General features: G+C 33.8%; 4 protein-coding genes across 4 annotated transcripts in view; 1 reads left to right on the forward strand and 3 right to left on the reverse strand.

The window, feature by feature from the left end:
• Nucleotides 1-5,520: 5,520 nt before the first annotated feature.
• On the reverse strand, nucleotides 5,521-11,753 carry LOC123538076 (uncharacterized). Its single transcript, XM_045322041.2, has 3 exons — nucleotides 11,750-11,753; nucleotides 6,868-7,572; nucleotides 5,521-6,215 (listed from the first exon to the last, which is right to left on the reverse strand). The coding sequence occupies exons 1-3, from the start codon at nucleotides 11,751-11,753 to the stop codon at nucleotides 5,932-5,934; spliced, it is 993 nt and encodes a 330-aa protein (XP_045177976.2). The 3' UTR covers nucleotides 5,521-5,931.
• Nucleotides 11,754-23,371: 11,618 nt separating this feature from the next.
• On the reverse strand, nucleotides 23,372-33,988 carry LOC128550537 (uncharacterized). The gene is made up of 8 exons (XM_053529765.1): nucleotides 33,852-33,988; nucleotides 32,943-33,247; nucleotides 31,125-31,436; nucleotides 29,289-29,396; nucleotides 26,433-26,463; nucleotides 25,779-25,835; nucleotides 24,527-24,730; nucleotides 23,372-23,921 (listed from the first exon to the last, which is right to left on the reverse strand). The coding sequence occupies exons 1-8, from the start codon at nucleotides 33,919-33,921 to the stop codon at nucleotides 23,731-23,733; spliced, it is 1,278 nt and encodes a 425-aa protein (XP_053385740.1). The 5' UTR covers nucleotides 33,922-33,988; the 3' UTR covers nucleotides 23,372-23,730.
• Nucleotides 33,989-41,036: 7,048 nt separating this feature from the next.
• On the reverse strand, nucleotides 41,037-43,649 carry LOC123538077 (uncharacterized). Its single transcript, XM_053530705.1, has 2 exons — nucleotides 42,789-43,649; nucleotides 41,037-42,087 (listed from the first exon to the last, which is right to left on the reverse strand). The coding sequence occupies exons 1-2, from the start codon at nucleotides 43,528-43,530 to the stop codon at nucleotides 41,804-41,806; spliced, it is 1,026 nt and encodes a 341-aa protein (XP_053386680.1). The 5' UTR covers nucleotides 43,531-43,649; the 3' UTR covers nucleotides 41,037-41,803.
• A 15,726-nt stretch (nucleotides 43,650-59,375) lies between these two features.
• Nucleotides 59,376-72,089, forward strand: part of LOC123538078 (mucin-2-like) — a 17,397-nt gene continuing 4,683 nt past the window's right edge. The window contains exons 1-7 of the mRNA XM_053529766.1: nucleotides 59,376-59,427; nucleotides 65,025-65,182; nucleotides 65,447-65,501; nucleotides 66,279-66,428; nucleotides 68,043-68,249; nucleotides 69,010-69,159; nucleotides 69,332-69,517. Coding sequence (XP_053385741.1) covers nucleotides 59,376-59,427; nucleotides 65,025-65,182; nucleotides 65,447-65,501; nucleotides 66,279-66,428; nucleotides 68,043-68,249; nucleotides 69,010-69,159; nucleotides 69,332-69,517 — 958 coding nt within the window. The remainder of the gene's footprint in view (nucleotides 59,428-65,024; nucleotides 65,183-65,446; nucleotides 65,502-66,278; nucleotides 66,429-68,042; nucleotides 68,250-69,009; nucleotides 69,160-69,331; nucleotides 69,518-72,089) is intronic.

Raw genomic sequence — 72,089 nt, forward strand, 5'->3', positions numbered from 1 at the left:
TACGCTCTCCCTACTAATCTAAGCAGACGGGCTTGGGGAATAAATATGTTTAAAGGCACTCGCTACAGTTTTTACGGACGGGTCGATATTTACCCCAACACCGTGCCAATTTGATTGTGTTTCTAATCGATGTAGCTCACTACAGAGTTGGAGTGGTTTTCTGCGCATGCCCGGAAGTGATTAATATCTAATGTCGCGTACGGCAAAAATTCGCAAATTATTGTATTTCGCATGCATTTAATGTAAAATATGTATAATATACTGACTAAATGTTAGGGTAAGTATCACCATGGTTACAAAATATATACATTTAAAGTACATTTAGTTCAAACTGTTTCAATCCGACATAAACTGGAGTCTGTAATTTATACCGGCGCTCCAACTCTGCATTGAGTCACAGCTTTTTCTAATCCCGTACCATACCCATACCGTCCATCCGTATTTGTAAACTATAGGTTTTGTTCGGAGAAAGGCGGAAACTTTCATCGTTCAATGACATCAAAATGCTTCAGAAACACCTTAAAGTCCGCTTGTTAAGAAATCTGCCGTTTGATAAATTGATATATCTCTAAAAAAAACGAAGACAAATATCAAACAGGGAATGCCACGTACCAAAATCGCAGCCTCCCCAAAACGAAACCTACAGCACGCAGACGTGCACACCACAAACACACACACACATACACGCGCACACACACAAAGCCAACACACGAGGACAAAACGAACAAACAAAGGAACACACACACATACACGCGCTAAGTCATGTGCTCAAACACTGAAAGAGTATTTCGTACCAACCTGCGTTGTATGAATGCCCGCCACACCCCACCTCGTTGTAATTTGATTTAAGCGAAATCTAATATGGTTTTGTTTTAGATTAGGTAGACATTACCAAAGGTATGTGCAGAGTTTGATTAAATTCTATTATGTGAAACTCAATAAAATAGCAGAAGTACCAACTTAAAATTGACAAAAATATGCAAAAATAGCCCTTGGGTCGGCTGAACAAGTGTTCCTTTCTTTACAAAATCATTTTCTTTTGATTTCTCTCAGCATGCTTCAAATAGATATATTGTTTTCCGTAATAAAAATGCTGAGATATCAAATTTATGCTGATTAATGTACTTTACTGAAATATATTTTAGGATTATAGAAATTTTGAAAAAATGTTAAAAATAGCACCATATCTAGGGGCAAATTAAATTGAAACAAAGTTGGTGACCTAGTATTTTTATTTCATTTTTCAATACACCATAACATGATCTTTTAATACAAAACATTTCATCAAAATCTATTATTGAGAAAAAAAATACGAAACTATAGCGAGCGTCCTTAAACTAAATTTCCGCCAAATTTTATCTATCCTACCCTCGTACAAGATATAGTACAAAATCGGCCTGCCTAATAAACTTTGCTTTATCTAGTCAGTGTCAAGATATCACATTTGCGGGAACGAACTTTTAAAATCGTATATTTTATCAAAATTTAGCATTGAAAGCGTCATTGGAAATGCTTGAACTTAGAAAATGAGTGATTCAATTATAGGTTTTTATCTAGAAACAAAACTGTTATTGCTTTTTTTCACTTCAGCACTTCAGCCGGAAATTTTGAAAACACATTTTTTCCCGAATTTTTCATAAAAACCGTTATCATTGTATTGGAAATGTTCTAACTAAGAAAATAAGTGGTAATATCCAAAGTTTTTATCCAGAAACAAAACAGTTATTGCAATTTTTCAGTTTTATCCACAAATAAAATTGCACTTACAAACGTCATATATGACGTCAAGTCTGCACGCTGTTGCTCTTTCCAACGTCTTCTTTCCCCAATTTTTTGAACAGGTAGGATAAATAGAATATTAGATTACTCTCTGAAAAAATTAAATTTATTAGGCTCGTCTACGAAAAAATATAAGGCTCGGCACAGCCTCACCTAAAATATTTTTTTCAACTCGCCTAATAAATTTAAATTTACCAGACAGTAACCTTATATTCTTTATATATTCTTCCTATTCATTACATTTAGTATTACGACGCTCATATTGTATGGAACCGCAAATTGAAGGCGTACGCTAGAATTCGGGGCGAAATTTTTCCCAATAATAGAATTTCTTCAAACTTTGGATATTGAAGGCCCCCTGAAAATGCCGTTTTCAAGGGCAGATAACTCTTTTTTAGTACCGGTGACCGATGATTTCTATTGCATATTTTTGTTTCTTAGATGATTGTCCTTCAATATCGAAAGTTTGAAGAAATTATATTTTTGGGAAAAATTTCGCCCCGAATTCTAGCGTACGCCATAAAAAACTTGTTTCTCAAATCTTCATTTTTTTCTTTTCCGTAAGATGTTAAATGCATGTCATTGCATAGTGATATTATTTAAAATGGGGTCGATAATGGGTAGCTAAGTAAGATATAAACATGTGCGAGTGTATGATGAAAACCGGTGGCGCTTTGTACCGGAAACACTTGTTAAACCTATTCCGGATAAGAAAGAAATATTGCGCTCCAGCTGCCGTCCTCTACAACACCAACAACTATACTTAGACGCCTTCACGGTGATGACTGGAAAAGCTGCAAAACATGGACCTATACCAACTTACGAAAAATTAAACAGAGAACGATTCAACATTTTTATGGCATAAACATCAAAGAAAGTACAATATTGTTACAGATATTGATCCATGGGACGTTGAGTGAAAATTCACGCTTAAACGCCACGTAGATCCGTTTTCTCGTATACATTGTTAATAAAGCCGCTGGCCGAAAGTTCCGGCTACTGCATTTAAACGTTTTTGATTATATACTGTCACTGAAATTAGTTTGACTAGAGGCCATGGAAATTAGGTCCGGTTTTTGGAGATTAAAATACGTTGAAAATGACTAACTTTCTGCCGATTTTCGTCCGGTTTTCGGTATCCGGAAGAACCGGTTTAAGGGAGATAGTTTTCCTATAAAAAATAGAAGGGGGAAATTCGGGACAGACAGAAATGTCCGATTTTCGACGGATTCCGGTTTTAGGAAGATCCGGTTTATGGGATTTCCACTGTATATATTATTTATCACATTTGTAGGACTTGTCGGAAAATCTGTATGAATCCGAGTATTTAACATTTGTAGGACTTGTCGGAAAATCTGTATGAATCCGAGTATTTAACATTTATGATGACATTCATAGTTGTATAATGTGAAATCAAACGGAAAAATCTTCTTTCGCAATGTATACATATGTTAATATGAATACTAGAATGATGAATAGGCCGAACGTTTCGAACATCCACAGATGTATCCAGTACTTCTGAATTTCTCACGTCATTCTGTCACATTAGCACATAATGTATAGACAATATATAAGCCATGTTCAAATCAGTAAGTCAATTTACTCAGCCCGCCCGCTTAGCTCAGTAGGTAAGAGCGTTGGTCTACGGATCGCGGGGTCGCGAGTTCGATCCTCGGGCGGGGCGTATGTTCTCCGTGACTATTTGATAAACGACATTGTGTCTGAAATCATTAGTCCTCCACCTCTGATAATTCATGTGGGGAAGTTGGCAGTTACTTGCGGGGAACAGGTTTGTACTGGTACAGAATCCAGGAACACTGGTTAGGTTAACTGCCCGCCGTTACATGACTGGAATACTGTTGAAAAACGGCGTTAAACCCAAAACAAATAAACAAACAAACAAACAAACAAACAATTTACTCTACTAGAATACATATAAGACAGAACAACAGCAGTATGGTAAATGTATTTGTTTTGGTTGGAACAATGTTTATTTCTAAATATTGTGCATATGATATAAGAGCAGAAATATATAAATATAGCTGCGGTGGCCTAAACGTATAAACGCACCTGCCCCGATATTGGGAGTTCAGAGGTTCGAGTCCTGTCAGAGGCGGGACTTGTATCTGAAGAGAGACCGGTTGGTAAAAAACAGGGATCTGGAAGTAATGCTGTTAAAGTATGAATGTGTCTCATAAAACAGTATGGCTAACCCCTTCAGTAGGGGATGACACTAAACAAATACTTTACTTTTACTTTTTTTATAGAAGGAAGTCGAAATGCCCTATAAATGGTCACTCTTCTGATATATAGTTAACTATTGTCATACAAAAATTTTATCGTGAGTAGGGTTGATACTTTTATTTCGTGGTTTTAACAAATATGATATGGCACACATGGTCTCTGGTAAATATAAAGACCATATTCAAGAAACAAAGTATGAATACCCTGCATATAAATAATTGATAAGATAAAATAGCAAATAGTCAAAAAGACATGAGCCGTGCCATGAGAAAACCAACATAGTGGGTATGCGACCAGCATGGATCCAGACAGCTGCGCATCCGCAGTCTGGGAGGCTCCATGCTGTTCGCTTTTAAAGCCTATTGGAATTGGAGAAACTGTAGCGACAGCATGGTCCTGACAACTGCGCGGATGCGGAGCTGTCTGGATCCATGCTGGTCGCATACCACTATGTTGGTTCCATGGCGCGGTCACATGAATTTTCCTTTTTAAAAGACAGCCATGTTCATTTACGGGTGAAAAATCTGTGAATTTGATTTCAATGACATACGGCAAACCCCCCCCCCCCCCCCCCAAAAAAAAAACAAGGATAAATATCAAACAAGGAAAGCCACGTTCCAACAATACACAGATGTGCACACACTGCCAACAAATACACTCACATACAAAGCAAATACACGATGATAAAACGAACAAATATAGAAACCTGTGGGGCACCACCTTGGAACAGTCAGTGGCAGAAACACCACCGGGAAGCTTAAACCGGTTTATGCAATCTGACTAATGTACTTGTTCTTTTAAACGAAGATCTAAACCTATCCACATTCATCTTTTCCGATATTGCTAATTTTATTTTCGGAAATCTATTTTTTTATGAACCAATCAGACGATTCGTTTCAACAAGCATTTGGCTGAACCATCAAAATAGCGTCGAATGTCACAGGATAGAAAAATGTGCAGTCAGTCCAGGGCTTGAACCCGGGATCCCTCGCTTACAGGGCGATTACTCTAACAACTGAACTAACCGGCTGTCTGACACATATTCTCCCCTTACGTGACCAAGTCCATACCGTGACATATGATACCTCTCAAAACACGAGGGCGCAGTCATGATGTGTTCGTCATATAAGCATGAAAAACCCAGGCTAAATATAGATTTTTATTTCTTCTTTCACTTTCAAAATGTTGAAAGCAAGACTCTGATTGACTAGCGGAAAGGTCGTCAGAACGAGTCTATCAATAGCACGTCTTCAGATCCAAAGCGTAGCATTAATTGGAGATGTACTTTAGTCGGATTGCCGGTTTATGGCGCGCACCCAAACTCAATATTACCTCCACCATGTACCAAACCTTATCACAATTATACAAGTTTGTCAAGTTCATTTTTATTTTTAACAATATATAATATTTTAACGGAGTGTTAACATGCTTTTTTACAAAAATATCCATGATACATAAACATATATATAACATGATTCTATGCATGGATGCCACCTTTCCGGGTCCACGACCTAAACATTTTGAAATATATCTACGCGTTTATTTTTGTTTTGATATTCGTAGTAAATTGCTTTCATTTAACTATAGAAACTGCACGCTAGAACAAAGTCTGTTCTTTATCTGTACTTGTGTAAATGTACATTCTAATAGCTAAAAGTTGTTTTCATGGTGTAGAAAATTGGCAATGTTCTTATATATGCTGATGTACCTGTGTGAATAAAATATGTATTCTGAATTTTATCATTCTTTCCTGTCTTCATAGTCTAAATTATACTTTCTTCTACAGATATGCAGCACGTTCCTCTTTTGCTGTTTAGTATAAAATACATTTTTGATTCAAGAAATTGTTTACAAATAAAATGTCCTGAGAACTATTGTCACTATCCGTTGCTATCATTAATAGCAAGATTAACAGCAATTGACAAGTGTACTTGACACATAGTAATCCGTGCTACTTTCAGAAATAATAAGGTGTGCAGTATCGTCTACGTCATACAAACTGCAGACTTTCTGGACTTTGTCTATAACAAAGGAGACACATGCGTTGTTAGGCAAAAGACACCAATCTGCGCATTTCACTTTTGAAGTAGTGTTTAAGCTTGCAATAGGTACGGTTGATGGCGGCGGTGTTCTTCCTCTCGAAATAAGCTGGAAATATCCTCTCATGGCATTGCAAGAGGGGGGAGATGAAACTAAAATATAACAAAAAACAAAAACTTTATTTATGCCAAACCGTGAGTAGGTCTGGAAACTCTTACATTTTTAATAATAATCAGCAACAGAATAATTGAAAGCCCCATTAAATACTGAAAGTAAACATTTACAATGTTTTTATAGGACATTTTTGATGCATTCGATGTTAGTATCCTTTGTCCTTTTTTCATAGGAAAATTATTTTGAAAATAGTTTTTCTGATATTCCTAGTTATAAATGATTCGGCAATAAGAAATTAAAATTAAAGAGTTATTCAATGCTTCTTCCTACACACATTGTCACGATCTAGTAGTACTTAAATAGAGCACATAACAATAAATTAATCTTCGTTGCCTTGAATATTTGGAGTTTAAACTTAAATCGACACAATTATATGTCATATGGCGACTTTTACATTTTCAATTGTGAAGGTAGACCCCAGGTTCACCTCCGAGAATCATTTAGGTACGGACAGAATCGCCACCTTTCTGGAAGCTAATTGTATGGCGCTCTGATATATAAGACGTCTATATCTAAGCCAGGTTTTAACCCACCACGGCAAGGGACAAGTAATTCGAAGTCAGCAACATTAACCACTCGACCAGAGAGGTCTCTACCTAGGACATAAAGCATGATAATGAGAAGTCTAACCTGAGGGTGGTCCCATATCCGGCGGCCATGAAGCGGACGTGCATCTGACCAATGCGTTGTCAAAATCACCATCACTTGTTTTATGATCATAGTACTGTAGACATGTCACTCTTCCGAGAAAGTTATCGTAACCAAACTGAGAGACCCCACCTATTCTTATTTTTCCTGGTAATCCTAAGGGAATTTGTTCATCAGCTTTTTCTGATTGCTTAACGTTCCCTACATGCAGAACAAGTTCTCTGCCGCTATAGTCATAAGAAATTGTAATTGGCATCCAAACGTCAGGTTGAAAGTTGGCCACTAAAGACATGGAAAATAGAGTATCACTTGCGTTATTGCCGGTTGCTGTCAAATGTGTTGTCATATTTTCATAGGAGAGGATAATGGTTTTTATTTCGTTTGTTCCGGTTGTTAGGTTATGTTTTTCGTAATGAAATAGTGTGCCACTGAACCCTTCAGGTACAATAAACAACATGATTGAAAAGTCTTCAATAGAAGTTATAGGGTCTAAAGTGAATTCAGCGAATGAGTTTGTACTACCCCGTAATTCTAGCCCGTTATAGTCCAGGTCGGGATGGCCGGTAGCGCTTGAAATGCAACTTGATGTTCCAACAGATGGGTTTCCGACAATCTCCACTGTAGAGTACCTCGGGGAGAGCGGCCATACGTAAATTGGATCGGTATAAGCCCAAATAGTTCGACATCCTGAAATAGTAAATCCATATACACAATGAACAGAAGTTTGAAATATTTTATTCGATATGAAACTCGATTTTGCCGGAGATAAAATATTTCAAATACTTAAAATTGATTATAAAAACTATCAAAATCGAATATTTTGAAACAACTTAGGTAACGTTATATTAATAAGACTTTGCCTTTATAGTTGTTATAGGTGTCATATAGATGCTGATATCCAAAATAAAGATTACCAATGTCTGAACATTTCACATATTTTGACTGAGATGAACACTGGTTAAAGAAATATTACGATGTAATGACGACCAGAAGCAAAAGGTCGTAAGTGGAAATCAGTACTTCTGAGGAACAAAATCTGTACCAACGGATATGCATGAATTTAGCCAGAGCAGCCAGAGTAGCCAGGGTTAGGGTTTGGGTTAGTGTTAGGGTTGGTTTCCGGCCACTCTGGCAGTTCTATTTGTTCTGACTAAATTCCCACACCTTACAAACGGTGGCTACTTAAAATTTGTATGTTAAGTTCTCTACCGACAATGTACATTCGGTCTTTTGACTAGAATTAAATGTACAGTATATTTCTAGAAAAGCTACAAATACAAATATTAAGTACATGTCAACATTTCATAGGCAACAGAAAATATGCGACAGCATTTTTCTTCCTATACCTAGCGTTGCGTTAGAAGAAGATTGTCTAGTGCACAGTTTGAGTAAAGACAATTTTTGTTACATATAGATTATGTATAATACTGTATGTGTGTCTCTAAATGTACAGCACAATACAAACTATATTATTAGTTAAAGAATTTTAAAAGTCATAGATAAATATCATTTAAATGGTATATTTTATTTAGATTGTATATTAATGCCAGCTTTCCTGAATGTATTACATGCTACAGTATTATTTAACTGTCATTGCTGTATATACTGCTCTTAAGTGCGTTGTTTCAGATTTCTTTTCACAATTAAAAGCAAACATATACTTTATATCAATTCTGAACAGCGCACAGCTTGAGTGGGAAAAATCATTGATAATCTTTTACTATTCGTACATTTAGTCGTTGCTAAATTCTAGATTATTTCGTTTATTTGAGGTCATCATAATGATTGTACAAAATATTAACATACATACTTATATAAATGTATATAAATATAGATGTGGGCCAGTACACTTACCTAGGTATATTTCTTGATGAGCATTTTGGATTTTAACAAAAGTGCTAAATGTGTAGCTCAAAGTGCAAGCAGAATACTAAGGTAAGTGTACTGACACACAATTTTCGGCTAATTGTCACAACACAAACCTAAAATCAGACCTACATGTATTATCAGAACCAGAACGAAAGCAAACAATGTTACATTTCATAGGATCAATTTACATTTACCACCAATTCAACATTCACCATTGGTTATTCTATTGAACATGGACTGCAAATTACGTTTATTTTCAGAAATCAAAACAACCGCATCTGCTTAGTGTAAAATACAAATTTGTTCAATGTCAATATCGAATCATTTAGATTTTACTTCTACAACAAGAAACCGGGTATGAAAGTTTAAAGAGCAAAGGAGATAAGGAACAATAATGATATAGTCCACAGTGTACATCAAACCAATCTGTGTTAATTCCATTTAGTCTTATACAAGATGAGAAAGTGTGATACAATAACTTTATTGCTAGGAACATTTTACCATAAATACCTAAATCACATAGTTTCTGGTAAGCTTTTCAAAAATGAATTAAAAGCACAAAATGTAGACTTTTTAAATTCTGCCTTTTGTCAAAAATATTTCTTAATCCTAAAACATAGTCTATGATACTTCTACTTTTTCCGGAAGGAATTTTGTTCGTAAATTACTCTATCATCACTCTCTGACCGTTTGGACAGACGGTTCATTTTAAGATGGAACAATAGCTTTTGTACATTCTACAAGAAAGAGACCTCTTTAAGAGTGTAGATCTGTAGGATCCACACACATAGTTTGGAATCGGACTAATACTGATATTGCCCCAGTCAAGCTGAATAATTTCTTTTTTTCCAATCATATGAAGAAGTCATCTTTTAAAATTTCCATTGGTATATAATCAAATTAATTCCCATGCTTTACCATTTGGTAGAATTACGTACTTATGTAGAAATAATTTCATTCAAACTCAGTCTTGAAATGTAATCGTTCCTAAAAAATTACCATCATCATTTACCATAGATGTATTTTCAGAATATATCGACTTATTCGAAAGGTTACTAAACTTTTCTTTCTATTTGTACAACACAGTGTTTTACTCCATTAAGATCATTTACCTTCTCCGAGGGAATAAGTTTATAATTTGACTGAGAATCACAACCATAAACTTCCAAAATTCCTGCTTACAGTCTCAAAGAAATTCTTTCTGCAGATTAAACCAAACCTTGTACTTCCCTATGAAATTATTTTCTGATTATTATAGAACTGGTTTTGAACGTGGCTTTTTCCGAAAGGTTTTTACAACAAAGCCAAAGCCTCTCAGTTTTAGATATTCCATTCCATAGATAAGGTAAATATTATGACCACAAAGGTTTTTCTTATTCGATGATTTATTTGAATATTTACTGATCTACATAGTTAGCATTACTCTATATTTTTTAATTCTACATATATCTTTATAAGCTATGTTAATATTAGATTTAAGTTTAAAACTTGTTCTGAACTAAAAATACAACCATGAATAGGATGTACAACACAAAATCAAATGGAATACTGTTCATGTCAAAGTAATTATACGTCATCAATGGTGATTGTTATTCAATGTAAAGTTGTCAATTATAGTTACAATACCAGTAAAGCAAAATACATGAACAAGTTAATATGTACAACACCTGATCACTGTTATGAGTTATTGCACAGACAATAGAACGTGAAAAAGAAAATCGACAAAACGTGAAAGAAAAGAAAAATATCGACAAAACGTGAAAGAAAAGTGAAAACTGAAATCGATGTATTTTTAAAAACGCCCATGTGTTAATAAATTATTTAATTCAACAAAAACAGTAAAATCCACAAACGAAGCACATGCACATACACAAGAAAAGTATCCAATGATTTTCCATTTTTTAACAGCTAGCTAAAAATCTAAACTTGTAAAGGACAATATAATGTATTATCTTCTAAGGAATGCATAAAAATTAACAAAAATTAAATATTCTTTGAGAAATAAACCTTGAAGCAGAACCAGCATAAACATATACATCATATCCGTCTCATGTAAGTCCACTGAAAGAAAGAAAAACGTTCATTCGAAGTGATTATATCTTTATTCTTTCTGAACAGCAAATTCCAATAAGGGCATGTGAATATAATTCATGAATTGTCGCTCCTCAATCCCCACTCTCTTTCGTAGACACAATATTTGCATTAAATCGTTAATATACAATACGTAAAAATTACAACAACAACAACAACGACGACGACGACAACACAGCTATTTTATTATTTATTCTAGTGACACGTGTACAATATTTTACAATATTTACAAATGAAATGATTAAAATGTAAGAAAACACCAGATTTGGCCAGATTATGGCAGACATAAATGTGGTTTCGCGAATTCAACTTTTAATTTGAGAAAAAATCCCAATGAATCATAAAAACAAAAGCAATGTCTTATTTAAGGAATCTTGTATATCAAAAACTGTACACTTTCTTTTTTGTTTCAACAAAAATAAGTATTATAATAAATGTTGCGACGCCAAACTTTAGGGTAAAATAAAAACAATCAAACAAAAATTAGAACTTTTAGTGTCTAGGCTACTTTCTGTAATGAAATATTTTTATTCCAGACAGTTACGAAAAGAATTTTGATATTCATACTCTGAATACAAATATCTTTGTTTTAATTCGTTATATCCGATGTTTAGACAATTTTACACCTAAGGTCGCAACATCATTTATAATACGTTGATCTTTATCGCAGTACATTCTCGACATATTTGAGATGCAAGTCTTTTAATTTTAAGTTAGGCAGTAGAGCAGAGATCTTGCTCTCGGTCGACATTTTTGATAAACGGCTAACTTATATCAGCAAACTTCTACTTAACAGTGTTTTTATTATTTATTCAAGTTTCCTTTTGAAACAGTACAATGTGAAATAAGTATGAACTTGTGTAACTATTACTGTTGGTTTTATTTGACTAATGTATCATATTACCCATTATAGTAATATCTCACGTGGAGAAGTGCGATTTTGGTTTTCCGCGCTTGTGATATTTTCTTTTCATATCACCCGTTATCATTATATAAATATTGCATTCCTGAGAGGGTGATATGAAAAATGTTCACCGCGAGATATATGAATATTGACCGAGGCGCCAGCCGAGGTCTATATTCATATTTCGAGGGGTGAACATTTTTCATATCACCCTCTCAGAAATGCAATATTTATTTTATTATACCGAAAGCTTATAAGGGTCAAAGCATTAGCTGGAAAATCAACATAATAATTTATTTAACATTAAAAAGTAATTACTAACCAAATAATGAATACAGAATTAACGACTGTTTACTTGTTAGGACTCGTAATTTGTGGCGACTTTGCTGTAATAAGACTTTTTTGATAGATTTTTAGTCGAGACGTTTACATATCGCTGACCTCTATATTTATTCTAATATTTCAACGTTGCGTCAATCAGTAGCATTCGAAAAACGGCGATAACTTTCTTTTTCTAAATGAAACATATGTGTGAGCACTCATTTTCTTAGTTAGATCATTTCGAATCTTATTGTTGTAGTTTCGATTCAATATTTGATGAAAAATTGTTTTCGAAATATTTTGCACGTAGCATAAAAAAGAAAATAATCAATGCGAAAGTATCAATCTCTCAACGGGTGATATGAAACAATAATATCACATGCACAGAAAAACAAAATAACGCTGTTGCGCATGTGATATGAAATTATGGATCATATCACCTGCGCAGAAATTGAAAATAACGATTTTGCGCATGTGATATAAAATCACTGGGGAATATGATATATTATTCAAGTTATACTAATGGGAAATTTGCATTGAGTGTATATAGTATATTGAGTGAGGTATAATAAATTCATTTATTCACTAATCATTGAATAGCGCTATTTTTGCTTTCTGCGCAATGCCATTTTGGAATACCATCCGTTCGGATATTTTTACTGTCGGGTATTCATTCGAACTGGGTTACATACTGCACAGATTAAAGCTGATTTAATGCAAACTGACCTTTACTTCATATTTAGTCGCATTAAAAGCAAGATTAAGAAATAAGTTCAATACAATGAAAGTAGTAGATGAATCTACGATATATCTACGTTATACTGTTGTTAGTATTCTACATTTTATTGATTATTTAAACAAATAATTGAATCCATTCTTATAACATTTTTCCTCAAAATATATTTACATGACTCGTACTATTTTTGATACAATAGAATAAAAATGCAATCATGAGAAAGTGGGATGAATGATGTTTACACATCAAAAAATGAAAAGTTTTTATATCATCATGTAATCAAAGCAGTATTTGCACTAAATGCAAACTGGATAAAAAGAGACCGATGTATTATATGTCACTCTTATCCTCACTTGCTCGACCAAGTCATTTCCTAGATAAGAAAAAACTCAAACGTAACAAATTTTCTTTGGCCTTTTCGATGGCATTTTCTTTCACCCTAATACCAAAGCTACGTCTGATTAAACGCACTGCGTGTTCACATTGTCACGAACCGTTTACCGTGTTTAAATGAATACATATTAAAAAAAACTGAACCTGATTACCCTCCTAGATATTTACAAATTAAGAGAGAAAAACACCAAAGGCGACAATAGATCCATTACTGATATAGCCGAGATGTATTAACAACTGTTAACAACAACAAGAATTCACGCAATATAATCAAAATGTTGAAATGTCAATGAACGAAATATTAGATGCGATACAGCCTTTTCAAAAACAAACTGATCATCGTTAATTTCTAAAGACTTATGTTCACGCAACATGAGATTTAACATGATTCTATATAACCAAACTGTGTACATTTTTGTCTGTAAAAACACAATGTAGCCTAAGAAAATAGAAAAGGCCGCTCAACACGACAAAATGAAAAAGTTGCAGGCTCGGTTTGATTAAGCTTGTTTTTATATTGATGCTTAAAATTTATAACAGAAAATTATTTGTTAAAGGGACTGGACTCCAGTGTTTGGCTAAAAATGACCCCTCTTTAAAATTGAAGTTTGGTCATGTTAGTAATATTAAAACATGAGTTTTTGTTTCTAAACTATCTTAAAAATGAACAATCAAGAAATTTACACGTCCGAGCCGGTATTCGAACCGGGGCTGCCCCGGCAATAGAAACATCCTACCTTCTTGACCATTACACCATGGGAAATTCGTACTTATCTTTCGTTAAGTTGAAAGCTTTATAATAAAGACAGTTTACCTCTGGTACCTCTGAACGAAATACTTTTCAATTTGAATAGGAAAAGATGCCTGGTAGATAACAGAAAAATCATGCATGAAAACGGCCAGTGTATGTAATAATGACATCAAATATCGATGATATTCATACAGGGATATATCAAGATCAATATAAAACCTTACTTTTTTCATCAAACATATGATTTATATTTGTATTTTTATCTCTTGTTTTAACCCCTACCCAGCTAAATTTCTATAAATATTGTCTATTTCTCAATTGGGAGAGTGCCATTAACTGTTAAAAGGGGTGCTTGCCATAAAGATACTAACTGAATGGCGAACAGTGCAAATCATCCTTGCAGTCTGATCATGATCTACACTAGTCGTAAAGGCAGAATCAGACGTGTCCAGCGTGACGTGTTAATTAATAAACTATCGTAAAATTTGTTGCGAACATTTTCTGGCAACTTCCTAACTTCCTTTGCTCACTCTTAAAAACTGTATCCATGTACAAATACGTTTTTACGCTTCTCGAATTGGGCTTATATTAATGTTTTACAAAACGAACTAAATAGCACTAAAACTTATACATTGAGTCCTTCTGTTGAAAACAAATTGGTTACTGATCACATCACTGAAGTTTCTAATTTAAAAGTTCGTATAGACGATCAACAAATTAAACTACCGACCATGTACTGGATTCCTAAATTGCATAAACAACCATATAAAGCTCGCTTTATCGCTAATTCAAGCTCTTGTACAACTACAAATATTTCAAAACTATTAACATCATGTCTAACTGCTGTGAAAGCCCACGTGGAAAGATACTGCGATAAAGTATACGAAAACTCTGGTAAACACTTATTTTGGTCGATTAAAAATTCTGGCGAAATCCTGGATAAGTTGAAAATTAATAATTACAAGGTATCTACAGTCAGTACATACGATTTTTCTACTTTGTATACCACTTTACCACATAACTTAATAAATGACAAATTAACTGCCCTAATTCAAAAGACTTTTTGCCAGAGAGAATGCTACATTTATCGCTTGCAATTTTGATAAATCTTTTTTTACTAGCAATATTATTAAACATTATACTATGTTGACCTGTGACGAAGTTTGTAAAGCCCTTTCCTTTTTATTGAACAACATTTACATCAGGTTTGGGAATGCAGTTTTTAGACAAGTTGTTGGTATTCCCATGGGAACAAATTGTGCACCCCTTGTCGCAGATTTGTTTTTATATTGTTATGAAAGAGACTTTATGTTGAGCCTTTCTCCAGATACGCAAGTAGATATTATAACTGCATTTAATAATACATCACGCTATCTGGATGATATTCTTAATATGGATAATCCGTTTTTTGGTCATTTGGTGGGTACTATTTATCCTAGGGAGCTTCAGTTAATTAAAACTAACAATTCAGATACTGATGCTTCATTTTTAGATTTACATCTCTTTATTTATGACAATATTATACATACCAAAATTTATGACAAGAGGGATGATTTTAATTTTAGTATTGTAAATTTTCCCCATTTGGATGGGGATGTACCTCAGGCTACATCTTATGGGGTATATATTTCTCAATTAATTCGGTTTGCCAGAGCGTGTAGTCATGTCAAGCATTTCAGTGAACGTAATCAATATATTACAAGTAAACTTCTTCAGCAAGGCTACCGTTATTACAAACTGCGTAAATAGTTTACTAAATTTTATTATCGTAATTCTGATTTAGTTTTAAAATTCAATAGTAATTTAAAGACACTTCTGCGAGAAGGTATTTCTAAACCCGTTTTTTATGGGGATGTGGTTTACAAACTTCGTAAGATTTTGGGTCATGGTAATTTTCCAAATGTATTTGAAAAGATTATCAAACGTTTTATTAAAAGAGGTTACGACCCAGCTGTTTTGAGACATACCGCATGTTTAGTGTTCAACCCGTTTACAGTTGAACACTACGCTTCCCTCTTTGACTGCGTCTGACGGAAGAGGGGGAGGACTCTATGATGAGCAGTTTTTAAATCCTACCAGGACTGAACTGTTTTGATATTTGTCTTCTGGCCTGTTTCGTCGGGCCCTTCAGGGTGTTTCTCTTGTTGCTCTGTCTTCTGAAAAGGCATTGAGTACATACGTTTTTGGTTCTTAAGGTTTGCTTTTTATATATTTATACACGAGCATTTTTGTGTTTTACATGCCATATGCCTTTTTGTTTCCATTACGTGTGTTAGAGATTCACCTGGAGGGGATTACTTTTATTTACACTGTCCCATGTCTTTGGAAGATGGTGGGGGTAAGAGTGAGGTTGGGTGCGCACCATAAACCGGTTTAAGCTCCCCAGTGGTGTTTTTGCCACTGACCGTTCCAAGGCGGTGCCCCACTGTGTTCCTTTGTTTGTTCGTTTTGTCCTTGTGTGTTGACTTTGTGTGTGCGCGTGTGTGTATGCTTATTGTTCGTCTTGTCCTTATGTGTTGGCTTTGGGTGTGTGTGTGTGTGTGTTGTTCGTTTTGTCCTGATGTGTAAGCTTTGAGTGTGTGTGTGGTGCACACGTTTGCGTGCTGGGGGGTTCGTTTTGAGGAGGCTGCGCTTTTGGTGCGTGGCACTCCCTGTTTGATATTTTTCTTTGTTTTTTTTGCATTGATTGTATAAGGCCTAGTGTGTATAGAGCGTCAGGTCATTGCACTACATTAGATTATTTACGCTCGTTCTGCTCGCTCATTCAATGTTAAGTGTACATAAAAGAAAAAAAAGGCCCAGTGTGAAAATCAATATCAAAATCTTTTAATGCCAAAACAATGCATTTTCTTCTCATATGCTTCGGTCGCTCGAAAAACAATGCGCGAATGCAAATTTGTATTGGTTTATACCGTACCTTGCACTTTTGGGTCAAGGGCGTCTGTAACTTATACATGCAAAATGCACCAAAAGCCTGTAACAGTAAATCGGAGAAGGAGACAAACACAATCGTGATTTGTTTTTGTTTTTTCTGAAAACTTATGATATTAAAATTTTAATGTGCATGAACTTCTTCGATTTATGCGTAATAAAATCTGTTAGATCCTTTGGAAGCATAGAACTCAACGGAGCGAAATAATAGCAGATTCGGTTTGAATATTTATGACAGGTAGTGAAGAGTGCAACACCTATCATGCTATAAGATCATTTGGAAGTATAGAACTCAACGAAGCGAAATAATAGCAGATTCGGTTTGAATATTTATGACAGGTAGTGAAGTGTGCAACACCTATCATGCCTCCTAACACCAGTTAAAGCGGAATTCCATCTCAGTACAATTGAATTTACCCCATGATCCCAAAGGACCTGAAAATAAAACAAAACTGAAAACTTAATATTTCTGAACGTTACAAAATGTCACCATATTTCATACCTGCATATAACGGGCCTCGGCTCCTACATTCATTATATTAATAATTGTGTGATATTCATGATTTATCATTACAGACGGAATAACACAGACTCTTGTACAGTCTGTACAGACCGAACAGAAGAAATAGAATTGCCAAAAAGAAACACAATGGCATTTCCAGTGAGACGACACTATATCTGCTCTCTGGATTTCTATGGCCAAGCTTTACCCCATGACATAGATAGACGGATAAAGTAGTCACGTTGTACGTCCTTGTATCTATCTGTCAGTCTGTACATCCAACGCGGGAGCCATCTTGTCTAGTCGCGTAATGGCGGACAGGTTATTGTACACTAACTTTTCACTCGGCATTGTCACAGAAGTCTAAATAAACTCTGGTTTTTTTCTTACACTTCATTGTGGATGTAATTTCTTTGATATTTTAGAAGAAAAAAATGGGAGAGAAGGTTGTATTTGGTAATAGTCCATTTTAGCATGAGTAGTACTGCCAGGTAACATCAGTGTGACTTTGATTTTGCAGTAAGCAAATTTGACAACAGAAATCTTTCTTAGAAGAAACATGACACCTACATTTCTCTTCATTTTAAGTATTTTTTTCATATTTCTTTAAAATGAGGTAAGGATTTGTTCTTTGAAATGGGTCTCGCTATGTGTGGCAGCTCTGTGAAAATTGTCAATTTTATATAGAATATATAGGCAATACTATTCAGGCTTGTGTGACATCTAGCGATTGAACAGCGGCAAGGACAGATACTGATCAGTCTGCTCGGAAATTAGAGTGTCTTTGGCCCAACCCTAACAAAATAAAGTGTAATACTATCAATGTTTACTTTATAGGTTTATATACTTAATAACACAACTTTTGCATGGTTAACAAAGGAAAACAAAATTGAAAAAGACCGGAGACGAGCATGACTATGACCTGTTTTGTAATATGATAGTCAAAGCAATTCATTTCTACACAATATTCCAAAATCAAAATACATTTTATCTACAAACAAAACTTTTATAAACATATTTGTAACACTATAATCCTTATTAATTTAACAACATATTTTTCAGTTAATATTGCGTATGTCTACATTTCGTGGTAAGAAGAGTTATCTGAAGACGAAAATAAATTACAATAATATCCATAGACTTGTAAACAAAGTATATTGAGATCAAACAATACGTAATGTTAAGTTCTTTCGTCATACTGACACTGATATTTTCTCAGAAAACCCTTTTCTCTATAGCCTCATCTCAACTTAGAGTCAGAGATAAGAGATATTGTAAAGTTTTCAAGAAAGTGCTATTAAAGAGGATTTTATAGTAGAGATATTTGTTTTGAAGGATTGTAACACCACATGCCTCTTTTTGTAGGTTGTATAGATTAAGAAAGTCAGCAGTTTTTTCACACACACGGGTTTATTTACAAGATGAACTGAACTATACTAAGAATCGCTCTAGGTATAAATACATTAGCTTCTTTTAAATAATTTATACTTCTAAGCCAAAAAGTTCTAAAACATAATAACCATTTCTAAATCTTCCATATTTTTTAACCCGCTCTCTAACCCGAGCCCTAACTGAACTGATTCAATTATCCGTTTCCGTGTTTGTTAAACATTTCCTATCCTCCTGATTCCTAATTCTGTCCTCTTTTCCTAATTCTGCATTCTCTTCTTCTTAATTCTGTCTTCTCTTTCTAAGCGTTTTCCCTGAGTATTATACCTTTTTCACGAACTGCATCGCAATAACAAGTATTTCAAAAGTTCATAGCATTTTCAAAAACATGTCAATCAAAACGATCATTATGTACTCGTATAACCGTAAACAGCAGATGTAGAATCAGTTACCATTGGCTATTTTTGTAAACAAATGACTGCTATCGAAACAAACAAAATAATTAGGGTCAACTCTAATAGACAAAACATTCGACTGTGATTTACTTTGCTAAAGTTGTAAACAACAACAACATGCTGAGCCGGTAAACAAAGTAATTAACATTTCTGAACAATTAATTTAAATTCCATCGAAACATTAACAAAATAATTAAGGCTGACCGAATCAATTTCTGTTGAGTATTTCAAAATATCTGACCGGTAATAATAGTAAACGAAGTCATTTAGGCCAAAACTTAATGGATAAAACATTGATGTTACGAAATTTGCTAGCGTAGTAAATACCAACAATGACCTACACATTTAAACATAATGAGTAGTATTTGTAAGAATTATCAGAATTTTCTACCAAAATCAACAACAGACAAAATAAACACAATGATTAATTAACTGAAAACTAACATGCAAGCTATCATTGTGTTACATCACTCCAAGGACTGGTGCCATTCTACAATATCCACAATGTAGAGAAATTGCTTAGACGGAGATATGTAGCTCTTTGTTAAAACTAACAATTTAGATACACACAATATAAACATATAAACTGCATGTTCAACTGAGTTAGATAATAGTGCTTAAATAATTATTTATATGAAAGTCATTGGAAGTTTGGAAGATTATACGTTACAGTTGGAAGACGGAAGAGGTTATTAGAGAGAGAGAGAGAGAGACAGAGAGAGAGACAGAGACAGAGAGTACAATCACATGTGGTATATTTATTTTTCATTGTTCTTATTATTTTACCATTTATTGATTATTTCGATAAAACATTAAATCATTTTGATTTTTTTCAACAAATCTTCTGGACCCTTCATATTTTTGGTATATAAAGATAAATATTGCAATATCGAGAGAGTGATAACAAAGTAAACATACATCCTTCGAAATAAGAATTTAGGTCTGGGCTTCATACTTATATTGATCAAGGTGATTATTTTCAAATCACTGTCACAAGAATGCAATATTTGCATATTATGTACAGAATGCAAAATGAAAAAAATTTGATGACAAAAGACAACTGATTTATCTTTTCTGTCACGCCCACGGCTTTCTTGTTCTATTAAATCGTCCAGGTAAAAATCTTACCAATAAAACTAATTTCCTGTGACCTTAAAGATGTTCAACGCATTTTAGCTTAATTGAAAAATTTCGTTCTACTGAAAGCATCACGTATTTAACAATGTCACGAAACGGTACCCGCGTCAAAATGATTGTGCATCCATACTAGAATAAGAGTACTGGAAAAATAAAACACCATGGGAAAACCCAGGTAATAAGAGTACAACAATTGCACGATTTCCATGAATAAAGTAGTCGACTTTATGAATGAAATACTATAACTGATATAAATAGTATCTACTATCTCCCAACCTACTCGGTAGCCTAGTGGCAGAGCGTCCGCTTTGAGTGCGGGAGGTCGTGGGTTCAATCCCCGGCCGCGTCATACCAAAGACGAAACAAATGGTACTATTAGCTTCCTCGCTTGGCGCTCAGCATTAAGAGGATAGTGCTAGGACTGGTCAGCCCGGTGTCAGTATAATGTGACTGGGCGGGGTATCATGCCACGTGTCTACGGCGTGATATTCCAGTGAGGCAGCACTATAAAGTTGGGCATTGTGCTCACTGCTACAAGTAGACACCGTCGTTCATATGACTGAAAAATTGTTGAGAAAGACGTTTAACCCGAAAACACACACATCTGCTATCTCCCGGTGTGTTAACCACGCTTCGTTTAGTGACAGGTGATTGACCTAATTCGGGAGAAGGATTTATATACTGTATGGAATGCATAAGTGTAAAAGATAAGAGACAGCAAATGAATTATTCTTTAAAGAAAAAATACAGTATCTACGTTTGCTGTAAAAAAACTGACTTAATGTTTAATAAATAAGTATTATATCGAGAGGCATTAATAATCATTTAAAAAGAAAAGATTTTGGAAAAAAAAGTGATTGAGAAAGTTAACGTACATCTGACATCATTGTTCTGACAGGTTTACACAAGTTTTTTTGTTGTTGTTTTTTTTTCTCAGTAGAAACCGTACGTGAAGACATTGTTTTCAAAACAAGGAATAACTGTTCATGGGTAATATTACTAGTAAGCCTATTTCTAGATTGATGAAAATGATGAGAGACAGCACATGAATTATTCATTTAAGGAAATAATACAATATCTACGTTTGTTGTAACAACTGACTTAGTATAAGTGAGTAGCATTTTGGGAGGCATTGGCATTATCATGTAAAAACACCTAGCATAAAAGGTAACTGAGGAAGTTAGCGGACTTCTGACATTATTATTCTAACAAATTTACACAAGTTTTTCAGAGTAGGAACATCAGTGTTTGAAAGTATTGCTTTAAAACAAAAACCACTGGTACCGTGCATAATATTACTAATTAGCTTATTTCTAGTATGCTGAAAAAAGTCGCATGAAAAAAGCCAATTTCACCAGATACTTAAACACTAGGTAAATTAGCTGAACACCGTTACACAACTGAAATCCTCTTTGGAAAATGACGCTTACCACATAAAAGCGAACAATATTGCTAAAACTACAAATACAAACAACAAAAGAAGGTCATGAGGGCCCAAAATATTTTACTTAATGTTGACCCTTTGACCTTGAAATAATGTCATGACGTATTGTATCATGAATTGCAACACAATGCTTAGTACGAAAAAACCCTAATTCCAAAATTTGATAGATACAGACTTTGCAAGAAAGAGAAAGCCAAGCAAAACTGATTAAATTAATTTAAATAAAGTCTATGCAAGGATAATTCTTGCCCAGTTTGATAAAAAACATCCAGCGGTTGGTGAGAAAAAGTCATTTAGAATATTTTCTATATTTAGCTCTGAGGGCCCCTAATTACAAACAAGCTGAAAAACTGGAACAAACTTGAGGATGGTCAGTACTAGCATGCTATTGATCAACTTCGCTAAGTTTGATGAATCGGTCGTTTAAAGATTTTTCTTTTTTTAAACTCAGACCGCCTATAAGCACAGTCATGTACCAACCATTTAAAAACCATCGTGAGTGTCCCTTCCAGCATGCTACAAACAAGGTTTGAGGAATTCTAACCAGCAGTTGTTGATGCCTTACAGACGATGGATCATAGACGTCGGACCTTCTGTCTAAACTACAGTTTAATCTATACCTTTGGTTTGGGTGGACTAAAAAGAAATGATCAAAGCACAATAAACTAATTTATCACGACTAAAAACTCCTTTTACTTATAAAAGAATAAAAAGGTTTATATCTAATGTACTACTCTTTCTCCACACGATACCGTATTTGTATTGGATTTAGAAGGTACCTGCCGCCAATATGTTTCAGTATACAGTTAAGCTACCTTTATTAGAGAATTTCAACTAATCCATTTAACAAGATTTAATAATAAAAGACTATTTTTTAATTTATCTTAAACCTTGAGTTTCTGGAACTCCACGAGACCGGTTCTTTGGTTATTCATTTACAGACCGAGCGAAGCGTTGCCATTAATCCCCAGTCACTACATCCAGTATAATGTCAATTCTTTTCAATCACATGTTATTCAAAACGTAGCTACAGTTTTATTCCATTATATAAATGGATTTTAACACTTCTATTAAAATATATATCTCAACCCAAATAAAATAAAAGTTCAACAACGTTCTAATACGAGAAGTGCTGCATCTGTAAATAATAATAGAAACGCAAAAGAATATAATAAAATCTATAAAAAGATCCTTTGGAAGCAAAGAATGCAACCAAGCAAAATAATAGCAGACTTGGTTTGATTGAGTCTGTTCATGAGAGGTAATGAAAAGTGCAACGCCTCTCACGCCCCCTGGCACCGGCTTAAGCGGAATTCTATAACAAAGATATTGAATGGACTCCATGATCCCAAAGGACAAGAAAATATAACAACCCATTAATCAATATAGCTATTATATAACACAAAGATATTTCAGTTGGCACATTTTGTAGCATTCATAGGACGAGTATTTAACTTAGGTAGGTTGGGGTCAAATCAATATTCTGTTTATAGAAGTGTTTTTGACAAACAATTAGTATATTACTTGAATATTTTTCCTAACATTTTGCAGATACGTTGCAAACGTTCCTAACATTTTGCAGATACGTTGCACACGTTCCTAACAGTTTGCAGATACGTTGCACACCTTCCTAACATCAATGTTATTTCTATTAAAACTCACCGGTGATGAGGCTGTCTTCTGAGGTTAGTCTTAAAACTCATTTTGACAATCACGGGTCCATGTTTTCAACACAGTAGGAGAGATTTACTGGATAAAGCTGGCCAGAGGTAGAAAATGTCTCTTTGTGTGTGGGAAAACAACATCGGAGTCAAATGTTTCAGGAATCAGTGCCCCTTTACATTATAAACTTAATACACATTTGATTTTTATTAAACACACGTTTAATCATATGCCTATTTCACCTTAACCTTTCAATCTCTCTAGGTTGTATTGTCATCATTTGATTTGTCAAATTGTACATAGCAGCAATAAAACCCGAACGGCACGATTCCTATCCAATCCACCGCAGTCAGAAATAGGGCGAAATTAATAAAAGCTTTATTCCACTCCTCTACATAGAATGGGCACTCATCAATCATCTCGTCTCTAAAACCTGTTGTCCATACAGTTCCTGTAATTTAAAGGGGTTCCTTACTTAACATACAATGTCGTATCATATATGTAATAATTGGTTAATACAGAGTATGCCTACATCATACGGAATAAGACAATTTCATTCTGGATATGCTGTCACCAATCCTTTAACGTTTTCCAATTTTTGGAACTGATGTTAATTTCCGAAACACATTTAGTTTTTCAAAATTCATCTTATATTTGTTGATCTGGATAGGATTTCCGACGCATAATACATAATAAGTGTTCAAAACTAATGCTTTATTGCAATTCACAATAAAAATGTCAGCAACTGTATTGAATCTTTATTTTCTTGAAATATAAAATTATTAAAATACAGGATGAGTGTCAGTGATTGTCTCCCAACTCAAAATTTTGTACCTAGGCGTCTCAACTGTTGAATCCTGGACGTGCATTTTAAACAATATACAAATACTTGTAATTCATAATTTGACAATTCAAACCCATGTACAGTTACGTATAGAAAACTGCTTGATTAATGTATCAGAGAAACTTTTGTCAAAATATTATTCATTTAAAAATACTACGTATAGCCTATGCGCCTATAAAATGTAAAACCATTCATTTATACAAAATACTTACCTATTATAAGCCATATGGGTGAGAACAATGACTCTATGACGAGATATACTTCCACAAAACGATTGTCCATTGCATTCATCAGTTGCTTTTTACACCCTAGGAGTAACAGCATGCCCCAGAAAATAAATCCGAGGCAGGATTTAACGAACAAATATTCTGCAACCCTTCTTTCCTTAGGACAATCAGTTGATAGTTTTACAGCTCCTTTAAATATAAATACAATATGTGAAAAGATGCTCTGGAAGCATAAAATGTAACCAAGAAAGGGAACAGCAGATTCAGTTTGACCAAGACTGTTCATAAGAGGTAATGAAATGTTCAGCACCCCGCAAGCACCATCTAAACGCGGAATTCTATTACAGTAAAAATAAATGTTCTCTTATATCCCAAAGGACAAGAAAATATACCAATACTGTTTTAAAGTAGAGAATAGTCAAGTAAGAAAACTGATTTCTGAACATGCTGAAAGAAGGAACCATTAACAATGTTAAGTGAATTTATCATACTTAAAACAGTAAGTATGTTTACAGTGTTATATTGCAAAAGTTCTGAATTGCTTCTAAAAGATAATTTAATTAAGTGATCCAGTGTATTAGTTTAAAAACAGGGGTAGAGCAATATCAAACTGAATTCATGGAAGTGCCAACTGTTACCCTTATATGCTTTGAAGTAATAGATTTTAATTCCAATACAGTACATTAACAAATGGTATTAAAACGGCATGTTTGTGCCTTAAATTAGTCAGAGCTTCACAAAACCTACTACTTGCATCAAATAAAACTGGTTAATTTGATACATAACATTACAATGTACTTATGATATACCAAAATAATTACTAGATACACATAGGAAGAAATATAATTCAAAACTTTGACCCAGGTAATGTGTTCTCCGGCAAAGACAGAGTTCATCTTGTTTGTTTTATCACAGTTTGTCTATCAATCCAATCGTAGTTTGCATTTTAAAAAGAGGTTAGGGTTTAGGAAACATTATACATTTTCAATGTCCAGGAATTATGCTTAAACTACGGAAACAAGTTTTTGATAATTGTTTTACATTGCAATCATTTGTCTCTATGCTATTCGGATACCTTTACCTGTTAAAAGAAAACTAATTTCACACATTTTCCATTTCCTATGTCAATTATCAGTATAATCACATTAAAATGTAAAACACAGTATAAAATATTAAAGCCTATTCGAAATGTTTATAAATAAAATTAAGACACTATAGTTTTCCATTAATGACTTACCGGCGACGAACCTAGAAAATGTTATAACCAGGAAAATTGAGGTTGTAACGGCCATAACTGAAACAAAATATGAACTCGAAACAGCTTAAAGAAACAGAGATGTTATAACACGAAATGAACATGCGTAAAGCTGTTTTAGCATACTGTAAAAAATCTTAGAAATGAATATACTGTCTACAATATAATCAAATGTTCATGAAATGTCGTGAATGCCCGCTGACGTTATTCATTTTGAATTATTCGTTTAGTAGTCATTATATGATAACGCTTTGCTGACGTTATTCATTTTGAATTATCCGTTTAATAGTCATTATATGATAACGCTTTGCCATAGAACGCGAACACATAAAAAGGTGTGTTAACATTGCGTTAAAGCCAGAATCTCCCTCTTAACACATGTTTACTCTGCTGTTAGAACACATCAAAACAGGACTTTTTATGCTGGAATAAAGAGAATATTAGGGTATTCTATTATCCTACCTTCTGATTTAAAATCATTTTTAATCAAAATTTAAAATTTACCACCAACAAGATCTGTGACTGCCTTTTATTTGAAAATTAATACGCCTTCCAAATTGCACACACATACTGCTTTGAAATAGGTCTTTACAATTCCAAATATTATAAGATATAAGTGGAAAAACAAAGGCTTACCTTGTGTTTTGTACCCAACCTCATTGTATTGCTGAACATCAATGAATAATTTTAATTTGCTACCAAGGTTTTATCCGAATTTCAGTTGCAACTCGGAGTCTCATTCTTACCAAGCAAACTTTAGACGTGACTCAAATTTATACACTTGACAGAAAAAATAGGCAACCGTTTCCTCGATGATTTCATTCAATAATATTCCATTTCCAGATGCAATATTCCTTGATTTAGGTGCAGAAAGCTAAAATCCGTTTAGGTGCAGAAAGCTAAAATCGCTTTGTGTCAATGCTTTGGTCCGACTACCATATCAACCTTTCAGGTACACTATTATAAACCTATGTTTGTTAAACCTAACCATTACCTTTAGTCAGTATAATGTATCTGCCGAAGAGGTTGATACTTTCTTGTCTGAGAAAGTTGACTTAAAGATTCATCGTATAGAAGAGTCATTTTCCGTTTCTCCGAGCGTTTCCGTTATTAAAAAACTTTTTGTGGTAATTACAAATACGATAGGCATACGCTATACATTATTGACATGGTCTCACGTACCTAATAAAAGCGCGTTTATAAAAATAATTGCATAAACAAATCTTTCAGCAGTTATTCTCAAATACAAAAAGGCGACATTTTTTAAAAAAAAATCAAAAAATAAGTGCGACAAAAGTTAATTTAGTCACTGACCTAATAAAGCAAAATGTATTCGACCCCTAGATTTTGCTCTCTATTTCGCATGAAGGTATGATAAATATTGTTAACGAACATCTGTTTTTCCGTTGATATGTTTATATATATAAATATTTTACTTTTACATTGTCTTACGAAAAGTTTTCGTAAATAGATTTTTAGCTTACACTTTTTGGTACTTGCGCAAAACCTGCTTATCACTGTTCTGACACCTTTCCGGGTTATTTCGGCTATATATATAATGTCATATGCTTGCAAAATCGTTACGATGTAGATATATAAAGAAAATAAAGAAAACGTATAAACAAAGTATCTTTCACCGTATCTAAAATTAAAATAACAACTACATGCCTTAGAAGACTGTAACTGAAGTTTTGTCAGATAATAAACAAGAGCTGTCACTAATGGTGACAAATGCCCCCGCAGCGCCTTGACCTTTGACCTGGTGACCCCAAAGTCAGTAGGGGTCGTGTACTCAATAAGTACTATTAGCAGGTGAAGTTTGAAGGTCCTGGGTGCAGTGGTTTGCGAGTAAAGTGCCTTCATGCAAAAAGATAACATTGGCCCCTGTGCCCTTGACCCTTGACGTGGTGATCCCAAAGTCAGTAGGGGTCGTGTACTCAATAAGTACTATCAGCATGTGAAGTTTGAAGGTCCTGGGTGCAGTGGTTCGCGAGTAAAGTGCCTTCATGCAAAAAGTTAACGTTGTGACGAACGAACTAACAAACGAACGAACTAACGAACGGACGGACAGTTGAAAACTAATATGGCTCCCTTCGGGGGCATAAAAATAAAAAGATCAGTTTTTAGAATGGTTCTTAATGAAATATATCACATTAACTATCCAGATGACATTGAATCTGAATTTTAGACTGCAAAATTCAAATCTCTCTCAGAAACCCTTGCTGATTTTAAAATGTATATTCTTAGCCTATTTGAAAACTGGAATAACAGATTTTTAACTGAAATGCAAAATCCTACATAATAAGTAAAGTCAATATCAAATGTAAAAAGGTATATTTAGTGACTGTTACCCAGCCAACATTGCACCATGCTAAATAGATGGTGATTGTTTTGTACGTTTAAGTACTTACTAAAATATTTCAGGAACGTAGTTTTGCACTGATCAAAGTTATTACCGCCTTCGGAAGTATTTCCATTTTCCGCCGTTCTTGATTCAATGGAATATACTGAATTTAATTTTAAGTAGAAGTAATTATTACTAATTATGCATTACCGGCGATGAATTACACAGATGAACAATTTTATAATATTTTTCCACTTTTCGTATATCTTATAACAGATTTTTATAAATATTGAAATGACCAATTAGATAAAGTTAGGACCATTACGTAAAACCATAATCTTAGTTTTATTTGTATTTACTTTTAATCCCCACTTATCATAATATGATTTTAAAACATTAAAACTATCTTGTAATTCTCCAGTTGTTTCCGCCAGAAGAGTCATATCATCGGCGTACAACAATAAGATATAAAATAAGGGTAATATCTTTTAATGACAATACATTATTCTCATTTCATTGAAAAAAAAATTTAATATCTTCAATGAATAATGAGTAAAAAAGTGGCGAACATATTCACCTTGCTTTAAACCAATAGCAATCTCCATGAGGTCAGACTATTTTTACAATGTTTTATTGGCATCTTACTTGGCCATACATCGAGCGCACATGTTTTAACATTTTCCCGTTTATACAGTTTATACCAAAGTGCATTTATGTATATAGAATCAAAACACTTACACATATCTATGAACCCGCAATATAAACGTTTATCATTATTCATATAATGTTCAATTAACGAGCGTAAAGCAAAAATTGCATCAACTGTAGAATAGTCCTTCTTAAACTGTTATTACATTATTTCTGTCACTCCATTCATGCAGTCATTTATTGATCACTGAGCTAAATAATTTGGCTAATGTACTTATTAACGTTATACCTCTAAAACTGCCAACATTACTATCGTCTCACTTTTAAACACTAGTACTATAATACCTTCAATCCAATTTTTTGGGAAATGACCGGATCTAAATATTAAGTTCAATAAGTCTACAATATGAGATATCATTATGTTACCAGCTTCTATAAAATACTCTTTTAACTTATAGTCATTACCGCGGGACTTATTTCTTTTTAAATCGCTTATGAACCTCCGTAGTTCCGTATTTGTCAAATATAGGGTCATTACCACTCAAATCCCTAGCACAGAATTCTTCCGCATCTTCATTAACAGTTACATTTATGTCGTCAGCCAGAATCTTGAAATATTGATAAAATGTGTCCTACACTTATTTATCTCCCTTGTTTACTTTTCGTTTTGAAAAGAATTTCCAGAAGTCTTTCAGTTTCTTTCTTTTGAGATCTTCTATAGCCTTCATTTTCTTTTTGTAAAAAATACGTTTTCTATGTATGAAATTTTTATATTGCTTTCGCTTTTCTGCTAAAAACAATCGATTTTCCTTATCTTTTAGAGCTATTAAAACTCTCTCTAGGGCATCTAGATATATTTTTTCTTGTCACTGCACTCTTGATCAAACCAATCCGACTATTTATATGGAGATTTAACGTTGAAAGTCCGCTTAGATTTGTATTCATGTACTTTAGTACAAAACAATGGCTCAGCCGAATTTTGAATTTTAATTCCGACAAATTTCGACACATAGCTGCTCACGTTTTCTTTAGAAAAATCGCTAGATCGACTCGCTAACATGTTAAACTTTGGAAGCTTACCAATCAATGAAGCTCGAAATAAATCACGTTTTTCACTGTTCCATTTAAGACGTAGTATAATTCATTTACATAATTTTCAATCAAACTGCGCGTAACTGCTCTCACTTTGAAAGATAACGGTGCATGGTCAGAAAAGATATTAAAGGGTAGAACATCAAAAGAAGATATATAGTTAAAGTCACTCTCTTTCGCGAGTAAATAATCAGTTGAACTGCATGCATTATGGCTATAATAGAAAGTGTCTGACCCTGTGCCCTCCACGTTACAAATCTTCAATTCTGTTGCTTTACATTGGTCGATCAATTGTAAGCCTTGTGTATTGAAAATTTAGTCAGCTGAGATTCTCCTGAGATGTGTGTCTGGCGCATAATTATATTCATCAAGTGTTCTATTGTTTGTATCGTAATGTACATAATCATCTTTTAAACCGACCCTCCCGTTATAGTCCCCGGCTACAAGTACCGAACCTAGTGACTGAAAATAATTTGTATCAGTTTCTATATACCCGCCTACATATATGTTACTGCTTAGAGCAAAACATCGTTCATCACGTTTTATCCAATCAATGGTGTCAAAGAGGGACCGCACTATTTCTATGCCTTCTTTAATAAACTTTTTATAATATAAAACGGAACTACACCGCCGCTATTTCTCTTTGCTTTCCTATTTTGGACTTTACGGTAGAAGTTTACTGATTAGTAACCGTTTAATTCGAAATTACTATCTTTACCGAGCCAAGACTCAGTTAGAAATATTACATCGAAGACATTAATTATACACAATGTAATAGATTAACGAATTTTTCATTTTCGAGCTTCAATTTGTAAGATCTCCTTGATGTCCGTCCTATGCCGGCACTTTTCCGTATTTTTCATCTGTCGACGTATAACTTTTTATATTTAATGTAAGCAGTTTTTCCATCGTTTCTTGCTTTTATCATGATTGTTACTAATTTCCGGCGTATCTCCACAATTTCTGATGGGCACATATCGTGCATGAATAAGTCGGTACTTTTCAGATTTCTACTGAAACTTTTCACTACATTCTTATGTTATGTATTATTGAATTCAACAACGATATTTCTTGGTTTATGTTTTCGCTTCTGACCAATCTTTCTACTCTCACAATTTCCAGCTTTTTCGCGTTTCAATTTTTATAGTATCTGGTTAGTTTTAGTATCACCTCATTCATGTATGTATCTAGGGTTTTCATTTATAATTGGTTTCATTTGTTTGTCTTCTGTGAGCCTCACTCACCTTCTCAGTATCATTCACATCTACAAGTTCCACGAGATCTTCATTCTGCACAATCGGCAATGTTCTGTTCTCAGTCAGGCCTCCTATTATCAGATTATTTATCAGAGTTTTCGACTGCATCTCAAGTAATGTGTCCTTCGCCTTTTTCTGATCAACTTTTGTTCTATTGATTTCGAAGTCGTTCAAGTCTACTTTGTCTCTTACAAAGTCTATATTATTATTGTTTTTAGAGACACGCTTGTCAATATCACACCATAGTTTATTGAGCTTAATATCGACTTCATCGACTTTTTTCTCTGCCATTTCTATTTCCTAGACTTTTATTTCAATTCATTCATTTTTTTCGAAAATTCATCGAACTTTGCTGACATAAATTTCATAAGTTCATTGTTACTCACACTAGCTTCCGTACATTTACCAATACCAGTGCCCTGGAAATTCTGATTCGGGGATGTATTAAAAACGTTGCTTGTTTGGGGATTTTTTTTCTGTTTGCATGGTGTCCATAGTAGTCCATATTAGTAAGCTGTGTATAGAGTTGAGGACTATGGTGGAAACTGGGAGGGACTTGCGATAGGAATCCATTTGGAGTATTCAGTTGGGTCATCATTTGGTGACCGTTGGTACTATTGTTCACATCCATCATTGCTGTATAAGCCGATTGTCCTGACTGTGGTAATATACAGTTAAATTCTTGATCACTCGGACTGGTTACCTGTACTGACTTTCCGATAGTTTAAGATGTCGGTCGCAGTTCGCTACATTTGTTTTAACGGAAAAAGCACCGATTATATTGAAATGCCAATAATCTGAATTTTGCGTGTTCTTACATTTTCTGCTTCGTCGAATGTCTTTATACCCTCTGACTTACAGCCGCTAGCTTCCGGCCGGATATTAGTTTTCGTAGATTCTAAAAGCGTTTACACCTTTTTTTTTTACTTTAGTGCCGTATCGCTTGCTAATAAATATCTGAACGAGACACATGTTCCCAGCAGCTTCCCAGCAGTAATTTGTATCGTTTTTTCTATCATCTTGTTAGATTGTTTCCGGCTAACTAGTATAATTAGATTTCGATTAGTTAATGAAGTTTGTTATGTCCTGGCATACCGCAATACGTGCGAAATATCAACACTCATTATTTATTAACAATATTATTTAAGTTGATATCATTGATGACATAATAGGCATTTAAATTCCTTCTACTTTACATTAAAAGTTTACTGTGTGACTCACGCACTTTGTACTTTTTACTGCGTTAATAACATATTTTATAGCTGTTCTATATAGTTTACAAATTCCTCGAGTTTTTTGTACGATTAAGTACTATGTTGACATAAAGTTAATAAGTTTCATGCATCGTCTATGCGTTCAATATAATACACATGACTTTCCGGTCGATAGACAAAACTATTGCCCGAGGTCTGAAGGACTGAAGGCCAATAGTTTTAAATACTGACCAGAAAGCCATTCAATGAGTGTTTTATTAAATTGTTAATTTTCTTTAAGTTTTAACTTCAGCTCAGCAAAATTTAGTATTGAACTATAAACCGGTTAATAATACACAATATTGACGACGACTTACATAAGAATTATTTTGATTGCCTAGGTAATAGTATCGGCGAAAATACAATTCTGTTTCATATAGAACAAAGGTTTCAAATATATAATTTTAATAGGTGTTTTCAAGTTCCGCCTTAGCTGGAATCAGTTATAGAAAGAACCAGTTAAAGCTGTAATAATGAACCGCTTTACACAAAAATACCAATAACAAAAATAATGGTTGGGTTATAACTAAAAAAGATAGAATACAAGATATACCTGACAGTTGGCAGCAGATGGCTGCATGTTCCTTCCTCCGTATGTTTGGATGCTTGGTAACGGCTGAGACAGAGAAACATATGCTGGCGGGTTCTGTGTTTGGCCTCCACGTACCGGTGCGTTCTGAGAGGATGGATGATTTGACTGCGAGTTATGGCTTTGGGGGTGTTGGGGTTGGTAGGGTTGGTGGAGTTGGTTAGCTTGATAGTATTGTGATGGGAGCTCTGGGATTGGCTGAACAGGTGGCAACCTTGAAGGCGGTGGATGCAATGGTTGAGCAGTCGGCTGAAGGGGTAGATGAGGTCCTGTAACAGAAAAGAGAGATGGTGCATATTAAGCTTCCTGTATAAAGCTAAGTATCAGTATCAAACAAGTCTAGTAGCTAAATTTCATAACAAATGACTAGTATAATGAAAATAACTGTAGCACTGAGATCGTAACATTCACAGTAAAATCTCAAACCGAATATTTTAGCACGGAAACATTTTAGAAATAAAATGGCTTCAATGTTTATGATATATTTCGTATGGAATGACTTTTACATCCTATGACATACTTTGAATCACATTTAACGACTATTCGGCATTAAATAATCTGTGAATGTTTTTAAAATGTCATTTATAATACACGTCACAGTTAACATATCTATCTAGAGATTAAATAAAGTATACGCATTGCAAAATCAATATTTATCAAGGAACATGGCTCCTTTTAGGACTTACTGATTACAGCGTTGCAAATGTATCAGAGTATGGAGCTGTCTTATGTTAGATGAATACGAGGTATCTTCTTTAGAAGACAGCTCTGGCGTTCCACATATCTTTATTTTGAATATCGTCGCAGATATTTTCATATTTACAATACCTTGTTATGATATGGCTCGTGTGTGACTTCAATATGAAGGACTACCTGGCTCTTGTGTAGGTACATTTATTGTTGGAATATTTGGCATCTCGGAGGACGACAGAAATCTTTGCATAGTTATGTTGATAGGGAATCAATTTGCTGGAACTGTGTGTATCACACGGCATTCTGGACATTTTACACTGCCTCTAGGGAATAACAAGACAGTAAAATACGATAAATTCCGAGATGCTATCATCTGGTATGATACTTAACAATAAATGCACTGCAATAATATGATACTACGCATGCTCTTTGTTATTTCATAATGTATTTTCAATCGCCGTGTACTTACTTACTAAATTACACAGGTTCTGTTGCGTCAGTAATGTTTACATAATGACATGCAAACTTGATATCAGATGCATGGCGTCAGTTGTGAAGTCATTTTAACGTAAGTCGTTTCATAACATAGTTCAGTTGCAGCGATTTCATTTTTGTAGGGGGTTGTGGGATGGGAGCGAAAGAAACAAATTATATTATTATTATAGCATAAATGAGTTAGTATTTGATGAATATAGCACAGCACAGCACCGCACCGCACACAACACAGCACAGCACAGCACAGCACAGCACAGCACAGCACTGCACTGCACTGCACTGCACTGCACAGCACAGCACAGCACAGCACAGCACAGCACAGCACAGCACAGCACAGCACAGCACAGCACAGCACAGCACTGCACTGCACTGCACTGCACTGCACAGCACAGTACAGTACAATACAATACCGTCTGATGCTAATGTGTAGCATTATATGATTTGCAACTTCGTTACAAATATAATTTACCCCACCCCCACCCCCGACGTAGGATGCACGATGCATTAAAATGAAACTGCATTGGTACTCATTTTTAGCACTGGAAATAACATCCATTTTAAATTTTGCATTGATTTCAAAACAGGAGTCCGTCCATTCATTGATTTTTTTCATATCGGTTTATAATGTTTGCATCAATATTTTGTAATATTTAAAGTCTCACGTTGACTTCATAAAATGCCTGTACCGGAACTTTAGCCGATGAAAATATTTACCTTCTAGAGCTTTCTTTCCTATTGATATACAAAAATGAATATATTGATAACTTTTCAGACATTTACCACCAGATGCACCATGTGTATAATCTTTATGAGAACGTACAAACTACTTTGATAAAATAGTTTCCGAAACACATCATCAAAGCTTTGTCTCCAGTAAATAAACTTTGTTGTTTGGCTGACGAGCTGAAGTAAAAGCTGAATATGCACACATAATATACCTAGGCATTGTAAACAAGAGTGTCCGAATGTCACATACTCCCGACATATCAAATTTCTTTACACTAGCACCTGTATTTGCATATGGATTTTTTGGACAATTATAAAAAAATAATAACATTACATAAGTTATTTATAGTAACAACAAAAGGAAATAAAAAAAATTCTATATAATATATAATAAAAACTGTTTGAATCAAAACCAAGATTCCTGTCACAAACGGATATAGATATTATTGTTTTTACTAATTTGGTGTAAGAGATAATTTACTTCAGTGTCTATGTGTGCTAATCCCCATGTCTTTGAAGTGAATCTTGATACTGTTCAAAATTAGGCAACAGCCAAAGATCTTTTGGTCTTGGCTATGTTAAAAAGTAAGATAAGATAATAAACGGCTATTATTCGTAAAATCTCACAGGAGATGTACTAGTAGGTAACACGAAAAATGGTTTGATTGCGAGTAAAGTACCAGTTTGATGTCGATGAATGTCTCGGTTTTGTAATTTTAGTAACTGTTGCAGCGAAGTTTCTGATGTTGTTGTTTTCCTGAGCAAAAAATGACTTTTTTGTTAACTACATGTATGTTTTATTCTTTTCAAGAGGCAGGACGTGAAGTGGTTGCACACTTGGTTCAAGCGAGCGAAATGGTTGCAAACTTACAAAATGGCGGATATTATCTGAAATCATCGCGTGTTCGCTTGTTTTTTGTTTTTTTTATCAGGTAAGTGGGTTTCTATGGTATTTTGAACTCTATGGATATGTGCAGGCATCAGTTCTATGTCTACGTCACACTCGGTTTTGCGTTTCAGGGTTGTAGATTTCGAATTCTCAAAGTTATTGAAGTTATAAAATGGTCATGTTCATGTTTTGATATTTGAATTGCGTCGTTTCTTGCCGTTTTTTTCCATTCTAATGATCAAACTAGCCTGTTTTGGGGCCCCTAAACGAGACAAAACAACTAATTGTGAAGAATTCTATTAACGTTGGGCTCTGCATGTTTTCGGGATAGTGCTATACCCTAATAAATCTTGTTCAAGCACGTTTTTGTTGCAAACTTGTACTTCAAGCAATTTCTGTTGCAAACTTTTTCTGAAAAATAGTGTCAAACTCTCAGAGAATGTTTATTGTGCAACTCGTGTACATTTCTTTTCTGTTTGGGGTTGTACATTTTTATAGCATCAAAAGGCCTTTTGATATTTTAATATAACTGTTGATAGAAAAACCTTATCATGTTTTCATGAAACCTGGTAGGATTAGGGTTAGTGTTCATACATAATTTTAACATCTTCCCTGTTTTTAGATTGCAAGCAGAAATAAAATTAAACTTTCGGAGACATTGTCTATAGGTAAATTTTGTCTTTTTGATCTTGTCCATCTATACACACTATACAGACAACCACTTTAACATGCAGTTGTTTTCTTTCAGATCTTTTCAGGTCTAGATGCTATGAACATCAGACGCTATTATGACCCGAGAGCATGAACATGAATCTGCATTAGTTGAACAAACTACGCTAACACGTATATCAGAAATAACCGTTAGGTAAGTGTTATTGGTATCAAAGACAGTTTATAAAATTTTGCAAGCCTATTCTTATTTTCTATTCCTATTCTGAACCAACAATTTTAGCAACCTAAAGTCAGATACATTTTTTGCGTAATATTATCGTACACACAAGCAATGTTGGTTACCAACCAGTAAAGAAAAGTAAATTAATTGCAGTGCCATAATAGAGAAGACATATAGGTATTGCTACAGAAATGAATGGCAAGGACAAACATAAATGCCGTTTACTTGCAAAATTTATTTTAATTGTTAGAAACAAAACAAAAGCGTCAAGTGCACCAGTGTATAATGTTGAATGTTCAGTTCTTTATATTATATATTTAACAAATAATCAAGGCCTTCGAGTGGTTTATCGTCTGATTTACCACGGTTCAGAGTTCAGAGTTCAGATGCGTAGGAATTGAACCACGAAGGCGTTAGCCCGAGTGGTTAAATACTGAAGCATCTGAACGATTACCGTGCAACTTGGGTTTTGCCTTTTCCGAAGTTGTTTGTGGTATTTCTTCTTTCTGTTTAAAACCATTCAATTTTCCAATCATAAACTTTAAACGACAAAATTAAGCACGTGATAAAATGATGGGAGCTACATTCATGTTTCAGCAGATGTTACACTGTAACATAGACGAGTTAAACATTTTATCTCCGTTTTACTCTCATTGTACATCGTCCATGTGTTTTAGTGTTAGTATTATATTATTTATTGTTTTGATACACAGTAGTATGACTTATAAGATATTTAAAGACGACGATTCATGTTTCAGAAACAAAATATGAACTATAACGCATGTCCGTAAAGGGGTATTTTACATGTATCTTATCACCAACACTCAATAGCCTTGTTTCGTATTATGATCATGTTATATCGACACAAGATTGCGCAGGTGGACAAGCAACTACTGTAACTTCTAACGAGCATCATAATCATATCTTAGACCGTGATATATTTTTGTCCATTTAATCTAGAAATGAAACATAACGTATGCATTTATGTCATTATGTTATTACATGTGTTGTGGTTTTTTTTCTGTCAAAACTTCATGTACTAATATTTTACGAAAAACAGTTTTTATGAACAAATCTTGTATCCTGGTAGTTTGTTGTTTCGTGTGACGACAAATGCGTTGAAGCACGGACCGTGAACGGGATTTCTTTTCGCAAATACCACATTCTAGAGGAGAATTCCCATCGCTGTCTCAGTCATGGTTTTTGCCTGAAAAATTGAACAAGGAAATACAATACTGTAGATTTCAGATCGATTGAAATTAAAAAAGTTTGCTATATATTAGTTCGATTATAATATTTCTTTTATGTAAAATATCTTTAACAGATTTGCTGTCAATTATAAATACAGGTCAATGGAGATGGAAACTTAGAATTTGGACTAAGAATTGAGACGAGAACTTGTCAGATTACCCGGTTTGCATTAAGTAATTTCTTGGGCAAGATACACACTCGGCTAGTGCACACCATAGCAAAACATCGACCATATTATTTCACTGATCTTCCAAAATAACAAAAAAGTTAAAAATAAGTTTCTGTTTTGTGTCCAAACGTCGTTATACGTGATTAGAAATAGAATTATGAAATTTCGCGCTATCTGCAGCAACTTTGAGGAAATTTATGATAATTTTTGCTTCTTCAACCAGTTGCACAATAAACATTCTCTGAGAGTTGGACACAATCTTTTCAAAAAAATGTTTCTAACAGAAATTGCTTGAAGTACAAGTTTGCAACAAAAACTAGCTTTAACAAGATTTTTTTGGGTATAGCACTATCCCGAAAACATGCAGAGCCAAACGTTTATAGAATTCTTCACAATTAGTTGTTCTGTCTCGTTTAAGGGCCTTAAAACAGGCTAGTTTGATCATTAGAATGTTAAAAACGGCAGGAAACGACGCAATTCAAATTTCAAAACATAGCCATGACCATTTTATAACTTCAATAATAACTTCGAGAATTCGAAATCTAAACCTTGAAACGCAAAACCGAGGGTGACGTGGACATAGAACTGATGCATGCACATATCCATAGAGTTCAAAGTACCATAGAAACCCACTTACCTGATAAAAAAACAAGCAAACACGCGATGTTTTCAGAAAATATCCGCCATTTTGTAAGTTTGCAACCATTTCGCTCGCTTGAACCAAGTGTGCAACCACTTCACGTCCTGTCCCTTGCTTTTACTTCCGAGATATAAAACCTTTTTTTATAAGAGAATGCAAAATTCACATGTATTTATATAGAAACGTTATTTTGTGACATTAGACTGCCAACGTTCATTACACGAATTCAATCAAAATAAAACTACAGTGTTTTTATTTAATAACATTTCTCAAATACTTCAAAGCATTATTTAACGACATGTTTTCTTAAATATACATATAAATGTTAAATAAAAATGTTGATGTGTCACGATTTGATGAAGAGTATACAACAGTTTAAATTCGATGTAAGTTTTTGAGTAACGGTGTTTAAATACGAGTGTATGCCTTCAGTATGCCATGGTTCTATAGGTCATCTGGTAGAAATACTTGTGAAATGGAAAATCCTATTCTCAAGCTTCAAATGTCATTTAATCAGGTACTTGGTGAGCAACTGTTGACATTTTCCTCGATCTATTTGTTTTAAAAAAGCTCACAGAACATACAGACTGGGTTCAAATAATATAATGGTTTTCACACACAACTATAAGCCAGATAGATGGCTTCCACGAATGAAAAAGTAAAATGAAATTTGTCTCTGTTTCAGCTGGAGAAATAAACATAATTTATACAAGATTAACAAATAAAAAAAAACAACCAAACAAAAACGACACGGTAAAAGTCGTCTAAAGATGCAACACAGTGCGAAATAATGTTAACTTCAGGACTGTATCAATTAATGCATTTGTTAAACATTACCGTTACAAGTCCACTATCTTGATATAACCTGAAATACAGTTGGAAACGTGTGTTTAAACAAAAATCGCTTACATCTACGACCCCATCAACTCGAAAATCTAGGAAATAACCAACTATCAAATGTCTATAATATTTAATCGACTACCGGTTTCATAAATATCATCAGCTCGATTTTAAACAATGTGGCGTCGTGTATAGAAACAGGGGACGTCACTCTATTAATATGATGTCGTGTAAAATATTTACGAACGTTTATGTATATATATATATATATATATATATATATATATATATATATATATATATATATATATATATATAAGTGAGATATTAAAGAAATAGGATATTTTTTCTCATACTCTATATTTTTTCTCATACTCTATATATATATATATATATATATATAGAGAGAGAGAGAGAGAGAGAGAGAGAGAGAGAGAGAGAGAGAGTATGAGAAAATGTATGTTCAAACAGTGTCAAAAGTTTAATTATAAACCCGAACGTTTTCGGCTTTTTAAGAAAGGCTTGAAAAAGGCTTTTTTAAAAAGCCGAAAGCGCTCGGGTTTATAATTAAACTTTTGACACTGTTTGAACATATATTTTCTCATACTCTATAATTTTATCTTTATGTTCTTGTATCCTTCCGGGATCCAGTGTGTTTGAAAGGCATTTCGTTGATGATTTTTCTTTAATATCTCATTTTTATATATATAGCATGTACGCTCTTTAGGTACACAATTCGTAGAAAGTGGTCATTTGTTTCTTTTCATGTTACTGTGGCAATTCCACGCAGCGATTACGTCCCGTAGTACCTATAGCAAATGATCTGAAAGAATAGATTCTTATAACTTTAGCCCTAAATATAAGACCTGACATAACTCATATCACTATAAGTTCATTTTAATTGATATTTCATATTTCTTATTTTCCATGTTATGTCAGGTCGTCGAATAATGCGCAGTATAACTCATATCACAATTGTTTCTCGGAACCAGCGTTTGTTTAATTAGCTATTTACCGGGGTCATAATCTATAACGTAACGGTCAACAGTGTTGAGTTACGAAAAAGTTCCATTCATACAGACATTTCATTCATAGGGACGAATTAATTTACCATTATCATGTAATATTTTCTAACATTATCTTTCAAGTATTTACCGTTAGAAAAATAAAACATCATTATAACATGTTAAAGCAAATAGATTTATTGAAACAGGTAAGTTTAACATTCTTTATACAACTCTATGGCAAAACTGATAAACGTGGCGAACTATTTGAATTGCGCATGAAATTATATTTTGTGTTGTCAGTCTCGGCACCTTTGAACTTTTGTTGAACTTTGTGAATCTCGATTTATGGTTATAATAGTCTGGCCAATAAATCGCCATTCTAAAAACAGAACATTCGATCTTTTATCATGAGTAGGGTTGATATTTTTATTTCTAGGTTTGAACAAATACGATAAGGCACACACTGTCTCTGGTAAATATAAAGACCAGACCATATTCAAGAAACAAAGTATGAATACCCTGTACACAAATAATTGACAAGATAAAATAGCAAATTGTCGAAAAGACACGAAATTCCCTTTTTAAAAGACAGTCTGTTCATTACCAAGGACAAAACAGTTAATTTGATTTCAAGGACATACGCAACATTCAGCAAACCTTTTTCACAATTCACAATTTCTTGTTCAAGTGTGTCAACTTCATTTTGATTTTTAACAATATGTAATTTTAACAGATAATGTTAACATGCTTTTTGACAAAAATGTCCATGATACATAAACGTACATATAACATGAATCTGTACATGGGTGCCACCTTTTCGGGTCCAAGGCCTAAACATTTTGAAATATATCCACGCGTTTATTTTTGTTTTGATATTCGTAGTAAATAATTTTTATCTAACTGCAGAAACTACTCACTAGAAAAAAGTCTGTTCTTTATCTGTACTTGTGTAAATGTACATTCTAATAGCTAAAATTGTTTTCATCGTGTAGAAAATTGGCAATGTTCTGATATGTGCTGATGTAGCTGTGTGAATAAGATATATACATGTATTTTGAATTTCATCATTCTTTCCTGTCTTCATAGTCTAAATTATACTTTCTTCTAAAGATATGCAGCACGTTCATCTTTTGCTATTTAGTATAATATACATTTTTGATTCAAGAAATTGTTTACAAATTAAATGTCCGGAGAACTGTTGTCACTATCCGTTGCCGGCCAGATTAACAGCAATTGACAAGTGTACTTGACACATAGTAATCCGTGCCACTTCCAGAAATAATAAGGTGTGCAGTATCGTCTACGTCATACAAACTGCAGACTTTGTGGACTTTGTCTATAACAAAGGAGACACATGCGTTGTTAGGCAAAAGACACCAATCTGCGCATTTCACTTTTGAAGTAGTGTTTAGGCTTGCAATAGGTACGGTTGATGGTGGCGGTGTTCTTCCTCTCGAAGTAAGCTGGAAATATCCTCTCATGGCATTGCAAGAGGGGTAAGATGAAACTAAAATACAACAAAAAAACTTTATTCGAGCCAAAGCGTGAGTAGGTCCCCATATTGTTAATAATAATCAGCAACAGAATAATTGAAAGCCCCTGTGCATACTGAAAGTAAACATATGCAATGCTTTTTAGGACATGTGTGATGCATTCGGAGTTAGTATCCTCTGTTCTTGTTTTCATAAAAATTATTTTTAAAATATTTTTCTGATATTCCTAATAATTAATAATTAAGAAGTAAGAAATTACTTCTTATATCTTGCAAAGAGTTATTTAATGTTTCTTCCTACTCACATTGTCAAAATCGTGTACTGTACATTCTTTGATTTTTATGCCAAAAGATTGATTAACACTAGTTTAATCTTCTTTACCTTAAGTTTTTGGGGTTTAAAGTTCTACCGACACAATTATATGCCATACTGCGACTTTCCAGTTTTCGATTGTGAAGGTAGACCACATGTTCACCTCCGAGAATTATTTCAGGCACGGGCAAAATCGCCAACTTTCTGAAAACTAACTGTATGGAATTCTTATATATAAGAATTCTATATCCAAGCCAGGTTTTTAACCCACACCGATGAGGGACAAATCATTCGATGCCATCGACATTAACCACTCGGCCAGGGAGGCTCCTTCCTAGTTTAAGATTATCTAGAGTGTATCTTTATTGTTCAGGACTTAAAGCATGATAATGAGAAGTCTAACCTGAGGGTGGTCCCATATCCGGCGGCCATGAAGCGGACGTGCATCTGATCAATGCGTCGTCAAAATCACCATTATTTGTTTTAGCATCATAGAACTGCAGACATGTTACTCTTCCGAGATAGCTATCGTATCCAAACTTAGAGACGCCACCTATTCTAATTTTTCCTGGTAATCCTAAGAGAATGTGTTCATCAGTATCTTCTGTTGTCTTAGCGTCCCCTGCATACATAGCAAGGCCTCTGCCGCTAAAGTCATAAGAAATTGTGATTGGCATCCAGCCGTCAGGTTGAAAGTTGGTCACTAAAGATATGGAAATTAGAATATCACTTGCGTTATTGCCGGTTGCTATCAAATGTGATGTCATATTTTCGTAGGAGAGGATAATATTTCTCATTTCGTTTGTTCCGGTTGCTAGGTTCTGTTTTTCGTAATGAAATAGTGTGCCACTGAACCCTTCAGGTACAACAAACAACATGATTGAAAAGTCTTCAATTGAAGCTGTCGTGTCCAAAGTGAATTCCGCGAATGAATTTGTACTACCCCGTAATTCTAGCCCGTTGTAGTCCAGAGCGGGATGGCCGATGGCGCTTGAAATGCAGCTTGCTGTTCCAACAGATGGGTGTCCGGCAATCTCCACTGTAGAGTGACTCGGGGAGAGCGGCCATATGTAAAATGGATCGGAATAAGCCCATATAGTTCGACATTCTGAAATAAGAAATCCGTATACACAATGAAGGGGCATTTTAAATAGTTTTTATCGATATGAAACTCGGTTTCGCTGGAGATAAAATACTTCAAATATTTAAAACTTGAACATAAAAAAACAAATATCGAAATCCAATATTTTGAAAATCTTAGAAACAGGTAACGTTATGTTAATAAGACCTTGCCTTTATAGTTGCTATAGATGTCATAGATGCTGATAACCAAAATAAGGATTACCAGTGTCTGAACATTGAACATATTTTGACTGAGGTGAACCCTGGTTAAATATTACGATGTAATGACGACCCATATCAAAAGGTCGTAGGTGGAAATCAATACTTTGGAAAAAAAAATCTGTAAAAACGGTGGCTACTTTAAGTTTGTTTTTTAAGTCCGCTACCGACAATGTACATTTGGTCTTTTGACTCGAGTGAAATGTACAGCAAAGTTCTAGAAAAGCTACAAATACAAATAATTACATGTCAACTTTTCATAGGCAACAGAAAATATGTGTTTTCTAGACATGACATCTTTTTTCTTTCTATACCTAGCGCTGCGTTAGAAGGCCTAACTATAGTAAAAGAACCAGTGTGGGAGCCATCTGGTCGAGTTGCGTAATGGTGGACAGGTTTTTGAACACTAATTTTTCACTTGGCACGACCACAGAGGTCTACTTAAAGCTGGTTTCTGTTTCAATTTCATTTCATTTTATAACAATTTTATCATAACTCTTTAAAACGAGGTAAGGATTTCTTCTCTGAAATGGGTCTAGCTATGTTTGGTAGCTTTTTAAAATGTCAGTTTTATATAGAATATATAGGGAATACTATTTACTGGTGAGTGACCGGAAGAAGATTTTCTAGTGCACATTTAGAGTAAAGAAAATTTTAGTTATATATAGATATGTATTATGATCATTACAGAAATATGTATGAAAATTTATTGTGAACAAAACACATGCTTTGGCAAGAATGTATTGAACGCTTTTTACAACAATTAATATTTAATGGCAAACACATTGGGAAAATAGAAAAAATAAAAGAAAGGCTGTAATAAGGTGTGTTTCTAGATGTACAGCACAATACAAAATATATTAAAGAATTTCAAAAGTCATAGACAGATATCATTTAAGTGGTATATATATATTTAAATAGAATATTTAGGTCTGGTTGTATTACATACTACAGTATTATTTAACTAAACTCATTGACAGCTTAAGTGGGAGAAATCAACAAAATCCATTCACTGATCATTAATTAATCGTTATTAAATTCTAGATTATTTCGTTTATTTGAGCTCATCATTGTACAAAATATTAACATACAAATATAAATGTATATAAAAATAGATGTGGGCCAATACCTTTACCTAGGAATATTCCTCGATGGGCATTTGGATTTTAACAAAAGTGCTAAATGTGTAGCTCAAAGCGCAAGCAGAATACCTAGATAAGTGTACTGACCCACAACTTTCAGCTCATTGTCAATGCATGCAAATCCAAAGCAGACCTACATGTATTATAAGAAACAAAGACGGAAGCGAACAATGTGACATTCCATAGGATCAATTTACATGGAATTAAAAAATCACTTTTGGGTAGTTATCCAGCATAAACTGCACATCATGTTTATTTTTTTAAAAAGTCAAAACAACCACATCTGCATATTGTAAAATACCAAATATCGACCCATTTACTTGTACAACCGGATCGATTATGAAAAACTGAAGAGCAAAGAAATAAAATGAATCAAAACACAAAACAATAATTTCTTCCTTGTATGAATAGTATTTATTAATCATAAAACATAGTCTGTGATATTTCTTTTCTTTCCGGAAGTCATTTTGTTCGTAAATTATTATATCATCAATCTCTCTCCATTTTGACAAATGGTCATTTTAAAATGGAACAATAGCTCTTATACATTATGCAAGAAAGAGAAGTACCTCTTTAAGAGTGCGGATCTACAGACAAAGACTGGAATCGAATTAATAATAATATTGCCCTTGTCAGATGGAATAATTCCATTTTCAAATTATATGGAGGGATGATACTTACAAGTCATTTTAAAAAGATTATTTTTTATAATTAATAAATCTCCATGCTTTACCAGTTTTAGCAATACGTACTTCAGGTACAGAAATGATTTCTTTAAACCAGGAAATGTTATCGTTCCTGATAATATTATCATCATCATTTACCGTATTTGCAGAATCTATCAACTTGTTAAAAAGGCTACTAAAATCTTCTTTTCATTTGTTCAATACAGTGTTTAACTCCTTGGATACAACATCATTAATACTTTCCGTCAAGGGAACATGGGAACAGAGTAATACTTTGTCTGGAAAACAACGAATTTACCTGTAGACTTTACCAATAATACCTGTTTACAGTCTGAGAGAATTTTCATCTGCAGATTTCATTAAATTAAGATCATTAAATAAGTTGTTCTTCCCAATCAAAATGTTTTCTGGTTTCTCTAGTATTGGTTTTGCATGAAGCTTTTCCGAAATTTTCTACATCGAAGCTAAAGCCACTCAGGTTCAGAAGATTCGTTCCATAAATAAGGTAGATATCATGACCACGAAGATTTACCAGCCTTCCTTTTCTTATTCGATGATTTATTCGAAATATTTACTAATCTATATTGTTAGCATTACTACATACTTCTTCTTTTGAAATACTATATAAATCGTCATAAGCTAGGTCAATATCAGATTTAAGTTCCAAACATGTTCTAACTTAAAAATATAATCATGAATATGATGTACAAGCATATTCACCCTGCACAGAATCAAATGGAATACTTTTCATTCCAGACTTGACTTCATTAAAGGTATCAATCAAATTTGTAATAAATTAAAGCAAAATACAAGAACAAATTAATATGTACAACAGCTGATCACTGTTATGATTTATTGAACAGACAACTAAACGTGAAAGAAAAGGAAAAAATCAATACATTTTTAAAACCGCAATATGTTGAAAAAAAAAACAGTTGATAGTAAAATCCACTAACGAAGCACATACACACACACAAGAAAAGTATCCCATGATTTTCATTTTTTTTTCAAACAGCTAGCTAAAAAACTAAACTTGTTAGAAAAAAATATAATGTATTATCTTCTAATGGACGCACAACAAAAATTGAATATTCTTTGAAAAATAAACCTTGTAGCAGAAACAGAATAAACACGTATGTCTTATCCATCTCATGTAAGTCCACTGAAAAACCGATGATTTAAAAGTGATTTTATCAACAGCAAATTCCAATAAGGGCATATGAACATAATTCGTAACTTGTCGCTCCACACTCTCAACTCTCTTTTACAGACGTAGTTGTAATTTTAAACATTTGCATTTAACCCTTAGCATGCTAGATAAATTGTCGTCTGCTGGAAATGTCGTCTGCTAAAATTGTAAAGTTCATTCAATTTGCTCCAAAATTGGAAGAAATATTGTCAGAGTAGCAAACAGCTTGGAACCTGATCAGACGCCGATTTAATCAGCGTCTGATCTGGTTCCAAGCTGTTTGCAAAGGCTGTTAAATTCGCCTGCAGCAGGCTAAGGGTTAATGATTAACTTACAATATATAAAATGACAACAACAACGAGGACGACAACAATACATCAATTTTATAATTTATTTGAATGGCACAGGTAAAATGTTATACAGTATTCACAAATAAAATGAATTAAAACTCTACATTTGGCCAGATTATGGCAAACATAAAATATGCTTTCACGATTTAAAACTTTTATTCGAAAAAAATCCTAATGAATCATAAAAACAAAAGCAATGCCTTATTTTAAGGAACATTGTATATAAAAACAGTACACTTTTTAAATTATTTTGTTTCAATAAAATTAAGTATTATAATAAATTTTGCGACGCCAAACCTTTGGGGTAAAATACAAAATTCAGAAAAAGTACAAATTTTAGTGTCTATGCTACTTTCTGTCATGAAATATTTTTATTCCACAAAGTTACGAAAAGAATTTTGATATTCATATTCTGAATACAAATATCTTTGTTTAAGTTCGTCACATCCGATGTTTAGACAATTTTACCGCCCAGGGTTAGGTGTCGCAACATTTATTATAATACTTTTTGTCTTTATCGCAGTACATTCTAGACATATTTGAGATGCAAGTCTACAGAAGTTTTTCCCACTTAAACAGGAATACATGTTGTCTTTAGTTTTAAGTTAAGCAGCAGAACAGAAATCTTGCTCAAGGTCGACATATTTGATAAACGACTAACTTATATCAGCAAACTTCTACTTAAGGATTTTTAATTATTTATTCAAGTTTCTTTTTGAAACAGTCCATGTGAAATAAGCATTAACTTGTATAACTATTACTCGCATATTTTAAACGTTCAGTGTAAATTTCCAGTTGGTTTTATTTGACTAATGTATCATATTTACCCATTATGGTAATATCTCACGTGGAAAAGTGCTATTTCATTTTCTGCGCTTGTGATATTTTCTTTTCATATCACCCGTTATCAAATTCACCAAACATTTAATACCTCCGGAGCTAAAGCACTAATTTTGCTTTCTGCGCAATGCCATTTTGATTTTAATATCATCCGTTCGGATATGGTACCTGTCGGATATTCATTTGCACTGGGTTACTTACTGCACAGATCAAAGTTGATTTGACGCAAACTGACCTTTACTTCTTATTTAGTCGCGTTAGTTAAGTTTATACAAATTTATTTTAGCTCCAGCTTAAAGCTTATTTGAACCACTCTCGAGTCCACTTCCTGGAAAAACAGTACTGGTGTCATTTGAGAGGTCATGGTCGTGACCCTAGTAGGGCTCGAACCCGACCCCCGGGTTGAAAGCAAGATTAAGAAAAAAGTACAATGAATGTAGGAGATAAACCTACGATATATCTATATTATACTGTTGTTAATATTCTACATTTTGTTGATTATTTAGATAGATAATTAAACCCATTCTGATAACAGTTTTCATCAATATATATATATACAAAAGACTCGTACTATTTTCGATAAAATAAAATAAAATAGCAAACATGAGAAAGTGGGATGAATAATATTCACACCTCAAATAATGAAAATCGGCCGAATTAATTTTTCTTTCATATCATCATGTAAGCAATGCAATATTTGTATATCATATACTGAATGCAAACTAGATAAAATCGGTGATAAAAAGATGATGATTTACTATATGTCACTCATCCTCAATTGCTCGACCAAGTCATTTCCTAGGTAAGAAAAACTCCAACAAAACAAACTTTCTTTGGCCTTTTCGAAGTAATTTTTATTTTCATACTAATAGCAAAATTACGTCTGATTAATCGCATTGCGTGTTCACATTGTAATGAACCGTTTACCGTGTTTAAATGAATACATATTAAGAAAAGTAAACCCAGATGTTTACAAATTAAGAGAAAACACACCAAAGGCAACAATAGGTGCATTACTGATATAGCCTAGATGTATTACCAACTGTTAACAACAACAATAATTCACGCAATATATTCAAAATGTTGAAATGTCAATGAACGAAATATTAGATGCGATACAACCTTTTCAAAAACAAACTGATCATCGTTAATTTCTAAAGACTTATGTTCACGCAACAGGAGATTTAACATGATTCTATATAACCAAACTGTGTACATTTTTGTCTGTTAAAACACAATGTAGCCTAAGAAAAAAGAAAAGGCCGCTCAACACGACAAAATGAAAAAGTTGCAGGCTCGGTTTGATTAAGCTTATTTTCATATTGATGCTTAAAATTTATAACAGAAAACTATATGTTAAAGGGAATGGACTCCAGAGTTTGGCTAAAAATGACCCCTCTTTAAAATTGAAGTTTGGTCATGTTAGTAATATTAAAACATGAGTTTTTGTTTCTAAAAAATATTAAAAATGAAAAAATCTAGAAATAAACAAGTCCGAGTTGGTAGTCGAACCCGGGCTGCCTCGGCAATAGAAACTTCCTACCTTCTTGACCATTACACCATGGAAGATTAGCACTTAATGACCATTAACTTGAAAGCTTTATAATGAGGACAGTTTACCTCTTGGTACCCCTGAACGAAATGCTTTTCAATTTTGAATAGAAAAAGATAGTAAAACAATTAATTATCTTGTGTTTACATAACATACAATATGCCAGTAACTAATTTCAAAGCCTTCTTAAAAAATAGCAATAATATCCTGATATCTAAACATTTTCATTGTTGTTGTTGTTGTTGTCTTACGATCTGAAGGTCAGTGCCTTAAATATTAAGTAATAAGTACTAAATATTTAAACATCACATATCATATATAGCGACTGATTTCCGTGCATGGACAAGATGGAAAACAGCACAATGACTTTGTGATATTGTTATTTATACGTTTTTATAACAATTTGTCAATATGTGACCAAAATATTCCAAGACTGTAATACATTTTACTAGGTAGATAACAGAAAATTCATGCAATGCCATGAAAACTGCCTTTCTTATGTAATAATGACATCAGATATCGATGATATTCATACAGGCATATATCAAGATCAATATAAAACCTAACCTTTTTTATCAAACAGATGATTTATGTTTGTATTTATATCTCTTGTTTTAATTAATGAACTACTGTAAAAATTGTTGCAAATTGTTGCGAAGAACATGATTTGTTTTCGCTCACTTAGCATGCCCATGTAACAAACACAATATAGGGGATTTTACTTTTACAGTAGTTGTACTCCATCCTGTGTGCAGACTAGATCTGATATACTATAATACGTTTTTATCTTTCATCAATTCCAAAACATCTTTTTATTTTGGTTTTATGACTTCAGCTAGCATACAGTTACTCATTCTTGCATTTCCTGCTACCTTCCTATGCACTTAAAAACTGTTTCCATGTACAAATTTATTTTTTCACGCTCGCTTCACTTCTCGAGTTGGGTTTTGTATTGATTGTATAAGGCCGAATGTGTATAGAGCGTCAGGACATTGCACTAGATTAGATTCTTTACGCTCGTTTTGCTCGCTCATTCATTGTAGAGTGTACATAAAAGAAAAAAGGTCCAATGTGAAAATCAATATCAAAATCAATTTATATTCTTTAATGCCAAAAAAAAAAAAAAGATGCGTTTTCTTCTCATATGCTTTGGTCGCTCCTCATATGCTTCGGTCGCTCGAAAAACAATGCGCGAATGTAAATTTGTACTGATTTATACTGTACCTTGCATTTTAGTTCAAGATGATCACTTCCAAGGCGTGTGTAACTTGTACACATTTATACACATGAAACAGTAAATTGGAGGAGAACAAAGAAAATGATGATTTATGTTTTTTTTTCTGAAACCTTTTGATATTAAAATTTTCTTCTTCGATTTATGTGAATTAAAATCTATCAGATCCTTTGGAAGCATAAACCTCAACGAAGCGAAATAATAGCAGATTCGGTTTGAATATTCATGACAGGTAATGAAGTGTGCAACATCTATCACGCCTCCTAGCACCGGTTAAAGCGGAATTCCATCTAAGTACAATTGAATTAATCCCATGATCCCAAAGGAGAAAAAATATAATAAAACTGAGAACTTAGTACTTCTGAACGTTAAAAATAGCACCATATTTCATGCCTGCACATCTGGGCCTCGGCTCCTACATTCATTATATGAGCCGCGCCATGGGAAAACCAACATAGTGGGTATGCGACCAACATGGATCCAGACCAGCCTGCGCATCCGCGCAGTCTGGTCAGGATCCATGCTGTTCGCTAACAGTTTCTCCAATTCCAATAGACTTTAAAAGCGAACAGCATGGAGCCTGACCAGACTGCGCGGATGCGCAGGCTGGTCTGGATCCAGGCTGGTCGCATACCTACTATGTTGGTTTTCTCATGGCACGGCTCAATTATTAACAATTGTGTGATATTCATGATTTATTATTACAGATTGAATAACAATGAAAGGCCTTACATACGCTTGTACAATCTGTACAGACCGAACAGAAGAAATAGAATTGCCAAAAGGAAACACAATGGTATTTCCAGAGAGACGACAGTATATCTGCCGGCCAAGTTTTACCCAATGACATAGATGGACGGATAAAGTAGTCATGTTGTACGTCCGTGCATCTATCTGTCGTTCTGTACATCCTTCCGGGCTCAACACTTTTTGATATCCAACTCAGGTTCTCTCAAAGATAAACTCTAGGCCTCACAGACTGTACACTAATTTTTCACTCGGCATTGCCACAGAGGTCTAAATAAACGCTGGATATTAGTTTAAATTTCATTGTGGATGTTATATCTTTGATATTTTAAAAGAAAAAATGGGAGAGAAGGCTGTATTTGGTAAAAGTCCATTTTAGCATGAGTAGTACTGCCAGGTAATATCAGTGTGACTTTGATGTGATTTTACAGTAAGCAAATGTGACAACAGAAATCTCTCTTAAAAGATACATGACATCTACATTTCTCTTTATTTTAAGAATTTTTTAATATTTCTTTGAAATGAGGTAAGGATTTGTTCTTTGAAATGTGTCTAGCTATGTGTCGCAGCTCTGTGAAAATTGTCAATTTTATATAGAATATATAGGGAGTACTATTTAGACTTGTGTGACCTCTAGCGATTGAACAGCGGCAAGGATTGACACTGATCAGTCTGCTCAGAAATTAAAGTGTCTTTGGTCCTACACACAGCAAACACTAACAGAATAGAGTTTAATACTTATTGAGCAATAAATCAATGTTTACTTTATTGGTTTATATAATTAACAACATAACTTTTGCATGGTTAGATAAACAAAAAGAACGAGACGAGCATGAATATCACCTATTTTGTAATACAATATTCAAAGCAATTCATTACTACACAATATTCTAAAATCTAAATTCAAACAAAATACAAACAAAACTTTTATAAACATATTTGTAACACTATAATCCTTATTAATTTAACAAGATATTTGAACATTACAGTTGATATTGCGTGTGTTCAAGTTTCGTGGTAAGAAGAGTTATTTGAAGAGGAAAATACATTAAAGGTCACACATGCCTAAATAGTATTCCCTATATATTTTATATAAAACTGACATTTTTAAAAGAGCTACCTAACATAGCTAGACTCATTTCAGAGAACAAATCCTTACCTCATTTTAAAGAGTTATGATAAAACTGACATAAAATGAAGAGAACAGTAGGGGATATGTCTTCTAAGAGAGATTTCTCTTGTCACATTTGCTTACTGTGAAATCACATCAAAATCACACTGCTGGAAGTACTACTCATACTAAATTTGAGTTTCACTTCACCAAATACAACCTCCTCTGCTAATTTTTCTACCAAAATGTCAAAAATACATCCACAATGAAATTTAAACAGAAACCAGCTTTAACCACGCTGGTTCCCCTACTATAGTAAGGCCTATAATGCAACAATATCCACAATGTAGAGAAATTTAGGAAAGTGAGGTGTTTAGACGGAGATGTGTAGCTCTTGTTGAAACTAACAATGTGGATACACGCAATATAAACTGCATTAGTCGATTAATATGTTCAAGTGAGTTAGATAGTAGTGCTAAAATAATTATTTATATGAAATTCATCGAAAGGTTGGAATAATATACGTTACAATTGGAAGACGGACGAGGTTTTTAGAGAGAGAGAGAGAGAGAGAGAGAGAGAGAGTACATACTCATGTGGTATATTTATATTTCATAGTTCTAAATATTCTACCATTTATTGATTATTTCGATAAAACATTAAACCTTTGTTATTTTTTTTCAAAAAATCTTTGAACCCTTAATATTTTCGGTATATAAAGATAAATTTTGCAATCTCGAGAGGGTAATAAGAAAAGTGAATATCCAACCTTCGAAATAAGAATATCGGTCTGGGCTTCATACATGTATTTATCAAGATGAACATTTTCAAATCATTCTCTCAAGAATGCAATATTTGGATGTCATGTACTGAATGCAAAATACTAAATCGCCCAGGTAATAATCTTTCCAATAAAACGATTTTTCTGTGACCATAAAGATGTACAACGCCGTTTAGCTTAATTGAAAATTGTTGTCCTATTGAAAGCATCGCGTGTTTAACATTGTCACGAAACGGTCGCCGCGGCGAAATGATTACACATACATAATGAAAACTTCCGCTTAATTATAAATAGTCTAAGAAAAAAACACATCAAAGAATTCAGCATGTACATAACTGACATAACACAACTGAGTTATCTGCTGCTGAAACAAAACTGCTATTTATTCATTTCCATCCAACCATATGCAAAATGTAAAATTGATGAGGTCATTTGTTTGTTGATATCAGTCATGCTTGTCTTTCAACCTTTACCCAGCTAACTTTTAAAGATGGACTGATTTATCATTTAATTTAGGCAGTACCATTTACTACTGGAAGTGGTGTTCAATGAAAAGTAAATGGTAAGAACAAGATATTGGATTTGACACAGTCCTTCAAAAAACATACTGATAAATATTTATTGATTTCTTCAAACTCATATTCAGTCAATGTTACATTTAAAAAAAATCTCATGAACCGCATACTTTACATTGTGGCACTTATTATTCTGCTCAGTTGCATTATGTGTTTACAAAGGATCCGACAGACAGACACAGTGACAGACAGACAGACAATTTTCCAAACTACATGATGTTACATTTTCCGCATTCTTTCCAAATACAAATGGGTAGAGGCATTAAGGTGACATGTGTTACATATTAATTGAGGTTTTGGCACCAACATACTTATATTTAGTTTGTATATGGTCCTAAATTTAACGTAAGCATGATCAACTCCTCAATATGACGTCATGAGTAAATATGATCAACTCCTCAATATGACGTCATGAGTAAATATGATCAACTCCTCAATATGACGTCATGAGTAAAAATGATCAACTTCTCAATATGACGCCATTGAGTAAATAGGTTTCTATCATCCATATTTTAAACCATTAAATGTTGTATAATTTATGATGATGAAGAAAGCTTTTTAACGAAACAAAAGCACATTTAGCATAATAGTATTTTTAGCAATTACCATATTTTAAAACACGTTAAGAAAAGAACGCTTACGCTAAGCTTATTTTGAATAATAATTTATATTTAAGTGCGTCAGGTTGACAAGTTGTGCTGGTAATTCCGAGTGAGGATAAGTAATATTTTGGCTATAATTTGAAAAAACAAAACAAATAAAAGTTACATTCCATTGTCGATTTAAAAATACCGTTATTTTTATAATTAATTTATTAAAGCTGGTTTATTAAACAACATGGAAATAAAGTTAAAAAAAAATATTTGACCTTGCTGAGGAATAGTGAGTTATTTAAAGGGTATTAATATATTGTTTATTTAGAATTATTGATAACATGTTATATAAAAACAAGCATATCTGTTTAATAATAAAAGTGTGAACTGAATTGAGAAAAAGAAAATGAAACATAAATATGAATAATCTAACTACTGAGAAGTGTTTGACTAGGATCGTATATATGAAACTGCGACTTTGTTACCCTTGAAATTATAATAATTACTTGACATTCTATCAGTTAAAATGAAGGAATTACATAAAATACCTATACCAAGTGACTGTGAGAAAATTGTTCAGCATGTTTATTTTCCGATAACGTCACGACAAACAGGAGATGACGAAATACAAAAATATATGTGTCGGATATAGTTACTACCAGTCACAAACTGACATTCGGGACTCATTGTATGTGTAGTGTAAATGCAGGTATTGCATCATCTTTTTGTAAAATTTTGAGTTATTGAGGTAAATGTCTGATTTTTCGCATAAAATACCTCTCATGTTTTTCTGTATTTCATTACTTATATTTCCATGAAACTTTTATTAAATTCGGTTCAGTAATAAGAAAGTTGATATTTTATAAACTTCAGTAATTTATGCTTTTATCCCCAAAACCACTATAACGGGCTTCAAATTGTCAATTTCAATCCGCGCCAAAGTCGTCAGATTTCCCGGCTATATCGTGATTCCCATGGAAAAGCAAATAGTCAGAGTTCACGCATAAGCCGTGAGTCCCATGAAATTTAGTATTTTGCTGGTAATTACTCTACAAATAGACTGGGTCTAGATGTGCCTAGCGCACACCACATTTCGGCATTAGACGAATCTATGTCAAATTGAGTTTTCTTGGTAGAAATTTATGCTCGATCGAGGTAAGAAGTTTATTTGTTAGATTTTTGTATAATTTTTGAATTACGATTTTTATTTAGTAAATTTTTGGTCATTCTACAGAATTTTGTAATAGATTTACTTTTGGCATGTGATTTTTGGCTAGTTCCGGTATGTCAGGATGACATTATTAAATTTTTCAGACTTTTGTAAATTATTTCGAAAGAGGAGTCTAAAATGATTTGTTTCTATAAGCTATAAGATTTGTACTGAAAGTTGTGTAACATGATAATTATAAAGTACTCTTTTTCAAAAACATATGTCAAACATTTCGTTGTTAATTATGGAACGCCGATACTGCATTGCATTGTAATGTTAAATCTATGTGGCAAGTCTAGTACCATGTATGTAATATGTTATTGTAATTTGAAATTTTTGTGTGCCAGACTATAGCACATCTAAGCAGTGTCCGTTTTGTTTTATGGCATTTGATATTATATTCATGCTAGCTTTTGAATAACGTTTTTTCGCATTGCATTGTGCTAATTTGTAGTTGTAAATAATAGCTGCAGTTTATCATTTCCGTATCTATAATGTTTCATCATAAACTTTTCATATCTTTTCCATACTTTAACTTTAGACTTTTAAATTATTAATTTTAGAAATAATGGAAGTAATAAGTGACGTATTTTAATCACGTGACGTATGAACTTAGTAGCACATATATTTTGTATAAGTAACACGTATTATTTATGGGTGCCTACGGCAGTTTTATGCCCTGACTTATTTGTTTTGCTATGGTGCTTACCATATGTTATATATTTTAGCTTCTCCCGCCAGATGACTTTTACCTGGTGATGATGTCACAACCCGGAAGTACAATACCCGAGGTTCACTTGTCTTCACTCGCCTGGATGTTATTTTCCCAGCGCAGAGCTTTCGTCCCATGGTTGTGCCGTAAACCGCAAAGACGATGATTTTTGTTGTGCTCTGAAGTCAGCTCAGGAATGCAATCACCTACCATCATAGGGAGCCAAAATGGAGTCAACGTATTCACGGTTTAAAGGGACTTTACTTGAAGATATGTTGTATTTTTATGTTACTTAAAGTTCGAAATCAACGGAAACAACTGTGTCACGTCACGTTAAAACGGAACTGTCAGTGTTAGAACTTTTTATCTAGAGATACTGAGCTCAGATTTTCTTTCTTCCTTTCTTATAATCAGATTTTTTTTTCTTTTATCATTTATTCATTGTAAATAATCATGTTATGTAAATAAATTTGTAAATATTGTAAAGGGTGTTGATTTTTTCTGATAGTTATTGTCCCCGGTACGTCCATCCTGTCACACTACCATAACAACTGTTGTAGGAAATGAAGAATACCATTTTCGTCCTTACACCGGCTATCATATTGTTCGTATCGTTGGTAAACCCTGGTAAGATAAAAATTAGAAATTAGTAGTGTTTAACAAATATTGCTTTAACCTTTAAGCCCTTGTACCATACTACAGTATGTATCACTTATTACATATTTTTATGGCTAGAAGAAGAGTGAACAAATCTCGCTAATTAATTGTATACCCATTGTTTCTTAATTGTAAAGATTGTAAAGGTAGGAAACCATAGGGGATGGGGAAGAACTTAGCCTCGTTGTGTATCATTATCAACCTACAAGATGTAGAAAAGCAGAGAAGCAAGACAGAGGAAAGAAACTTACGCCAACCTAAGGTTTTACTCATGTACACAATTACATGAATAACTAAAGACATAGATCTACTGTAAAAATCGTCCTTTACGACATACATTTGCACTGATGAAAGGCCATCACAAATACTCCGCGCCTGTGGTCGCGGAGAATAAACTGAAATTTACTAAAGCGGTTAACACTAGCTTTTTCTCGTCAAGACTGAAAATATCATATAATCTCCAACAATACAATGTGAGGGATGAATTTATGAGGAAGGGTATTGTTGCCTTATGGGATGAATTGAAGTCGGATCGATTCCCGATTGAGGCAAAAGACGGATTGTTGTGCGCAAGAACCAGGTCCCTAGGTCTAAGGTCAAGGTCACGCTTAGAGGTCAAATGCCAAATTCAAGAATGACTTTGTCCGGAGCATTTCTTCTTTATGCATGAAGGGATTTTGATGTAACTTGGCACAAACGTTCACCACTATGAGACACTCTTGTTTTTTTAGAATTATGTCTCTTTGTTGTTACTAAAAATGGCTTATATTGTAACTTACTTATTACAGGCCGTAGTGAAAAATCGAGACCAGTTTTCTGTGGTACAACATGCATGTTACATCCAATTTTTAGGTGTATTTTGACCTATCTCTACCTGGTAAAGAGTTTTGTGCGGATTTATATGAAATTTATTTTACTATAAGTAACGTTACCTTTTTGATAAAAGGCCAAAAATGCTATATAAAAACAATTATAGGTTTTTATATATATAAATTGTAATCCAAGTATTTTGTTTATAACATACTGTATTATATAGTACAATATTGTTTATACATCATTGACAGATATCAGTTCATTATGCTATACTGCAGTAGAGAAATGTAGGTGCTTTCCAGTAGGGGACTTTGTATTGCATGGCAATACTTCATTCACTTGTTTGTTCCTATTTTGCAGAAAAGTGTGTGGACGATCCTTTGTTTACCGAGGGCAGTAACTCATGCGGTCGTTTAATCCGCGAGACGACCACGAGAAGATGTTATGACCTAAATGTTCAAGATGCATGTTGTTTTTCGTGTTCGCAAGTCAAAATAGGCATCCAAGGCAATTCGCCATTTTTCTTTATGACTTATTGTAGCAGATGCCTTAATAAATAAAACTGTGTACTTATATTATAGATGAAAAATTAATCAATAAAAATATTTTATAATTAGCGTATTAGTATTTTTAGCAATTTTAGTATTTTAAAACACGTTAAGGAAAGAACCTTCTACGCTAAGCTTGTTTCGAATAAAGCCGCCACTTTACGCTAAATGTAAATATTATTTTCTATACAAACAATGCTTCTGTAAGCAGTATTTAGTTAATATAGGCTTTATATTTAAGTGCGTAAGGTTCACCAGTTGTGATGGTAATTCCGAGTGAGGAGAAATAATATTTCGTTCTATTTATTTATGAATAAGTAGATCTATATTGTATCATTTCGCAAATAGCTATAATTTGATAAAACAAATAAAAATTACATTCCATTGTCGTTTTTAAAATACCGTTATCTAATAAATAATTCATCAAGCTAGTTTATTACACAACATGGAAATAAAGTAACAGAAAATATTACTTGAGATTATTGCGGAAAAGTGAGTTATATAAAGGATATTGATATATTGTTTTATCAAAATTATTGTTAATATGTGGTATCAAAACAAACAGATCTGTTTATGAATTAAACGTGATGATATAATGAATATGTAATAAAAATGTGGACTGAAGTGGGAAAAAGAAAACAAAACAAATATGAAAAATCTATTTACTGGGAATTCTTTGATTTAGATCGTTATATATGAAACTGCGATTTTGTTACCCTTGAAATGATAAAAAAACTTGACATTCTGTTAGTTAAAATGAAGAAATAACACATAGTACCAATATCAAGTGACTGGGAGAAAATATTTCAGCATGTTTATTTTCCGATGACGTCACGACAAACAGAAGATGACGAAAAACAAAAAGATACGTGCCGGATATAACTACTACCATAGCAACTGTTGTAGGAAATGAAGAATACCATTTCCGCCCTTATATTTTTCGTATCGTTGGTAACTGCAGGTAAGATAAAATCAGTAGAAATATTTTAGAAAATAGTAGCTTTTAACAAATATTACTTAAACATTTATGCTCTTGTACATTACCATACTACAGTAAATAACACCTATTATATGTCATTCATGGCTAGAAGAAGTGTGGAAAACTCTGGCTGATTGTTTGTATACCATCCGTTGTATATCGTTATCAGCATACAAGATGTAAAAACAAGAACTGTCACAGGAGACAGCGCGCTCAACTATTTCGATGCTGGATAGTGAAACTGAGCACATTTGACGAAGCTGGAGCTGTCACAGGAGTAGTTAATGACTCCAATGTGGATGAAATATTGGATAATAGCTTGAGTCTGTGTCAAAAGTATTAAGTAATAAGAGAGATAAGGATCAAGTGTATCAAAAAATCAAATAAGTATAATTCTTAACAAAAAGGGGGCATAATTCATGAAATATTGGTGCAAGAGTGATGCACCCTGTGTCATGCTGAATCAAATCTATTTGGTAATAACTGAGATATGGTGAAAATGCATCAAAATTATCCTTTAATTCTAAGTAAAAGGGGGCATTATTCATGGAAAATTGGTGCCAGAGTTATGGACCTTGTGTCAAATGATGTGGGTGATAAGGTGGAATAACTATTTTAAGTTTGAGTCAAATCCATTTTGTAATAACTGAGATAGAGTGAAAGTGCATCAAAACTTTAACCTGAAATTTTAAGCAAAAGGGGGATAATTCATTTAATATTAGTACCATAGTTTTGAACCTTATGTCATATGATGTGGGAGATGATGTGACACAACTATTTAAAGTTTGAATCAAATCCATTTAGTAATAACTGAGATAAGGCGAAAGTGCACCTAAAATTTTAACCTGAAATTCTAAGTAAAAAGGGGGCATAATTCATGAAATAATGGTGCAAGAATTATAACCCTTATGTCATATGATGTGAGTGATGATGTTGAAGAACTATTTAAATTTGAATCAAATCCATTTAATAATAACTGAGATAAAGTGAAAGTGCATCAAAACTTTAACCTGCAATTATAAGTAAAAAGAAGGGATAATTAATAAAATATTGGTGCTAGAGTTATGACCCTTGTGCCATATGATGTGGTCGATGATGTTGAACAACTATTTTAAGTCTGAATCAAATCCATTTTGTAATAACTGAGATAGAGTGAAAGTGCATCAAAACTTTAACCTGAAATTCTAAGCAAAAGGGGGATAATTCATTAAATATAAGTATCACAGTTTTGGACCTTATGTCATATGATGTGGGAGATGATGTGGCACAACTATTTTAACTTTAAATCAAATCCATTTAGTAATAACTGAGACAGAGCGAAAGTGCAGCAAAACTTTAACCTGAAATTCTAAGCAAAAGGGGGATAATTCATTAAATATTAGTACCATAGTTTTGGACCTTATGTCATATGATGTGGGAGATGATGTGGCACAACTATTTTAAGTTTGAGTCAAATCCATTTAGTAATAACTGAGATAGAGTGAAAGTGCACCAAAACTTTTTAACCTAAAATTATAAGTAAAAAGGGGGCATAATTCATGAAATACTGGTGCAAGAATTATAGCCCTTATGTCATATGATGTGAGTGATGATGCTGAACAACTGTTTTAAATTTGAATCAAATCCATTTAGTAATAACTGAGATAAAGTGAAAGTGCACCAAACTTTTTAACCTGAAATTATAAGTAAGATGGGGGGATGATTCATGAAATATTGGTGCCAGAGTTATGACCCTTGTGCCATATGATGTGGTTGATGATGTTGAACAACTATTTTAAGTCTGAATCAAATCCGTTTGGTAATAACTGAGATAAAGTGAAATTGCACCAAAACTTTAACCTGAAATTCTAAGTAAAAAGGGGCTATAATTCATGAAATATTGGTGTCAGAGTTATGACCCTTGTGCTATATGATATGGGTTATGATGAGGAACAAATATTTTAAGTTTGAAATAATCCATCAAGTAATAACAAAGATAAAGAGAAAGTGCATCAAAACTTTAACCATAGTGCGGACGCGGAAGGACGCCGACGCCGAGTCGAGTAGGATGGCTCTCCATACTTCGTATAGTTGAGCTAAAAATCAGATAAGTATGACAGAGGAAAGAAACTGGATTTTTATTTCTTACGCCAACTTAAGATTTTACATATGTACAATTACATGAATAATTAAAGACGTAGATCTACTGCCATACTTGTTATTACCTCAAAACATCCAATTAACAATACTCTATTTGCAGTTTGTCAGTAATTATGCAATGGTAAAATATGGTGTTGATAAAAAATTCAAATTTCAAAAAATAAAAGGAAAGACGCTATGGTATCTTATGATCTTTTCTACTTCATCAACCAATAGATACACAGAAACGTCTATAGTTTAGAAACAAACAAACTTCGTTAGCAGACAGAAAAATCCGGACAAAATTTATCCGTTATTTGTAAACATATGTAATTATGGTTTAATATTTGGCCCCTACACATACCTGTGAAAATTTAACACTTTTGTATCTTTATAACGTACATGTACAGATAGAAAATCAAATTGATTAACCAATAAATGTATTTGAACTACTCTATTATGATTTTGTGTTTCATTTAATCATAAATTATAACTTTGATATGTATTTTTTCTGAATGTGCAAGTTATTTGAGAAATATATACCATGAAAGATATTGCCAAAATATATAGGTGAGTGTTTGAAGTTTCAACAAGTATTTAATAAACAACCGGATGTAACAACGAATGAGCTGGATAAACTTAATTCACAAAAACAGATACTAGGACAAAAAGTTCAAATTATGAATAAATAGTTTGAATGAATACATTATTAAAAAGAACTTAATGAATTGGAAGATGCTTAAATTGACAAAGTGTACAAATATGCTACAATTAGGCGCTGCCCTTGTTTGACACAAGATATAGATATCAGTATTGTTGTGATAACTAAATGAAGCCTCGTGGAGTGACCTGGCAAAGAGGTCAATATAAACAATATAAAATACCGTTTATCATCATCTAAGTAATACAGAGTGAAGCATTCTATTTATGTTAAAAAAAAAACACACGTTAGATAGAGATAGTTAGGTAGATAGATAGTTAGGTAGATAAATGAATGCATGCAATGTATGTTGGCAACAAATCATTCAATGTTTTAGATTATATATGCTGTATGTAATGATTTTCTGACCTTTGGATCTTATTGTTGCTATGCGTAATTGTTGCTATGTCCAGTTTAATCGCTTCTGTCGGAAAACATTTTGATAACTGGTAATTTCATATTTGCAAATATCATCATTTAGCTCATGCTACAGTTATAAAGACGACATCAAATTTCATTCAATAAACCGTTGTTAAATACAAATGTTATGAATTGCTCATTTAAAACATAACTCCAATACTTGCATTTTTATCATAGATAAATGCATCATTTAAGATACTTACATGATATTCTTGTCATTCAAACGTATTTTAGATATACATTGTATATCTAACAACTGTATTGAAATTGACATTCAACTTATTTTCTTTGTTCAATATCCATTGACACATGATTACTAACGAGGATAATTGAAATCGACATTTTGTTTCTAAATCAAATTTATTTACAATGTATGTGACTAATTAGTCCCCTACTGGTTGAAAACAAGTTTCGGGGACTATAGGAACACGCTTTTCCGTCCTTCCGTCATTCCGTCCGTCTTTCCGTCCGTCCGCAATTTCGTGTCCGGTCCATATCTCTGTCATCCATGAAGGGATTTTAATATTACTTGGCACAAATGTTTCCCGTGATGAGACAACGTGTATTGCACAAACGCGGATCCCTAGCTTAAAGGTCAAGGTCACAATTTGAGGTCAAAGGTCAACAGGGCTTTTTTTCTGTCCGGTCCATAACTCTGCCATCCATGAAGGGATTTTAATATTACTTGGCACAAATGTACCTCATAATAAGACAATGTGTCATGCTTGACTTTCAGACCCCTACCTCAAAGGTCAAGCTCAAATGTCAACATGGCATGAACAGGGTCTGTTTCGTGTCCGGTCCATAACTCTGTCATCCATGAAGGGATTTTAATATTACTTGGCCTAAATGTTTCCCATGATGAGACGACATGTCGCGCAAAACGCGGACCCCTAGCTGAAAGGTCAAGGTCAAAATTTGAGGTCAAATGTCAACAGAGCTTTTTGCCTGTCCGGTTCATAACTGTGTCATCCATGAAGGGATTCGAACATTACTTGGCACAGATGTTCACCAATATAAGAGGGAGTGTCATGCACAAGAACCTGGTCCCTAGGTCGAAGGTCAAGGTCACACACAGATGCCAAAGGTCAGATACAAGAATGACTTTGACTGGAACACTTCTTCTTCATGCATGGAGGGATTTTGATGTAACTTGACATAAATGTTCACTATTATAAGACGGATTGTTGTGCGCAAGAATCAGGTCCTTAGGTCTAAGGTCAAGGTCACGCTTAGAGGTCAAATGCCAAATTCAAGAATGACTTTGTCCGGAGCATTTCTACTTTATACATGGAGGGATTTTGATGTAACTTGGCACAAATGTTCACCCGCATGAGACACTCTTGTTTTTTAGAATTATGTCTCTTTATTATTACTAAAAATAGCTTATATTGTAACTTACTTATTACAGACCGCAGTGAAAAGTCGAGACCAGTTTTCTGTGGTACAACATGCATGTTACATCCAATTTTTAGGTGTATTTTGACCTATCTCTACCTGGTAAAGAGTTTTGTGTGAACTTATATGTTTTTTTGTTTTACTATAAGTAACGTTACCTTTTTGATAATCGGCCAAAATGCTATATGAAAACAACTATAGGGTTTTATATATACAAATTTTAATCTTTTAATCCAAGTCTTTTGTTTATAACATACTGTATTATATAGTACAATATTGTTTATACATCATTGACAGATATCAGTTCATTATGCTATACTGCAGTAGAGAAATTTAGGTGCCTTCCAGTAGGTGACTTTGTATTGCATGGCAATACTTCATTCCCTTGTTTATTCCTATTTTGCAGAAAAGTGTGTGGACGATCCTTTGTTTACCGAGGGCGGTAACTCATGCGGTCGTTTAATCCACGAGACGACCACGAGAAGATGTAACGACCTGAATGTTCAAGATGCATGTTGTTTTTCGTGTTCACAAGTCAAAATAGGCATCCAAGGCAATTCGCCATTTTTCTTTATGACTTACTGTAGCAGATGCCTTAATGTAAAACTAAGATAATAAATTAAACTGTGTACTTATATTATAAATAAAAAATTAATCAATAAAAATATTTTATAAGCAACGATTATCATCCGTTCATATTTAATTTTAGTTAATTTTAGATTACTGAACAAGGGCATTCATGTACAAGAACTTGTATATTACAAAAGACTATAGATTTGTCGTACGTAATAAGCATACTTATGTTTTTAACCAATGTTGATGTGCTACAGTGAAAAACCTGGATAAATGGTCAATACTATAGAGTAACTTTCAGTCAGTCATTATACTGTATGATATTCAAATGTGTTTCATCTAAATACATTGCTAGACTGCTTTATTTTAGACTGTCAGTACGGCGACCGTGAATTCTGTCTCCCATTCCTTTGTTCAACATACACCGATCCTGAGAGAGATTGCTGTCTAACATGCGGACAATTTTCTTCGAGTAGTTCAACGTCATCTTCAACATCAAAATTATCATCATCATCATCAGCATCATCAACAACAACAACAACAACATTAACAACAACAAAATCTCCGACAATAACTACACATGATTCAATAACCAGAGGTAAATTTGCTTTTGTATCATCAAACAGTTGTTTTGTTTGACACAACTCTAAGGAAAATTTCCATGAAAGGCAATTAGGATTTACAAGAATGAAAAGGTCGTTGAAACCGAACGTGAAACCCATATGATGCCCCGTTTCTAAAATTCTTTTAAATGTAGATTTTAAACTGAAGAATTTGTATATCATTGTAAAGAATACTGCAGTTGGTAAAGTGATTTTAATGGTGCTTAAAGAACGTGTGCATTATTGTATTTATCACTGGATAATTTAAGGGATCATGTATTTTTCAGTTCATTTTAGCCATTTATGCCATAATCTTGTTTATAATATTGTATTTTTGGCCGCCTTTGTAATATTCGCAAACTCCTGGTTAGAATGTAAGGAAAAACATCAAATTGGTATTGCCATGCAAACAATTGTCACAAAGTAAACGATCAAATTGATATGAAAATATCTAAAACAATACTAAAGGGACTGACCTCCAGATCTAACAAAAACAAAGAAAGAAGAAAATTTTCGGAAATTATTACTATATCTTTATGAAGGTTCTGAAACCTAATTACTGACAGTAACACATGATAATTAGTTGTGCTTACGAATGTTTCGTATTCAAAATTGAAAAGCGTTTGTCATGGGGAATCCAAAGCATTCTGACTTAATTATAAAGCCGTTAAGTAGGAATTCCTCCGTCTTGTCCTGATTTAGCATCTTATGGTAGTTTAAAAACGAAACATTTGGTCTTATGTTCACAATATGGCCAAACTTCAACTTTTAGGAAAGACCATTTTTACCCAAACTCTGGAGTCTAGTCCCTTTAATATCAAATTTAATTTTTAGTACTAAAATAAAATCATTAAAGATATCTTAGACTTCGAACTTCGAAGGTTCCTTCTACTGATCCGGGGACTTGTTAACTTACGTATCGCTGATATCTGGTTCCTGTAAAATAAGATATCCATAAAAAGCACAGGGTTGTCTACTCAAAATATAATCTCATATAACTGCACGTGTTTTTCCAATTTCAGATTATACGGCATGTGTGGATGATCCTACCTTTAGCAAGGATGTCCTTGAATGTGCAAGCTTGATTCACGGGAATATACGCGAGTGTTATGATTCAGCTGTAGAGTATGCTTGTTGTCGTTCTTGCTCACAAGTCACCATAAATATCCCAGGTATAACGTTTGCTTATCATTATTGATATCCCAGGTAAATTGTTTAGAAGTTATTTGGAATATCCCAGGTAAAGTGCTCATATGTCACCATTGATATCCCAAGTAAAACGTATATAAGTCGATTTCAACTACCAAGGTAAAATGTTTACAATTTACTGACTGAGTTTTAATATCCCAGGTAAAATGTAAAATAAGTTAGTATTGATTTCCTTGGTAAAATGTTTCTATCGAAATCCTCTGTTAAACTTGGTATGTGAACCTAGATATCATATGGGCCCTATCTGTCATTCTTGGATAACCAATTAAGAAACGATCTTTGGGGGTTCATGCGATATGAACGACAGAATATGATCGGCAAATCCATGAGTCGCTCTATCGATTCATTTCAAATTTGCTGATCCTATTATGTAGTTCATTTCGCATGAACACTGGAAAAATAAATTAATATTTTATATTTACATTATTTTTCCTTTGATTTTATTATCAAGTGTTATTCATAAACTGCATATATTTTGTTCTTTTTAAAATTATAATCAGCTTCCCGGTCTCATCAAAACAGCGGTCCATTATCACTAAGCAGCGTTGTCGTAACTGTTCTGGTTTTTCTTTTACGATTCAAATAAAATGAACGTCATAATTTTCAATAAAACGGATTGGAAGAGTGTAAATAATGGACCCTATTTACCATGCTTCGATACCCAGTGGACCCTGTTTGTGACCCTTGGATATCCAATAGACCATATATGCCATGCATGTATATCCAATGGGCCCTATATGCCATGTTTGGATATCTAATGGGCACTGTTTGCAATGCATGGATATCAAATGTACCCGGTTTGTCATGCTTGCATGACTATCCAGTGAATGCTGTTTGCACCACCCTTGGATATTCAGTGAACCCTATATTATGCTTGGATACACAGTGAACCCTATATGTCATGCCTGGATATCCAATGGACCCTTAAGGCCATGCTTGGATATCCATGGACCCTGTGTGCCATGCCTGAATATCCAATGGACCCTATATGCTATGCTTGGATATCCAATGGACCCTATATGCCATGTTTGAACATATAACGAACTCTGTTTGCCACATCAGTGGACCCTTATGCCATGCATGGATATCTACTGGACCCTATATGCTATTATGGGATATCAAATGAACCCTGTTTGCCATACTGGGATATCCAATGGACCCTTTACGCCATACTTGGATATCAAATGGACCTTGTTTGCCATGCTTGAATATATAATGCACCCTTAATGCCATGCTCCGCTATCCAATGGACGCTTTATGCCATGCTTGGATGTCCTATGGACCCTGTATGCCACCGCTGAGTATTCAATGGACCCTATATGCCTTGCTTAGATATCCAATGGACCCTATGTGCCATGCTTGGTTATCCAATGGACCCTGTTTGACACAATTTGATATCCTACAGATCCTACTTGAAATACTTGAATACACAATGAATCATTACTGACATTCTTTAAAATTTTGATCTAGTTTAAAATGTGCTTCAACTTACAAAGCATCTCGTAATTTTACATCATAATCTATGTTATTCAATTGTTTTTCATTGAAATACCTATCCTGTCTGATCTATCTTCCAGACTGCCAATACGGTGATCGTAAATTCTGCCTCCCGTTTCTTTGTTCATCATACACGGATCCTGAAAGAGATTGTTGTCTTACATGCAGGCAATTTTCTTCAAGTAGTTCTTCAACATCATCTACAACAGCATCAACATCAAAATCTTCATTATTATTAACTACAACATCTCCGACAGTAACTACACATAATTCGATAAACACATCAAGTAAGTTTGGTTTTATTTCATCAAACGCATGTTTTGTTTGACAAATCGACACTGAGGACATTTTACATTAAAGACAATTCTAATTTGTTATGTTTTAGATGAATAAAACTGAAGTGCTTAGTACATAGCTTTTGATTTTTTGTGATGTTAAAATATCTACTGCAATATCTATTAAATTTATCGCCAGTTGATCGTGTGTTTTTCCATGCCATTGTAAACCATTTAGGGTCTGAACAGTTTACAACTATTGCAATTTTCACGCTAATTGCTTTGGTTAGCAGATTAGGGAAAAAACGATATGTCGTCACGTTAGCGCAAAAAGTGAATACGTACTGCTTTGAGTCAATGCAGTTGCCCACTTCTTACATTGAGGTGACGATGTATTGCCGTGTAGAAACATGTTAAGAAGACAAAAGTCCATTTTGTATAAAAGTAAAAAAAAGAAATATCGAAAAAGATAATACATGCTATGTAGTGCGTACGCTACAGCCAGCCGTTAGTAGGTAACTTGAAGTATGTGATTATAATTGTGTTGATTTTAAATGTACATCTTTAATACTACATTGAAATGATTCAAAATGTTTTACATTTTATAACACTTCAGTATTCAACAGGTGTCTACTACTGATCCAGGGACTTGCAAAATTATATAAACCTGAATCTGGTTCCTCCAAAATAAGACATTGATAAGTACACTGCCGCAGGTTTGTTTAATCAAAAAGCAGATCTCATTTAATTGCATACGCATTTTCAATTTTAGATTATAAAGAATGTGTGGATGATCCGTCCTTTGCCAAGGATGTTCTTGAATGTGCAAGCTTAGTTCAAAGAGACGTGCGGGAGTGTTATGACCCAGCCGTAGAGTATGCATGTTGCCTTTCTTGCTCACAAGTCACCATTGATATCCCAGGTAAAACGTTTACAATCAAAGTTTATATTCAAGTTAACGTGTTCACAAGCCACTTTTAATATCCAAAGTAAATTGTTTACAAACATCATGTAACAATAAAGTTAGAGAAAAACATACGTTTATAGACTTGTAAAATTGCTCATTGTTAAATATGTTTTGTTTCTGTTTGAAGGATGCCAGTATGGGGATCGTGTGTATTGTATTTCTTTCCTTTGTCCGACATATGAGAATCCGGAGGGTGATTGTTGTTTCACGTGCCGAGGTACTACGTCACGCAGTACTACTAGGTTAAGTAGTACATCGTTGTCATCACTTTCTTCCTCTTCGTCTACTTTAAAGATACCTCCGTTCGAAACAGGTAGATGTTCCTCCATATCAGACGTGTTAATAAACTATTTATAGAGTAATGGTGGTGTCAGAGGTTTGAGTTCACGTTAAGACTATTTTATGCAGCTGTGACTACTGTTTGTTTATATTCTAAAAACAGGATGTTCCTCTACCATTGAAGCTTATGTAGACATTCATTGTTATAATAATAATACCCTTTACACTCCAGCATAGCCTAGAGCGGAATTCTTTCATTGAAATGAATTGACTCCAGATCCCAAACGATCAGAATAATATAATGAAATAAAAAATTTGCATTTATTTAGCTTAAACATATTCATGTCACACAAGGGGAATATTCAATTTTACCTTTGCTGTATATATAAGACGCTCTTTAGAACCGTTCACCTTATGGTGGCTGATTTCTGTCATTTCGTTTTGACATATTGCTGCGTTTGAACTTCACCTAGTAATTAAATGTACAACATTTCAAATTTTATCATTATTTTAATGTTGTATTTAACATGCTCTCTTAATGCAGTTCTAGTCGTTTGGGACCATGGAGTCAATTCACTTCAATGACTAGGCTATGCTGCAGCGTAAAGGGTATTGCACATTTCATTACCTCTAATGAACAGACTCAATTAAACTGATAATGTCGTTTTTTTCTTTTTGCTTGGCTGCATTTTTTTTTTTGGTTCCAAAGGATCTTATTACATATTTTTATTAATTATGAACTAACTACGTGCATTTTATCTAAAAGACGCAGGAAATAAAAACTTGCATATAAAATGCCAGCAGGACCATTCTTGAGGTCATCTGTACTAAGCAGCAATTTTACCTTGCCTTTACCAGACATATTGTGTTGTTTCATCGACTGACAGATTAAACAGGTTTTTTTTTCTTCTAAGAATTCAATGAATTAACTGAAGCTTCTACATTTTAGACCGGCTTTTGGAATGTGTTGATGATCAATCCTTTACTAGGGAAGGTAACTCGTGTGGTAATTTGATTCGTGAGTCAACAATAGACGAGTGTTATGACCCAGTTGTTGAAGCCTCTTGTTGCTTTTCGTGTACACAAGTCAGCACTGGCATCACTGGTATGTATCTATTCTCATTTTCTTTGATGATTAACTGTACCTGGCTTAGTTTTGCTTAAAGATGTTGATTAACATTCTTATTTTAATGGCTTAGTTTTGCTTAAAGATGTTGATTAACATTCTTATTTTAATAGAACATTTCTCCATATTAATGTCATTGTTTTTTAAATTTGAGAAAGAACGTTCAATCTGATAGGAATTGTAAATAAAAATTACAGCCAGAGTGATTTAGTGTGTTTTAGGCTTTAGGAGTATTTTTTTATAGTCTGTCAAACATATAGAACATCTTTCAGAATGTGTTAGTAACGCAGTCAAATGCTAGATGTAGAGATTTTCCGAATTGTAACCATTACCTAATTAAAAATATTCAGTAAAAGAATTCTGATTTAACAATGTTGAAAGTTTTAAGGTTCTTTTTGTCTTGAAAAAATAACTAGAAATTGCTTTTGTAAAAAAACGCATGTCTCCCCGAATGCAAAGTCCTATAGGCAAGAAGTCAATAAGGGTAAGGAGCGAAAGTCGAAGAGACACTGATGGTTGGCTGCAATAGGGATCATCTACTTGGCATGTCCAGTCATCCCGCTAAGTTTCAACACTCTTGGCCTAGTGGTTCTCAAGTCACTGTTCAGGCTCCTGTGACCTTGACTTTTGATCAAGTGATCCCCAAAATTAATAGGGGTCATCTACTCTGCATGTCCAATCATTCTATTAAGTTTCATTCTAGGTCAAGTGGTTCTCAAGTTATTTTCCGGAAATGATTTTACATGACCTGGCCCCTGTGACCTTGACCTTTAATAGACTGACCCAAAAATCAATAGGGGTCATCTACTCTGCATGTTCAATCATCCTGTGAAGTTTTAACATTCTGGGTCAAGTGGTTCTCAAGTTATTGATCGGAAATCGTTTTCCATGTTCAGGATCTTGTGGCCTTTACCTTTAACAGAGTGACCCCAAAATCGATAGGGATCATCTACTCTGCATGTTCAATCTTCCTATGAAGTTTCAACATTCTAGGTCAAGAGGTTCTCAAATTATTGATCGGAAACGGTTATCATTGTTCAGGCCCCTGTGACCTTGACCTTTAATGGAGTGACCCCAAAAACAAATAGGGGTCATTTACTCTGCAGGAACAATCATCCTATGAAGTTTCATTATTCTGGGTCGAGAGGTTCTCAAGTTATTGATCGGAAATGGTTTTCGATGTTCAGGCCCTTATGAGCTTGACCTTTAACAGAATGACCCCAAAATCGATAGGAGTCATCTACTCTACATGACCAATCATCCTATTAAGTTTCAACATTCTGGGTCAAGAGGTTCTCAAGTTACTGACCGGAAATTGTTTTCAATGTTCAGGCCCCTGTGACCTTGACCTTTAACAGAGTGAACCCAAAATCAATAGGGGTCATTTACTGTGCATGACCAATCATCCTATGAAGTTTCAACATTCTGGGTCAAGTTATTCTTGAGTTATTGATCGGAAATGGTTTTCCATGTTCAGGCC

Source organism: Mercenaria mercenaria, chromosome 18 (genome assembly GCF_021730395.1).
Source record: "Mercenaria mercenaria strain notata chromosome 18, MADL_Memer_1, whole genome shotgun sequence".
Taxonomy (NCBI): domain Eukaryota; kingdom Metazoa; phylum Mollusca; class Bivalvia; order Venerida; family Veneridae; genus Mercenaria; species Mercenaria mercenaria.

Excerpts from the sequence above, each read along its gene's own strand:
- LOC123538076 (XM_045322041.2), bottom strand. Across the intron at positions 6,216-6,867 it reads GGATATGGGACCACCCTCAG|TTTCATCTCCCCCCTCTTGC; the intron begins GTTAGACTTCTC and ends GTTATATTTTAG.
- LOC128550537 (XM_053529765.1), bottom strand. The coding sequence starts at position 33,921 with ATGCAAAGATTTCTGTCGTCCTCCGAGATGCCAAATATTCCAACAATA. Across the intron at positions 33,248-33,851 it reads TGTACCTACACAAGAGCCAG|GACCTCATCTACCCCTTCAG; the intron begins GTAGTCCTTCAT and ends TTTCTGTTACAG. Across the intron at positions 25,836-26,432 it reads GGTTGGGTACAAAACACAAG|TTATGGCCGTTACAACCTCA; the intron begins GTAAGCCTTTGT and ends ATTTTGTTTCAG.
- LOC123538077 (XM_053530705.1), bottom strand. The coding sequence starts at position 43,530 with ATGCCCCTTCATTGTGTATACGGATTTCTTATTTCAGAATGTCGAACT. Across the intron at positions 42,088-42,788 it reads GGATATGGGACCACCCTCAG|TTTCATCTTACCCCTCTTGC; the intron begins GTTAGACTTCTC and ends GTTGTATTTTAG.